The 60,704-nt window shown below is 34.8% G+C and overlaps 7 protein-coding genes across 7 annotated transcripts; 4 read left to right on the top strand and 3 right to left on the bottom strand.

Moving 5' to 3' along the window:
* Positions 1 to 770: 770 nt before the first annotated feature.
* Positions 771 to 8,511, top strand: LOC145559473 (uncharacterized). Its single transcript, XM_081620898.1, has 6 exons — positions 771 to 1,125; positions 2,669 to 2,864; positions 3,049 to 3,121; positions 5,510 to 5,559; positions 7,619 to 7,732; positions 8,079 to 8,511. The coding sequence occupies exons 1-6, from the start codon at positions 819 to 821 to the stop codon at positions 8,206 to 8,208; spliced, it is 870 nt and encodes a 289-aa protein (XP_081477024.1). The 5' UTR covers positions 771 to 818; the 3' UTR covers positions 8,209 to 8,511.
* A 5,712-nt stretch (positions 8,512 to 14,223) lies between these two features.
* LOC145558320 (long chain acyl-CoA synthetase 8-like) lies at positions 14,224 to 22,097 on the top strand. Its single transcript, XM_081619529.1, has 12 exons — positions 14,224 to 14,360; positions 15,201 to 15,793; positions 15,890 to 15,970; positions 16,201 to 16,473; positions 16,955 to 17,086; positions 17,164 to 17,337; positions 17,419 to 17,648; positions 18,453 to 18,570; positions 19,423 to 19,554; positions 19,634 to 19,768; positions 20,445 to 20,651; positions 21,644 to 22,097. The coding sequence occupies exons 2-12, from the start codon at positions 15,236 to 15,238 to the stop codon at positions 21,806 to 21,808; spliced, it is 2,205 nt and encodes a 734-aa protein (XP_081475655.1). The 5' UTR covers positions 14,224 to 14,360; positions 15,201 to 15,235; the 3' UTR covers positions 21,809 to 22,097.
* A 1,570-nt stretch (positions 22,098 to 23,667) lies between these two features.
* Positions 23,668 to 26,934, bottom strand: LOC145558319 (uncharacterized). Its single transcript, XM_081619528.1, has 6 exons — positions 26,495 to 26,934; positions 25,814 to 25,959; positions 25,539 to 25,707; positions 25,030 to 25,125; positions 24,343 to 24,425; positions 23,668 to 24,196 (listed from the first exon to the last, which is right to left on the bottom strand). Exons 1-6 carry the CDS (start codon positions 26,849 to 26,851, stop codon positions 24,067 to 24,069), a joined length of 981 nt encoding a protein of 326 aa, XP_081475654.1. The 5' UTR covers positions 26,852 to 26,934; the 3' UTR covers positions 23,668 to 24,066.
* A 520-nt stretch (positions 26,935 to 27,454) lies between these two features.
* Positions 27,455 to 28,822, bottom strand: LOC145557374 (uncharacterized). The gene is made up of 2 exons (XM_081618556.1): positions 28,174 to 28,822; positions 27,455 to 28,077 (listed from the first exon to the last, which is right to left on the bottom strand). The coding sequence occupies exons 1-2, from the start codon at positions 28,820 to 28,822 to the stop codon at positions 27,455 to 27,457; spliced, it is 1,272 nt and encodes a 423-aa protein (XP_081474682.1).
* An 8,193-nt stretch (positions 28,823 to 37,015) lies between these two features.
* On the top strand, positions 37,016 to 46,143 carry LOC145559472 (mediator of RNA polymerase II transcription subunit 31-like). The gene is made up of 7 exons (XM_081620897.1): positions 37,016 to 37,277; positions 37,753 to 37,848; positions 37,965 to 38,062; positions 38,160 to 38,256; positions 38,407 to 38,485; positions 45,216 to 45,475; positions 45,582 to 46,143. The coding sequence occupies exons 2-7, from the start codon at positions 37,802 to 37,804 to the stop codon at positions 45,592 to 45,594; spliced, it is 594 nt and encodes a 197-aa protein (XP_081477023.1). The 5' UTR covers positions 37,016 to 37,277; positions 37,753 to 37,801; the 3' UTR covers positions 45,595 to 46,143.
* Positions 46,144 to 50,271: 4,128 nt separating this feature from the next.
* On the top strand, positions 50,272 to 52,418 carry LOC145559471 (fasciclin-like arabinogalactan protein 2). The gene is made up of 3 exons (XM_081620896.1): positions 50,272 to 50,636; positions 50,946 to 51,271; positions 51,501 to 52,418. The coding sequence occupies exons 1-3, from the start codon at positions 50,324 to 50,326 to the stop codon at positions 52,053 to 52,055; spliced, it is 1,194 nt and encodes a 397-aa protein (XP_081477022.1). The 5' UTR covers positions 50,272 to 50,323; the 3' UTR covers positions 52,056 to 52,418.
* A 1,826-nt stretch (positions 52,419 to 54,244) lies between these two features.
* LOC145559470 (thiohydroximate-O-sulfate sulfur/sulfate-lyase (nitrile-forming) NSP5-like) lies at positions 54,245 to 56,930 on the bottom strand. Its single transcript, XM_081620895.1, has 2 exons — positions 56,791 to 56,930; positions 54,245 to 55,346 (listed from the first exon to the last, which is right to left on the bottom strand). The coding sequence occupies exons 1-2, from the start codon at positions 56,815 to 56,817 to the stop codon at positions 54,393 to 54,395; spliced, it is 981 nt and encodes a 326-aa protein (XP_081477021.1). The 5' UTR covers positions 56,818 to 56,930; the 3' UTR covers positions 54,245 to 54,392.
* Between the last annotated feature and the right edge of the window lie 3,774 nt (positions 56,931 to 60,704).

Raw genomic sequence — 60,704 nt, 5'->3', positions numbered from 1 at the left:
TCTCATCCATATTCCCGATCTATGTAAGTTTTCCTCCAACTCACACCGGTTTTTATGAATTTTTGGCATGTCCATTCACGAATTTCATGAAAATTCGAAACTTATAATGCTCAATGTGCTTTGTTTATCAAGTTTTATGCCATGAAATTGCTGGTTTATGTTTGTATATTGCCTTGGGAGTAATTTGAGACTTGTTTGACTCAATTTGGTGAAGAAACGAGCAATCCGCCATTGTTGGACCTCCTAAGGTCGTGAAGAACAATCTAATATAATTTTATCATTGTATGTAGACCTGTTAATCAAGTCGGGTCACGAGTCATTTCAGACAGGGTTAAGAAATGTTTTTCACCAATATTATTATTATTAGTCATTACATGTCTACAAGTTTAAATCGTTACAAAAATACGTGAATTTCTAACTAATTTTGTATCAAGGATATATTTTAAAATTTGACATATAGATTAAACTTAAAATTTAATAAACAACCCGGGCATCGCACAGGCACAAAACTAGTATTCCTATGATTTTATTCTTCTATGTAAATCTATCAATCCCGTCAAAAAAAAAAAAAAATGTAAATCTATCAATCGGATCGAGTCATAGGTTATTTCATGTCAAGTCACTTTAAGATACGGGTCAAGAATTTTAAAAACTTGGTAATTAATACTCCGTACGTAGATTTAAAAAAAAAAAAAAACTTCAAATTCAATAAACAAGGAAAAATAAAAAAAACTTATGAAGGTTGTTTGGCGCAAAACCCTGGTCTTCAGTTAGAAGCCGCACAACTTGAAAACTTAAACCACACCACAGCAACAACAATGGCGAAGGGCAAAGAAGTAAGAGGCAAGAACAAACCCTCAAAATTTGGCAAGAATAAACCCTCAAAATTTAGCAATAATCGTCCTAAATCTCTTGCTCCCAAAAAACCCAAAACCAAAAATCCCAAGAAAATCAAAAAACAATTGAAAGATAAACCCACAATTGAAAAGGTTGATAAACCCATCAAAAAACCTGTTGTTACTTCCCTAATTCTATCACCTTCTGAGCGTCGCAGATTTTTTGTTGATCAATTTGAATCTGCAAATGGCACCAAACTCTCTTCCCTTGAGTTGGAATCCATTAAAGGTCATCTTTTTCCTTCAATTATTTACCTAATTTATTTTGTTCAACTTTTTAATTTTCATTGAGTACAAACCCATGTCTAATTATATATGCTATTTATATGTATGTTTGATTTGATTTTTCGGACCAACAAAATTGAGTAAAGTTTGGATTTTTATGTTTTTTCATTAATATTTATTAGCGTAATTGCTATGATTTTCTAGACAATTTATACAAATTCTGTGTTTTATTCCTTTATATCTTTGAGCAGAGCTCATTTCTTGTTAATGTTGTATGTATTGTAGGCAAAAATTTAGCACATTTAGTTTCAGGTGATAATAATTAATCAGGATGTTTCTAGGCCAGCAGATATGCTACTTTATCAGAATCAGGTGTTGTCAAAATTATGGGTTTCATCTTTTGTGAGTGGTGATGGGTAGTACAGAGTAGTCTAATGTTGTCAAAATGTTTAGGCTAAGAAGATGCAGCTTTCGACTATGAGTTGATATGGAGTATTATAGAACAGTAAGACTTCGATACATACGTCGGAGGTGAAATACATAAAAGAAAATAAGTAAAAAATCTCGGTATAACATGACTTTCTTCACTTTAGGCGGATGATCCATCTGTGGGTAGTAGGTGCTAGGCTTTTGTTGAAAACTTACAGGCTTCATTTAAAAGGGTGGATATGAGAGTGTATGTATTTATAAATGCGTAAGGGAAGTCCTAAACCATTTTGGGACTAAGGTATTGTTGTTGTTGTTGTTGTTGTTGTTGTTGTTGTTGTTGTTGTCGTCGTAGTTGTTGTTGTTGTAAGGGAAGTCCTATGCTAATGGCCATAGTAATGCTAAGTTCACTCCAAAGTCCAAACTATCCCTTTTTCTTTATAAATATTCGTTACTATCTTTTACTACTTGGGGGAATTATTAGGTGGGTATAGAAATTCAAGAAAAACACATGTTTGAAGATGAAGTTGCATTACTATGGTTATTAACATGATGTTTAATTCATTCCCATTATCATCATTTATTACCACTTACAAAAAAGGTTGTTAGTGTATGTTCCTACTTATTTTCTTTACTAGCCAATCTATGTTGTACATGTATTTCAGCATTTGGTCGTAAAAAGGATATGGATAGTTTTGTATTATTGTCGTTAAAACAAATATGCAGATATAGACAATCTTGATGCATTACAGTCGCATACTTTTAACAAACAAATCTGAAATCTGGCACTTTGGTAGAATTCAAAGTAATTCGACTTTTTCTACAAAAAGTAATTTCCCTCCCTTCTTTAAGTAGTGCTACTTTTTCTTTTTGCTCATTTTGTCCTTCCAATTATTAAAACACCTTTCGTTCATACAAAAAAGCGTTCAGTCTCAATGATATTCAAGCCTTCAAGGTGATTGTTTACAAGGATCAGCTTAGGAAATTAGAAACTATAGGGTATGTGTGTATGAATAGAAATTCTGATTTGTGTGCTCATTTTGTTTACCACATTATGCACTTGGTTTGCAAAGAAAATGATATTTCATATTAACTTGCTATATTGGGTCCATGTTTAGCAGATACGTACTTTCCAAAGCCGTTGGAGAGAATTAGTCAAGATGCTGGCAACTTGGGGGAGCATATTAAAGGTGTATTTGGATCATCATGGAAAGAAGTGCTTTGTGAACCACAACTTGTTGAGGGAAAAGTTGATCCCGGGAACCCCGCTGTCTTGGTTATTAGTGCTTCTGCCATAAAATCGTTGGAAATGCTGAGGTTTGAGTTTGACCTTTGTATCACTTTGATTTTAGGAACAAAATTTTTTACTTGCAGCAACCCTATAAGACTTCATCGATATGAATTGCAGCTGCAACCTAGATTAAGGTTAAAAAAGGCTAATGGGTTGTCTTGTGCATAGTATTGTCATAAAAAATATTTAATGTGCAAACTCCATACGCAGGGGCTTGCGGATATTGACTAAAGAATGCCAAGCTGTGAAGCTATTCTCGAAGCATTTGAAAATTGATGAGCAGGTTAAATTTTGTACCTCACCTTTCTATGCAATTAAAATGGCACAATTAGATGGCTGAAAAGATGCTTGGCAACTCTGTATATTTGTCTAAGTTATATTGTCTTCATGAGTAAAGTGCTATCTGCACTGCCTGCACATTTGGAAACCTCTTTAGTCCACATTGGATATTAATCCATAAGACCTATGTTCATCGGACTCGGCTGAAATCCCAAAGTGTCCGTGTCGACACGACACGGCGCGGACACGGACACATAATTCGTGTCAGATTCGGCTATTTGCACTCGGATACTTCAGAGCAAGGGCTGTGTGCGAAATCTTCTTCGACTCCATTGAAACCAGAGAGTGAAAAGAAAAGAGGGGGAGGAGAGAGAGAAAGGCAGGAAGAGGAAATGAGTGGGGCTGTCAGAAAGGTGGGGGGTAGGGTAATGGGATACCACTTATTTTGCTTTTGACTTTTTGACTACTAACTTTAACCAAAATTACTTTTTTGTGATACATTACCCAATATTTACAGCAGTAAACAATTTACAGCAGTAAAAAATTCTTTTATTTTATTTATTTTTTTTTTTTTTTTTGAAAACGGTAAACAATTCATTTTAGAGAAAGTACTAGAATAATTATAACAAGAAATAGTAATCATATAATTTATATTACAAGAATATGATATAAAAATTTAATTTTAAAAATTTAAGAGTATTAAAATATTTTGTAATGTATAATTTTTTTTTGCAAAAAATAAAAGTGCCGTGTCTCCGCACCCGTGTCCAAATATAGGACAGAGTCCCCGTGTCCTAAAATTTTGGAAATTGACGAATCGGACACTTGGACAAGTGTCCGTGTCCGACACACGTACCCGAGTCCATGTAACATAGCATAAGACTATACATCCTTTCCCCCTGGTGCAATAACGTGTGGGCTTCTTTAGAGGCATTGGGGGTGATGTTGGTGTTAAAAGCTGACTTATTAACAAAGAAGCCTTTTTTAACGCTGCTTTCTGCCAGGCCATTTATGTGGTGTTCTGTTCCTAGATGCTTAGAAGTTTATTGCATCAACTTTTCACCTTCATGCATACAAACACTGTCTTGCCTGGAACTAGAATTGTAAATGACAATATATATATATATATATATATCTATCTATATATATATATATATATATATATATATAATGATATAATATGACCAAAAACCATCAGTGTGATATGGATCTAGGCAACTCTTTGATAAAATGCTCCGAAAATGAAGATTCTTGGCAGAAAGATTCAATCTAAGATGGTGCTGATACTAATAATGCACAATGTTTCATGCATAGGCCAAATGAAGGTTTTTAGATAATTTCAAGATAAGATGGTGCTGATACTAATAATGCACAATGTTTCATGCATAGACCAAATGAAGGTTTTTAGGGTTATAATTCTTCAAATTTTATGTTTTGCAATGCATAGCAATATGACGTCTTTATAAAAGCTTCATGTTTTGCAATGCATAGCAATATGACGTCTTTATAAAAGCTTCATGTTTTTCAATGCATAGCAATATGACGTCTTTATAAAAGCTTAGGACATAGGTATTTTAATTTACGTATACCAACCTTGTAGCCCCAAGGATAAGAACATATTATTAACACCTAAACAAACCTTACACATACAAACACTGTTTAAAATAACAAAACTATTCTTGGCCATTCTTATGAAATCAGCTCACAATCTGAAAATCTTACAATCTTACTTTATAAAGCATTGAAACTCTCTGGATGGACCCTTTTATCAGCTAAGTAAACGAAATAGAGCTTTTTGAAATATATTAATAGGATATGCAATAAAAATGCAAAATCTTTGCTTCCTTTATCATTAAAATGAAACAAAGTAAGACTAAGCCAAATCCTAATCTGTTGAACATGACAGCAATAGGCACTTAAACTGTTTTCTGATCTTCTGCATTTGCATCACATTGTTAGTCAGATAGATTAAAACTGACATTTTTTTTTTCTTGTCATAAGATTATGTGATGCATTTTGGTAATCATAAAATCAGAAAATATCATATTAATGTGAACTGAATATTTTGAGTCCTATTGTCTTGAGCATGTTTTACCTCAGTCAGTATTTATGCCTATAATTTTGTGTTTGCCTTGTATATCAGACAATTCCCCGATGTCTTCCTTTAAATCGCATCCCATATTTCTCTTTTAGTGAGCTAGTGTATTAAAAGTTGCTAGTGTATTGTCTTGAGCATGTTTTACCTCAGTCAGTATTTATGCCTATAATTTTGTGCTTGCCTTGTATATCAGACAATTCCCCGATGTCTTCCTTTAAATTGCATCCCATATTTCTCTTTCAGTGAGCTAGTGTATTAAAAGTTGCTCAGGAAGACAGTTTCTGATATTTGCAGGTAACTCTATTAAAGAATCGTGTGAATATCGCCAGTGGTACACCAAGCAGGTAACAAACTAACAATGTACATTATTAAATTTGCTATTCTTTGTGTAGAAAATATGTTTGTGTTTTGACTTGCTAGCCTTAATTATTAGTTAAACTTTTTTTTGTGGGTCAGTAGATAACTGCTTGGTGGATTTTATGTCTGACTTTCCTGCACTAGCAAAAGGGTATATGTGGCCTAATTAAGTCATGACTCTTGATGTTCTCTACTTTTGTGACTCTAGTTTGTTGTTCCTGTTTCCTTTTTTTCCCTTTCTAGATTTTATATGGGTAGAGACTAGACTGGAGTACTTCTATTGGTAGTAAATGAGGAACTCTAGTGATATATTCATGCACTGTCCAAATAGCAGCCATAGAAATGATGCTTGGTATGCAGAACAATCTGTAAGGACTTAGATCGCTCATGTAAGGCCTTCAAGTATGTTTTTCTTGTTTGTGTACTGTTCATTTCAAGCTCTTCATTTAAAGCATCCTTTGGCTTTCTAGATGAGTTTATGAGCAATTCATTAGCTTGAGAGCATTTAGACTTATTGTTTACAACTCTTGCTGGTCTTTATGCTTTGTCATCCCAGTGATGTTGAGGGTTTGTTGCTTGTGTATCTTGTCTTCTTTTGTAAATGTGTAGCGCTGGCTTCGTAGTTCTGGCAGTATTTGCTGCATCAGGATTTAATTTGTTTCTATGAAATGTGGTGCTCAATTGAGCTCTTTCCAATTGAATTTTTAATTTCTTTTATTTTATTGCTAGCAGCATAGCTGTATGCAATCTGCTGTTCAGGGAAACACGTAGTTTCAGGCAGTGAGATAAAGATAATGTGTATGACCAACTACAAAAATGCGTGGAGTACTATCAATATTTGGAAAATGCCATTTGAATTTGGAGATTGCATTAAATTTTTTTTGTTGCTTTGCTACCCTGCTATGGTCTGTTTAGGTGTATGAAGTTGGGGTAGAGGGGAATTGATGGAACTTATATATGGAACATGGAAAGATGATATGGAGTGAAATGAGCTACATGTCAAAGATCCATCCTGCTAAATTTACCCTGATAGCATGAAGAAGTAAATTTTGTCTATGATTTGAATAAACATTAAAATCCAACTCAGTAAATAATAATTTCCTAATTGCCTTGTTTATGATATATAGATGGTCATTTAATTAAATGCTTTTGTATTTTTTTGGGTGTTTAGACTTTATAGCTTGGAGTTTAGAAATTATTGAAACTAAATTTATTCAAGTATTTGTTTGATTAGCGGAGTATATAAGAAAAAGGATGCTTCTTTCAGTTCTGCACTCAATTTCTATCAAAAAAGTTTCTTGTCTGCATGAAATTCTCAAAGGATTGCCAAATTGCCACTGAGTTAGATTTCTTATTAACCAGAGGAAAAGCCCATAAAATTGGTGTTAGGAGTTTGTTTAACTCACTATAGTGGAATATGCCTTTCTGTTATGAACAAGGATTTTCTTTGACTAGAAAATTATATAAGTAAACAGTATGATCCTTGTAAAGCCCTTGCTGTGTAATTGATAAAGATGGACCTTTTTGCCCTATCCTATTATTAGGTTGAGTAGTTTCTCTATGGATGTGCTCGACAATAAACTCTTGGAAACTCTCCCACAGCCCTCTGACTTCTCCAGTGACAATGTTAAGCTCCTTAAGATTATTGATCACCACTGAACTATGACTTCTGTAGGTGTTCTCTGAAATCTTTGATGAAGTGCCAACCATAGACCATTTCTGAGACTGTCATTAGTGGAATTTGTTTCTCAAGTGGGATTTTTATTATTATTTTCTGTTTTGTTTCCTTTGTGCTTATGCAATTTCAGGCTTCAAGGGTTTATAAGGGTGTCTAGATCTGTTTTGTTTTTTTTGTACAATATTAGTGTCTTGTATAGGAGAGTATACAAAAAATGTAAAGAATGTCTTGTATAGGAGAGTATAAATAAAACGTAAAGAATGTGGTGTGAGTGGTAATGTTCACTAGAGGCTAATAACTTTATTTTGTAATGCCTTACTCATTTTTTTCCAGTTTGTCTAATAAGACTTTTTTTGTTTCATTTTCAGGATAAAGAAATTGTGTGAAATGGAGGCCTTAGGGTTATCACGACTGGAAGTAGTCGTTCTTGATATGCATACTGATGTTAAAGGCTTTTCATTGCTTACCCTCCAACAAGTCAGGTTAGCTAGGCCTTTAAAAAAAAATGTTTTCATGTTTTTGGTTGCTGTCCATCTCTCAAGTTGGGAAGTCAGCGTATATATTGGTTTTGGCCTTTATCACCCCTCTTAAATCACAGGTTCAAGGACCCTTCGGAGTAGCATAACGTAAACTTTAAAACATGCAGCACTAGATAGACACAATTGTAGGAATAGGATGGATGGATGGATAGATTCTTGGATCCCATAAATCTACCTTTTCGTCAGGGAGTAGAATTGTAGAACCGTAATTAGTTGAGCAAATCAGTTTTATTTTCATTGATCTCATTTATTTATATGCATTCTGATAGATATCTGCATCTTCTAATAGGGATGAATTCTGGGATTTATATAAGAGCTATTTCCACCAGCGACTTCTTCAAGGCAGTCTACGTGTTTGCTTGTATGGTCCAATACCAGTCGAAGTTGGTCAGAGTGTGAAAAAGTCTGAAGATGAATAAGCCAGCCATTTTTGATTTGTTAGTCGAGGGCTAGATTGTTCTGTAATTGTCCATAATCTTATAGCTACAATTTTGGCGTAGTAGAGTTTTTTTTTTTCTCTGGATTTGCAGGGCCATGTAAACTGGATTTGTAACGGGAGTGCAGTGTCAGGTTTGATCTATTAGATTTTTCTTGAGGAAAAGGAAGGAAGAAATGATCCATAGTAAGCCACAAAACGCAATGGTGTAGATGTAATTGATTGTAGGATTCTATATCCTGCAATTTATAAACATGATGATATAAATTCTTTACTATGTGAGGTATATTTTATGAGTACTTTTCTTTTCTTTTTCCTGCTTATGGAGAAAGTTATTACATAATTTGCACTCTATTATTATCAAAAAAATAAAGATGTATGAATGTGTGAGTGGTTTATTCATTTATTCATAGGTCGGCGTTATATCTGTTGATTGACTTTTTACAAGCATGGAAGAGAGGCTTGTTCCATGTTAGCTACTTGCCTTTTTTATATTCTTTCTTAACCTTCTGCAATAGAACTCCAAATTCTCATTCTGTTTGTCTTTGTATGGATCTTGATCTAGGAAAGAAAGCATTTTTAAAGGCCAATGAATCATTAGGATTCATTTTAATTGAATCTTATGAAAGCATGTATTCCACCGTTTTCACTGCTTCTTGAATAATGATTAGGTCTAAACTTTACAAAGGAGGTCGTAATGAAATTTGTTGAGACCTCTTTTTACCCTCATACGGTTATCTCTTCTGTTTACTTCTCACTTAGCTTATATTGTTTGTACATGTATAACAGGTAGCAAGGATGTAAGATCCGATAAGTTTAGAGTTATGGACACCTGAATCGGGATTAGTTACATCATCTCGTAAATTAGAAAGAGAGCTCATCAAAGTCAAGTTTCATAGCAACCTTAAAATGTTGACGCCTAATTTATGCATTTTAAATTTAACTTGTTACTGGTTTTGGCGAAATTCTAAAATTGCTAGTTGTTGATTGGTGTCTTTTATCATTATTTTTTTTTTCGCTTGGATTTGTAGGCACTACGTACTTGAGTCATTAGTTTTAATCCATGGTTGTGGTATAATTTTTATGGTAGTGTTCAAATTTTCATTTATGCTTCTAATAAGATTTCCAATCATGGCTTTCAACCAATTAGATGGCCATTTTAACCAAAAAATAATGGTTAAGCCAATGATACAGTCAAATAGGTAGTCCTTAAAAAAAAAAAAAAAAAAAAAAAAAAAAAAAAAAAAAAAAAAAACCAATCTCCAATACAATATTATGTACCCCGTGCCCTAGAATGGTCTTTGCTTGCATGATGGGAATTGAGAGGGCGATTGGGAGTTTATATTCAAATCAATAAATTTTTATGTTGGTTTTATGTTAAGGGAAGGAGAAAAAGTCTAGATTGACTGTGTCAAAAAAAAAAAAAAAAGTCTAGATTGACATTTATGTTAAAAAATATCTAAATGGAAAAGTGGGAGGCATGCTATTAAGGGCATATATGTAAAAAATACGGTTTATAAAAGCTCTCTATCCGCAATGGCGGAGCCAAAAAATTTATATTGAGAGGATAAATAAACATCACTTAGTTTGACAATGCAAAAATGTTAGAATAAACAAATACTTGAATGGTTAAAGTTTTACACCTCAAAAAAATTCAAAACACGGAGTACTTAATTGAAAAACCGACATTATATACCAAAGTTTCTTCCATAAACGCATTTGATTATGGGTTCGGAATATTTAAAAAATGAGGAAATACAAGTTAATCTTTATGATTGACAGTACAAAATATGTAAATCATAAGGGTAAAATTGACATTTCTATGAATTATTTGAGATAATTTTGTAATTTTAATAGGATGCCGTTAGTTTTAGCATTTTCTTCCTCTTTCCTACTGCTTTCTCATCCTTCTCTCTCCTCACTCCTCTAACTCAACAATGGAGCTTCAACACTAAAATTTTCGACCTCACTTCTTCACTACCTCAATCATTATCACAATTACTGTCATTTGCTATCTCCCCCCCCTACGCCGCTGGCCCGCCGACTGAACATGGTTAACCCTACCCTTTTGGGTTGACCATGTCCTTAATTTCACCCTTCTATCATAGGGTTTTCATTTAAGACCAGGAAAGGTGGGTGCAGATTTGGGATGCTTCATTGGTGTTGGTGAAGCTTCTATGGTGGTCGAGTTCGGGGAAGCTTTAATGGAGAAAGAGCAAGAAGCTTTTTAATGCAGGGAGTTCAATGGAGGTGTAGTCGGTGGAGTAACGTCGAAAATATCGTTTTGTAGGCGTTATCTTTGCTCACGATGTGTTCAAAGGGATTTGATCCCGCATCCATAGACACACAAGCTTCTATAGTTGATGCTCTGACCACTACAACATTTGCTATGATTTAAGACATTTAGCACGAATATATATTTAAACTATTTATTTTATTAAGGGGGGGGGACAATTGTCCTCCCCTGTCCCACGCTGGCTCTGCTGGTGCCTATCCGGTTGCATACTTGCTTTGAAACTTGTGTAGGGTTTTGTTTAAGCCTTTATATATATTGTGTTTGTCTTGTTTTAAAGCATACCCTCTAAACCAAAAGACCCTTCAAGCAAATTCTCTTCTCGTTGGATCCACTTGTGAACGTTTAGACTTGATTGACCTTCATAAGCCTCCACTAAACCTCGTACTTGCTCTTGTTGCCTATAGATGTAATACTCCTAATTTTTTTGAAAATATTTTCTTAATTAGTAATTTCTTTAATTAATTGAAATAATTAAATATTTCTAAATTATGATCTTGGTCGGTCCGTACTTTTATTAATTAACGTTGTACGCCGTTTTTAATTTTATTTTCCGAATTTTATCTTAATAATACTTAACAACTTTAGCTTAATTATTATCTCATGAATTACAACAAATATTAGTTTTGATATTATCTATATATTTTAACTTGATTTAATTATCAAATCTAATTATTTTATTTATTTAAGAATGATTTTCGTTTTATATATATATATATGTAAAAAAAAAAAAAAAAAAAAAGGCCGTGAGTTATGAAGAAGCTAAGCCATACTTATCATTATTATTTTCTTAAAATCTCTTAATTCATCATTTTTTTAAACTTAAATCTCTTAATTTATCTTTCTTAACCATATTAGCATTTATCTTACTTCCATCCCTAATCCTTTCCATTGTATTTTCCCACATGAATTAACCTAGACTAAATTTCACTCATATTCATTTAACAAACTTACATTTATCATGTTCCCATGTTAATCTCAATCCTCCTTTAACTCTATCTTACTACCCCTTAAACACTATAAATAGACCCTCAACACTTCACAATTCCTCACACCAAAAATCAGAAATCCTCTTCTCTACTCTCTATCCCATCACCCCTTCTTCTTACTCTATCTAGCTTAAATAAACTCTACAACCCATAACCAAGTTGTTGCCACCGAACAACCACCTCGTCCGCCACCAACGACCACCCAACTATACTAATAGCACTATTTTGATAAAGGTTAATATTTAGGTAGTTCATGCACAATATAATGGTGTTCTTGGTTTTGTGTTATTTTGTTAACCTTATATTAATTAAGGTTATTTTATTTGTGTAGGAGGAGTCTCCCGATCGTGGTCAAGTTTAGTAGTCGTACCTTTTTGTTCTCGTGATCAAGGTACGTATAGGTGGCTAGGTCCTTGATACAATTTTTGAATGCGTGTTTTAATGATTTTTTTTGAATAAATGTTGCGTATGAATATTTAAGTTAACAATTTTCATGACAAGTTAAAGTATATAATTTTGATTTGAAGGTTTGATCTCTAAATGTTAATCGATTTAAAAAAAGTTATTTGATTTATAAATCACTTGGTTTAATTAATTTGTAGCTCGTTGTGAGCCTGAGTATTTGATATTTTAATTGTCCCTCTACCCGGGACTGGTTAAGTAAGACCATGAGCTTTGTATGATCTGGTCTTTCCTCGAGTATAGTATAACTTGCTTGGGGGGTGTGCACACTTAGGTGAGGAAAATTGGTTTAGAAATATATCAAAAATTGAGAAGTTTATAAATTGGAAATCTATTGGTTTGGAAAGCTTTTATTGATGGATATTACTACCCTTGGAAGGTTTAATTATTTTTGGAAAGTTTTATTTTGGAAAGTGACTCATGACAGGTTTAAATTTAGATGGTTATTTCGAAAGCATGTTTGCCTAATAAAAATATTTACATGCCTAGCACTTATACGTACTTAGCGTTTTTGCTAATCTGTTTTCCTTTTTGTTTTGGTTCGCCCTGTTTACCATTTTGGTAAGCAGTCTTGATTTCAGGTGTGAAGTTGTTCGTACGCATACTAGAGTCGGGATTGGGATCACATAGATAGGAATTAATTTTATTTATGTTTGGACAAGTTTTTTTTTTAGCTTATTTTGAAACAGTTATTATAATTATTCATACTATTAATAAAAGTTAGTTATTTTTCCGCTGCAGTTTGAGTAATTTAATAAGCCTTACGTTTTCACGTGGCGGTAATACGCCCAAGTCTATCTCTACGATATTTGTATACGTATAAATATAGTATTTACGTAGAGGGAGATTTGGGGGTGTTACAATAGACATGTGCTGCACGAACATGATATTAATATATTCGGACCGTGATAGTTGCCGTAATAAAACTAGTGTAAATTTGATTATCCTCTATTTGGTTTTGCAACCCACTGCTGTCACAATAATGTTTAGTCTCGCCGATGTTATGACGCTACAAGTTGAATGAAGCCACTTCCTATGTTAATGTATCTATAGTAATATGTCTTGGTGCAAGTTAATTAAGAGCTTATGTGTCGAAATCTTGAATAAAATCATGTTTAAGGCTGGTTGTGCATATGGATAAATTGACTTCATCTCTAACTTTAAAGATTTATGAGCTACACAAACGATCTGCCTTCACCATGTGACAACGTGGTAACTATCTTTTTTTTTTTTTGACAAGAAGAAAAAGGGATTTCATTAATTAAATATCGCCAAACGGCACTTACGTATAATTCTTAAGAAATCAAGAATTCCAACACAAATACACACCTTAAAACTAAATACATCGTAGAATTGATTAACAATCGCCTTTATAAAAAAATTCATCTGAAGCAATACAATCTGTGAGTTCGCATTGATTTGACTTGAATCCACGGATGCGTAGTCGTTTGAGTGAAAATATTCATGTAGTCCTTCGAATTCTTGTAGAGAATATGAAACCCTATATCTTCAACTCTTACCATAGAAACATAAAAAGAAAATAAACTCAGGAGAAAAATCATCATCTCAAGAATGAGATCTGTTTATTGAAAGCAATTTAAAGGTAACTATCTTCTTAAAAATTCAATTTGTTATCAAAAGAACTTCTCATTTTAGTGCATTAGTTTTGATCATAAATCTGTATAATTGCATATTAGTAAAAAGTATACGAAGTAATAGTTAAATATACTTAGATGTGATCAAGGTTAGCTCGACCCGATTTTGGGCAGAATTTTTCGGCCCAAAATTTAATTTTTTTGGATGGGTTTGGGAATGCGTTTTTATGCATATTTAGTTGATTTTTAAGGCCCGACTGAAAATCCGCATGACCCGACCATTTTGGGCGGGTTTGGGCACAAAAATTCCGCCCCGAAACTTGGCTCGACCCGGACCTGCCCGAGAAGTGGGCGTAATTTTTTTTAGCTTCAACCCGGCCCGTCCAATGATCACTTCAAAATAAACTACTAATTCAAACGAATTAAATAGGGACAACAAGATTACACTTTATATTATATATTTGAATATTGAGAGTAATTTTAAAAAATTTCTAGTAAAATATCAAGATTTAAAATAGATTTTTTTTTTCCTGGTACTTTAAATAAATTTATTATGGATATAGTTTTTCTTACAAAATTCAGACATTAAAAAACAGTTAAATTAGATATTTAATTGGGATAAAGTTGTAATTTTAGAAAAAATGATGAATACTCCAGCATTCTCTGTGCTACTCCGTAGTTTGTACATGCTCTTATGTCCTGTCTCCTATGACCTGTGATTCCCAGTCTTTTCGAGCTTAAACTAAAACGATCCAATTTTCTCCACAATTACATGCTTAACTTTCCTCATTTCGAGGTACCCTTTTCCTCTTTTTTTATTCTTCCTTTATCTCAACAATCATACGTTTCTTCATCATCTTAATTACTGCAATTCTTCAAATCTTAATCTTTGTTTCTTCTAATTTTTGTGATTAATTTCTTAGGGTTTACCTTTATTTGTTGAATTTTACGACACGGTATTATTGGATGAATTTTGGGTAATTATTTTTGTTGTTGAATGATTTTTCGACAATTGATTATTATGCTGAATTTTACATATTAGAATCTATGATTTTGTTTGGCAGTATTTTTTTTTTTTGGTAGTATTTTGTTGGTGGATAATGATCAAAGCGGGTTGTGATATAGACGAGATTTGATCACACGTTCTAAAACTTTACCAACTAAGCTAGTCGATCTCCACTTTTTTTTTTTGCAATATGATTCATGATGTTTTGAATTATAGTTATTCTTAAGCTTGATTGATTTTGATGTTACCTTGTAAACTGAAAGCATTTTGATTTTTGATGTAATTTTAAGGTTCTAGATTCCTTAGCTTTAATAGCGTACTCTTGCAATTTGATGTTTGTCCTTATTTCAAATTCGCCCGCTTGGTTCACCTGTGCAAGATGTTGACAGTTTAATGTTTTACTTGTTTGATTTTAGTAAACTCGTCGATTTTGTTTTTCTTTGTTGTTAGTTGTTACATGTTATAACATGTTTTTGTTCTGATTTTGGATTTTGTTCCTTAATTGATCTATTGTTTAATTTTTCTGAGTGATTGGGTTTGTGTTTATGCTTTATGATGCGAAAACGTTATTGTTTCTATTTCGAAACAGTTGATTACTTGCATTGATTAACTCTATTTTACTTTGTGTAGGGATATGCTCTGTAGGTCTAAGCTAATTTAGGCAAATGGAAGACACGAACATTACGAAGGGAAGTTCCTTGGGCTCACAGTTGCTGGAAAAGTATGTGAATTGTGAATATGTAGAGTTCTTGAAAAGACAATGCCCTTACAGTGTTGTCGGGACTGTGGCAATTGCTGTGATAATACCTCTATTGCTTTCAATCTTATGGATGGGAAGGAGGAAGGTGAAGCAAAGAGGAGTTCCTGTGCAAGTTGGCGGTGACGCTGGTTTGGCTATGCGTAATGCTAAATTTAAGGAGCTAGTAGAGGTTCCTTGGGAGGGGGCCTCAACTGTTGCAGCTTTATTTGAGCAAGCATGTAAGAAAAATGAAAACCATCGTTTTCTTGGAACAAGAAAACTAATTGATAAGGAAGTGATTCAATCTAGTGATGGAAGGAAGTTTGAGAAGGTGCATTTAGGTGACTACCAATGGGAAACATATGGGCAGGTTTTTGAGCGAGCTTGTAATTTTGCATCAGGACTTGTTAAGCTAGGTCATGATCTTGATACCCGTGTGGCTATTTTCTCTGAAACACGAGCTGAGTGGTTTATTGCTTTGCAGGTTGAACATCCGATCATTTTTTGATAAAGCTAATTGAATAAATCTATTGCGTTTTGAGTATACTGACTATGTCACATATTGTTGTTTCTATTTCAGGGATGCTTGCGACAGAATCTTACCGTGGTCACTATGTATGCTTCATTAGGCGAGGACGCTCTAATCCACTCCCTAAATGAGGTTGAGTATTATTCTCCAAGAAGATTTTAAAGTTTATATTTTTTGCCTTTAGGATAGGTCTGAATAATAACTGACAACTTAGCTTGATAATGTATGTTCACTGTGCTGTACTGTAATTGGTAATTGGACGCACCAAATCATCTTTGATATACCATCTATATGTAGTCAGAGTCTTTGGAATGCTACATGAAGCTGATTGTATTAACTCCTCTTCCTGATGCAATTTACAGACTCAAGTATCAACCTTGATATGTGACTCGAAACAGTTTAAGAAGGCAGCTTCAATACTTTCAAAGTTGGAAACAGTTAAAAACATTATTTACTTTGAGGAAGATAATGCTTTGAGTGATACTGGCATTTATGATGATATGGATGACTTGAACGTATCATCTTTTCATGAAGTTGAGAAACTTGGGAAGAATCATCCTTTGGAGCCAAGACTTCCTAAGAAGGAGGATATTGCTGTTGTTATGTATACAAGTGGCAGCACAGGATTGCCTAAGGTTTGTAATTCCTTAGTTTCAGCATCTACGAAACTTGTCGGTTATCACAGTTGCACTTGTATGTTAGTTATTTCTGTGTTATTTGTAGATTTTGTCTTTGCATCCATGAAGCACATCTAACTTTAGTAAAAATTATTCTTTACTTGAACAACCACTTGGTGTATCTTCATGAAACTTAGCAAAACTCTTGTATTTATCACTGTCTATCCAGAGGCGGATTTTTAGAATGACACTGTATTTGCCTCTTCTAGATAAGAAACTTAGATACTCTTGTTAGGTGACTTCCATGACTCAATATTATTTATTAAAGTTGCAGTGTGGTAAAATAATTTTTGTCGTTACTTAATCAATACAATTCTCTGTTTGGAAGTTATGTTGACCCATGATTCATGTTGGATGACACATCACTCGAACTTTCAATGTTTGCCATTATGTTAAAGTAAATTGTTTATTATTACTTATTTATTACATCTCTTTTTAGGGAGTTATGATGACTCATGGAAATATAGTAGCAACTGCTGCAGCTGTCATAACTGTGGTTCCTGGTCTTGGAAGAGATGATGTGTACTTGGCATATTTACCTCTAGCTCATGTTTTGGAATTGGAAGCTGAGGTATTGATATGTTAGACTCTATTCTTGTCCTCTCATGTTCTTTAATTTAGAACTTGTAATTAACTTTGTTTTTCTAGACGGTAATGTTGGCTTCAGGTGCTGCAATTGGTTATGGTACAACATTGACTTTGACTGATACCTCAAATAAAATAAAGAAGGGAACCAAGGGAGATGTGTCCGTACTAAAGCCCACTCTCATGGCAGCAGTTCCAGCTATCATAGACCGTGTCCGTGATGGGGTTCTTAAAAAGGTTTACACATCAATTTTGTCAATCTATAACTTATTGTTGTTGATATATAATTTTTTCACATAAATTTTTTGGTTGTGTCAGGTTGAAGAGAAGGGAGGTTTTGTTAAAACACTATTCAATATTGCTTATAAACGTCGTCTAACTGCTGTAGAAGGAGGTTGGTTTGGTGCTCAGGGACTAGAGAAATTGCTATGGGATGTTATAGTTTTCCGTAAAATTCAGTCAGTTCTTGGTGGGCGCATTCGTTTTATGCTTTGCGGTGGAGCCCCGTTATCTGGAGAGTCGCAACGTTTTATTAACATCTGCATGGGGTAAAGTCTGGTTTGATCCGTGTTTGATAATATCCATTTTTCTTGACATGTTCAACTGCTGCAACCAAACATAGTAGAATGCATAGATATCATTTAATAGTATTATTGTAGCTGAACTATAACTACGTAAAAGAACTTTCACAGATACCAGAATCTGAATGGGAAGGAGATTAGTAAATTTTTTTTCCTTGCTATTTGTTTCAACATTTATTATTTTTAGAATTACCGGCCTAATGGTGATTGCACAAGTGAAACCCTTCTTCCACTAGCAGTTTTTTGGCATCCACTTATTAGGATAATCCGAAAATCAAAATTCAAAAGTAGAAATGAAATGGTGGGTGGGTGTTGCGGCTCTTTGGGGGAGGGGGGGGGGGGGCGGTTTGGAGAGGAGATAGAACTGTTCTTAGGTATCTTAATGCATATCTATAACCACTTAAGGTAATCCTGTAATGCTGAATGAAGTTAGGATGATGAATGGGGTAAAGCAAAAAAAGCAAAAAAAGTTAAAAAAAAAAATTAAAAAAAAAAAAAAAATTCACATGCAGTAAAAATTCAATTTTGATTCACCTCTTACCTGCCTGTATGCGGGAAATAAAGCCTTCAGCTATAGTTTTTCTTGGTGCCAATATGCCCTGTAGGCTGTAGATGCTTGTGCAATAGGCTTGTGTAAACTTATTGACTGTCTCAGTTCTCTAGTTTAGTTTATGATGAAGAAATTACATGAACATGTTTTGCCATTGACAGTCTCTTATGCCATTTTTGGATTTCTTAACCTGACTGGCTAGCTACATTCATGATGCTCAGGGCGCCTATTGGACAAGGATATGGTTTGACAGAGACTTGTGCTGGTGCAGCTTTCTCTGAGTGGGATGACACTACTGTTGGACGTGTTGGTCCTCCTCTTCCATGTTGCTACATTAAGGTATGCTATCTATCTAGATCAGAAGATGTGTGAATGTATCTCTTCTAACATCTTTTAACACTCACATCTATTGTTCTACTTTTGCAAAGTCATGACATATGTGACATGTAAGTGACGTACTTGGATGTGTCCCAAGTTTTAGGGGGGATTGATATCCCATGTTCGGTGATAAGGGGAACAAGAAGGTGATTGAGAGTGGTTTCTCCTTTCTCCTTATTCCCATGGTTGTATTACGCTGAAAAGAAGCAATTAAGACCTTGAGATTTTTTTATTTTTGTAAAATCTTATTGCTGTCAGTCAAAAGTGAAGTAGAGTATTACTGTAGGTTATTTGAGTGGACCAATTTTCTTTCTCTTATTATCTCATAACCAACTAAACATGAAAGGTAGAGAATTATTTAATTGATTTCCAACCGCTTAGTCCTACCCTTTTCACTCTTCAATTCCAAAACTTGTGTTGCTATTCACAAAAAGCCCCATTAGTGTTTTGTTATCATACATGTATGTTTGTTTATGCAACCTTCATTTCAAATAATGCTTTATTAGCGAGCATTGCAGTGTATATATATATGATCAATTGGTCAAATTCCATTATCTTTCTACCTCCAAGAACCTTTTACTCTTTTTCTTCTCCTCTTTCTTACAGTCTTACGCTCCTTAGTGTCCGTGCCAAACGTAAAATTGTATTTGTTTACGGTATGGAGTTAGTACGATTTGAGGTTTATAAGCTTTTAAAAAAATAAAAGATAAATTACTGACGGCAGTTAATCTTGAACTTATTGAAATATAACAAATGTGAACTACACTGTTTTAAGATTATTTGTCCCTGAGAATCTTCCATTTGATTTTGTAGCTTGTTTCTTGGGAAGAAGGTGGATATACAACATCAGACAAACCAATGCCCAGAGGGGAGATTGTGATTGGTGGGCAGAGTGTGACAGTTGGTTACTTTAAGAATGAAGATAAAACTAAAGAAGTCTACAAGGTATTATCAATTTAAATTTTTACTTGCTTCTGCTGATGATTGTTCAGAATTGTAATTGTCTTATGTCACATATTTCCAGGTTGATGAAAGTGGGATGCGCTGGTTTTACACGGGTGACATTGGTCGATTTCACCCGGATGGATGCCTTGAAATCATCGATAGAAAGAAAGATATTGTAAAGCTTCAACATGGAGAATATATCTCCCTTGGAAAGGTAGGTCCATGGCACAATGTCTTTTGAATTTCTTGTCTTTATCTTTGGATTATTTTTCACCCAACAACAAGATCAACATCAACATTAACGCTAACCCTGTTCCCGGACAGAGCAGGGTAAGGAGGTTTAACATATGCGGCCTTACCCCTTGAGAAGTTATTTACAGTAGCAGTTAGTCTGAGATAAAATGTGTATTTGGTACTTCAGAATGAATAAGAAGTGCATATACTTTAGTGAGCTATTTTAGTTTAGTCCATTATATTCCAAAGCCTAAAGACAATGAGCCTCTCGGCCCCTCCAGAAAGAGCCATCTAGGGTCATTCAATTTCAGAAAATGTCAGCAACTCAGCAATTATGTCTTTGCTTCATTCCTCTATTAGAAATCATGTATTTGATTCATTGCATGGATTTTCAGACTTCAATGAATGAATGAATGAATGAATGTAGCAAACTAGCGGTGGTTGACTAATGATTAAATTAATAAGTTTATAAGATGTAGCTTTGCTGCTTTCACCGAGTTTCATTCTTGTCCTGTCTTGATTGGAATGATAAAATATGCATCCCATGGAAGCCACTACTGTATTATGTTGGCTAACTTGGCTTCCTTGTCCTATATAATGGGTGAAGCTTTGATTTAGTATGTTGATGAATATTTGACGTTTGTTCACTGTTACAGGCCGAGGCAGCCCTTATGTCAAGCAATTACGTGGAAAATATTATGGTACATGCAGATCCATATCATAATCATTGCGTAGCACTTGTTGTTCCTTCACATTCAGAATTGGAGAAGTGGGCTCAAGACTCTGGCATCCAGTACAAAAGTATTTCTGAGCTTTGTGACCATCCTGAAGCAATCAAGGAAGTCCAAGCATCCCTGTCAAAGGTTAGTTGTTGCAAATAGCTTACTTTTACCCAGTGAAATGTGTACCTTGCTGACGGAAAGCATGTCTATTTTATGGGAATGAGCTGAACATTCCGTTGAAGAGAATGAGTAGGAAATATCATAATATAAATTCTTGGTACATAAAACTCATGCCGCAAAATAGGATGCCTGTCTATTCCTAGTTACTCTTCTAAGTAAAGCTTATTCAGGGTGGACTCTGTAGCAGGGCTTGGCTCTAATAAATAATCAAGCTTACCAAGTCAAGTCCATGCCACCCTGTCCCAATGTGAAGAAAACTTTGACAATATTTCTTTTTTTGGAGGAAAACATTAACAATAAATTAAACTGCATAGTTTTTAAATTAGTTTTTAAAAAAACAGAAGGAATTCAAAATTGAGTGATTAATAGTCGGGTCATAGATAATTATCTAATTAATAAGCGATAATAAATTTATAAAAGGCAGCATCTAAACAATTCATAACATCTTATGACCTTAATTTTAGAAAAATTGAAGAAGAATGAAGGTGAAAGAAGAAGAGTAGAAAAAGAAGGATGAATATTTTTCCTTTCAGTTGTTGAAATAGAATAGGTAGTGATTTTTGCCAAAATTGTTCCTGTAACGTCCACTATTGACAATGTCCAAATTCATTGACCGTTCCCAATTTTGGAGACGTATCCATGCGTAATATGATTATATGAAAGGGAAAAAGGTTAGTTAGCGTGTTGATTATATGTAATAGAAGTATAGAACCATAGAGGCCTATTCAAATTTTTAATCAGTGTTTGTCTTCTTTCTCCGTTAAAACATTTTCTTCTGTTGTTTCTATTTTCTAACACACACTATTACCTCTTTCACTTTTTCTTTGTTCTTTATAATTGCATTTACATTTAATATTGTTTCTTAATTTCTATGCCCTTATCTAAATGTGTTCATTGTAGCAGGAATGATTAACCTTCTTTTTTGTTTTGTTTTTTTTTTTCCCTGTTTAAAGGTTGGAAAGGATGCAAAGCTGGATAAGTTTGAAATTCCTGCAAAAATTAAGCTGTTACCTGATCCATGGACTCCCGATTCAGGATTAGTCACAGCCGCCCTTAAGTTGAAGAGGGAGCAACTTAAAACCAAGTTCAAGGATGACCTTGAAAAATTATACGCATGATGGAAATGGGTAATTAATTTTGCTCGATACAAAGTTCACACTTTCGGCCCAGGTTACTCCTGCTTGGCCTGACTTGTAATCTGTGGCTCTATGGTTAAGGTTTTGTGCTGGTAAAAGACTGAATTGTTTACAGGGCCTTATAATTTTTTTCCATTGTAAGGTTCAAAAGCATGTCTAGCTGAGCCAAAAGACCTTTTACTTTTTTTGTGGATAGAATGAGATGAGGTATTGTTGATGAATACTGAAATTTTAAGCTATTTTGCAGTGTCAGCTGAATTAGATTTTATAATTTGCTCCTCCAGTTCTGAAATCTTTGTTTTACTAATATTCGATGTGTTTAACATATACAATGAAAGCTTCCAGAGGCAGATATCAGGTAAAGTCGAAGACAGGAATGGGCATGATCAAAAGAGAGGATTTAAGCCAAATTCTGTTTCCAGTGACATTTTTTAGATCAAAATGCTAAAGAACCCTTGCCCTGTTTGGTAGGTGCCTAGGACGTAATTATTAGTTGTAAAATGGTGATGAGTTCTAAATGAAACTATATGAGGAAGTTTAGCCCAAGTTTTTGCCAATCAAACTACACCATCTTCCACTTCCTAAGAAAACTAATTCTCTTGTTATCTTTTGTCAACCTTTTTTTATTTGAAGCCAAGTAAGCATGATTATATTAGATCAATTTCCGCGAAAGTTTGTAGGCTTTGGGAAAGGAATTCGTACAAATGAGTTTCGAGTTGGGATCCGTAGCCCATCGGCGCAACTAAATGAGCTAAAGAATTCCCACCACGCCTTACATGCTTACATTGAAAGAAAATAAAGGAATTACTAACTTTGAAAATATCCTCATGAAGAAGAAAAATGGGAGCAGCACCCTTCTGTTTTGTCCGGATATCCTCATGAATGAAACTTGCTACGTGTCACACTCCAAAATAACCTCATCATACCCCAGCCTTTGGCCAAGCTCCACCCCTCCACCCCAAAGCGTGCTGCCCCTGCCTCTCCCATCTCAGGGCTCCAGCGAACCTGATGATGCCTCACAGCAGCCACCAACAGCTGTCCCCCCGACCCTCTTATCATAGAACCAAACTATATACCGCATCCTTGGGAGACATGAGCATCGACATTAATCTTTACACGTCCTTCAGGAGGAAACCACGACCCCCTTAGTGCTGGAGAAGCCCCATTCTTTGTTGGCAAGACCTTCGCATTGTAAGTACAATAATAAAAAAAAAAAAAAAAAAAAAAAAACAGCTTCACAAAACCAGCACCCATTCTCACTGCATCAGGCCCAGCATCACTATAAAAAAATATGCGTATTTCTACAATGCCAAATAGCCCAAGACAGAGGCGCAAAGACACACAGCTGTTCCTTGTTCACCTTGGTTGTCATCCAACCCAGCCTATCAGCAAAAGAACTCGACAGGGCAGCAGCAATGAGATCCCCAAAGTCACTCCTCTCCCATACTTTCACTGCATAAGTGCATTCAAAAAGAGTGCAAAATTGACTCTTCATCACCGCCACAAATGGGACATTGTTTAGACATTCTAATATGCCGCCTATATAACTCACCCATGACAGCCAACGGTCCTTTACACACACTCCACAGTCCTAAGAAGCTCGATCCTCTGCACTACTTGTAGAAAAACATGTCTACCAACAAAGTCTCTACATAATGTGGCAATATGTTTAAAGTTGATGTAATACTTTCCTATCTTATATCTCATATTGAGGTAATAGTAAAACTCAACAAATTTTTATTGCAAATGAAATCCCATAAGCAGGTTCATACGGCCTACGAGTTCAATCACTAATAATCTCTATACAAAGAAAGTATTTCATAACTACTAAATGAAGTCAATGAATCAAACTAAATTTTTATTGCTGCAAAACAGAAGGTATGATTATTTATAGGTTCAGGGTGCGAAAAAAATTTGTCCAATATAAAAAAAACCTCGAATATTTCCCTAATGAGAAATTCTGTAGCTCTGAAATTTTCTTTCCTGAAAGTAAAGCAGGTTGAAAGCCCTTAACTTGCATGTTAGCAAGTTTAGCTTGGTCTAAAATGATATCCATCTGCATGTTAATTAGAGGAACCATCTTGAAAACCCTAAACTGCTAGATTTGGCCACAAATATCTGCTTCCTTATTTGTTGGGTAATGTGAAAGCAGCCATCTTCACCTGTTTAACCTTCTTAGAATATTTGGTGTCATATGAGAAACTCCAATGGCAGTTGTGTCAGCATAATGATGCAAATCATCAATCAGACTTCAGTGTACTTTCAAGTGAGACAGGCATTGTTGTTAGTGGTGGCCGCAACAACAGGTATAAAGCAGGACCCAAGAAAGGGATTATCGATAAAGGAAGAAGCCAAGCTGTCTTGTCATAGCTGTAAAATGGAAATAACAGAACATTGAGCACATAAGTCTAATTATGAGGAATTCAACCATAGGTTCTAGTAATTTTCTGATGTTACACTAACGAGAGTCCTAGGATGTCATTATAGGAAAAAAAAAAAAAATCTTAGGATCTTACCATTTTCGTGCTGTCATATCATTGTAAACCCAGAAAGGTGCAAATGCTGATAGAAGAGTGAAATCAAGTGAGGTTGCATGAACCTGAGGCAAGTGGGAAAAAATTGCTAACTGAGCGCATTAACTATGATATGAAGAAATTAGAGTTAGGATAAAAGAAATCTTGATTAAAGAGACTCTAAGACAATCATAATCAGGACTATAGATCCAAATAATTTAAATCATGGTAACTAACTGAAAAGATAAGGCCTTTTGCAGCCTAATATGCTTTTGTCCACAGGTGCTTGATAGAGATGTTTCTATGGAAAATTTCCTTATGCTAAGGCTTTCAAGATAATTGTTATACTACGTACACCCCCCCCCCCCCGGGCCGCGTTCCGGGGAGAAATATCTACTTAAGAATATGGTCGAATTTCATTTGGAAATACTTTCTTTTTAAATCCAAATCATGAATTTGTTGATGAAGGATGTTTAACAATGGGTATAGATTATAGAAGACACCTTTATTGAAAGATCCAAGGGATTACAAAACCACTAACTATCAAACCAAGATTTCAGATCTATTGAGTCAATTAGCTACCAAAGGAAAATATGATTTTATAAGAGATACGGTGCATCTCAATTCTCAAATAAATAAGACATAGGTAAGCAAGAATAAATTTAAGGCACAATCAAGATCGTAGCTTACCAACTTGCTTTCTCTGAAATACTGATAGAACTCCTTCCACTCATCTATTGCCAAGCCTGCATATACTATAAGGCCTAGTCCTACAGCACCCAAGAACTGACAACCAGGAAGGTTAGTTATTTTTGCAAAAGCATACATACAAATCATTCATACAAACGCAAAGACATTTAACAACTATGCAAACATAATATTTTCCTTGACAAGTTCTTAGGATGGGGATGAAACTTAAATGTTTGTAATAACCCAAGCAAAGTGCAATCATGGTATAGTGAAGGGCTCTACAAATGATTATGGTGGATTTACTTTTCATAGATTTCGATTCATATTTATAAAACAATATTTGAATTTCCTCTTAAGTTTTACTCATAACAGGCTGCAACTAATCTCAGACCACTTATTACTAGTTTAATTCAACAAACCATGTCATCTCCAACCAGCAAAAAGCAACAAGATGTGATTCAATATGAAGTATCATTTTCTTTACCTATGTAAATCAAATCAGTTCTTACCCCAGCTGTCAGCTTTGATTCCAAGAAGTTCAGAGGCCAGCTACTTAGTTCGTCTTCTTTCACCGGTGGTGGTGGTGGTCTCCACAGAATGAAATATGGAATAAGAGCATAAACACCTCCAAAAAACGAAAGTGTGGCAAATGGCCACACAGGAATATTGCTTTTCGAGCTGCAGAATAAGAAACACTACATTTCAGGTGTAAAAGAGGTTTCTTATTCAATGGAGCTTAAGATGCTAAAGAGAACATGTCACTTTCGTAGGCACACAAATTCACCTTCTGCCAGAGGGAATCAGTAGCATACTGTAAACAATTGGCCATAAACCCATAATGTACCAAAGCGACACAAGTATTCTATTCATCTCGAATCCATCATCTCCGATCAAGTTAGAGAGCTTCTTCAAGAAATACATGTCCCTAGACTGCAGTCAAATAGAGGCAAGTCGTCAACAATCTAGTGCAACTCTATGTTACAGACTCTTCACTCCTGTAGTCCTATTTTCACTTCAAGTACCCGTGTCAGATACTCGACTCAGCCACATAAAATACAGACACTTGCACAAATAATGCACAATTTAGTAATTTTATCCCATCTAGTCTAATTTGGAAAAAAAAATAAAAAATTCAACCAACTACCTTATGCCACTTTTATGATCCAACACTGTAGATAGTTAGATATAACCATCTCATACAAAAATTACTCGAATAGTCGTACCAAAATTTTCCATATACTTCAAAATCAATGTCAAATGCAATCCAATAACATAGTACATAAATCCTATAATAGCTTAAGTTCAGAAAATTTAACTAATTAACCAGATTATGTAATCAACAAAGATAAAATCATACTGGGTTTGGTTGGGAAAGTGACTAAAAACAAAGATTAAATACGTTCAAAGTTATTTTATTTTGATCACATAAACTCGAACAGATAATCAAGAAAGATAAAAATCATACCGGGGTTTGGTTAGGAGAGAGATTAAAGACATAGTACATGAGTCCAGCATAGAACAAGAAGAGCAAAATTGAGGTAGTCCAATCTCCACCATTACCACCATCTTCATCACCACCAACATCACTTTCACTGGAATCATTATCTTCCAAAATTGGGTCTTTGAATTTTGAACTTAAACAAATTTGGGTATTTCTCTTCTTTTGATATTGATTAATGGGTATCCTTTTGCAGTAGATTAAGTTGAGCAAAATTGGAGGTTTGGTTAATAATAAGGAGTTTGGGTTACAAGGTTTAGGATGAAGTTTAACAGGGCCAAAGCGTAGGAAATTGGAGGAGATGAGGTTTGAATTTGCTATCATTTTTGCTGCATTTGGCTTCTCCACTTTTTGCGCTCAATTTTATCCCTTCCCTCCCGGCGACACGGCTACGTTCTTTAAGATAATTGGGCCAGGCTAGCCCGGGGCACGACATGTCCCAAGTTCCCAACCCACAATAAAATTGACATTTAAGTTGGAGGTTATAACTTGTTTTAAGATCTTTTCAACGATATGTCATATGCCCAATTTTCCTACCTTATTATAAAATACCTTAGAGCACTATCAGCAGAGATAAAAAAAAAAATTCCCTCACCACTCTCTCTCTAACTTTCCCTCTCCTCCACATCAGATTTTTAAAGAAAGAATTTTTTCCATCCCACCAACAACAAACCAAAAAATTCCCTCACCACTCTCTTTCTTACTTTTCACTATACCCCACTATATTCTCTCTCTTACTTATTTTCAATTATTATAATAATTATTATTCATATACTTGATGATAATTAAATTGTGACTTTAATTAATTACGAACTAATTAAATAATAATGATTAGTGGAAGACATAAGTAATAAAACTAGAAATGCATTACATTAATAAAAAGTAAAATATGATTACGATACATGATGATTAAAGCGTCATTAGATTTTAAGGGTTATTGTCACCAAACTTTTCCCAAATGTGCTCTATCAAGTCATCTTTCAAGGATTGATGAGTTCGTCTATTGCGCATAGCATCCCTTATCTCCAAATATTTATTAATGTCGATAGGACGTCCTGTTTGAAACTGAAATGTCTCATCATTATTTGGAGTACCACTTGTACTAGCTTCACCTCCTAGACGTGACATTGGGCGATCTATTTCGTAATATCTTCTTGTTACTTCAGCATTTTTATAAGTATCTCGTTCATCCTCTACTATCATGTTATGAACTATGATACAAGCCTTCATAATGTCAGCTAGCACATCTTCATCGTAAGCAAGAGCTGGTTGTCGTACAATTGCAAACCTCGCTTGTAGGACACCAAATGCACGTTCGACATCTTTACGTGCAGCAGCTTGTCGTTCAGCAAAAAGCTTATGCTTATGAGTTTGAGGATTGGTAAATCCTTGCACAAAAGTAGCCCAACTCGGATAAATACCATCAGCTAGGTAGTAAGCCATATTATATTCATGGCCATTGACATTAAACTTCACTGGAGGTGCTCGACCTTGCAACACATCAGTAAAAACTGGTGAACGGTAAAGTACATTAAGGTCATTACAAGAACCTGGAATACCAAAAAAAGAATGCCATATCCATAGATCTTCATCTGCAACTGCTTCTAAAATGAGGGTTGCATTCTTATTTCGTCCGCAATATTGACCTTTCCATGCATTAGGGCAATTCTTCCACTCCCAATGCATACAATCAATACTGCCAATCATCCCTGGAAAACCCCGTTGGTCATTTCTATACAGGATCTTTCGTAGGTCTTCGTCCGTCGGGCTGCGTAAATATTCAGCTTCAAATACCTTGATGACCCCTTCACAAAAGTTTTTAAGACATTTCCGTGCAGTTGTTTGACCCATACGTAGATACTCGTCAACTGCGTTAGGAGCCACCCCATACGCTAACATTCTCATCGCTGCCGTGCATTTTTGTAGTCCAGACAACCCCAACTTCCCAGATGCATTTCGCCTTTGCTGGAAAAACACATCATTTTCCACAATCTTATTCACAATCTTACAAAACAGAGGTCGTTTCATCCGAAACCTCCGGCGAAACTGACTTTCATTATATACAGGATGATCCGCAAAGTAGTCGTTGAACAATTGGTTGTGCCCTTGCTCATGATTTCTATCCATTTGAATCCGAGTATGAGCATTTGTATTATTACGTTGATCTCGAGGTGGAGGTGTTGGGTACAATATAGATGGTAAGTGATTATTGACAAGGTCGTCAATAACTTGGTGAAATTCTTCATTACTATCAGATGAAGAACTTGAGCTTGAAGAGCTTTTTTGAAACAACATTTGTGTTAATTTTAGTAAATTTATGTGGATGATGTTTTGAATGTGTATTGCAAACCATTCACATAGTCTTTATATTAGAATGAATGAGGCACATTTGTTCATATAGAATGACAAAAATAAGACTACACAATGACATAAATAAGATTACTACACAATGACAGAGTACCATAAAGATTACACAATGACATAAATAAGAGTACCATAAAAATTACACAATGACATAAATAAGACTACACAATGACATAGCTAGATAAGACTACATAATGTCAGAAACAAGACTACACAATGCAATGGATAAGACTACACAATGTCATAATTAAAACTACATAATTAATGTCAGAAACAAGACAATACAATGCCAAGCCAAAATACTAAGTGGTCATTTTTACCCGTACAGTTCCTGGAGTAATTTCTGCTTAAACTTCTCTTCCATTTCATTAAGCGATGTCTTAGACAACAAGACTTGCAATGTATCGAATTTTCGATTCAGTTTATCTGCCTCCATCTTCTCTTGTTGCATTTGGAGATTTTTCTCCTCCAACTCTAGTTGTCTTTGCTTCCTCATTTCCTTTTGTATATCAAAATCAAGTTTCTTTTGTTTAAGGCTTACCTCAACATCACGTTTATCATTGTAAACTTTCATCTGTTCACCAACAACAGTCAAATCTTCTGATGCTAACCCTTTGCCTTTTCTTCTGGCCTTGGCTTTCTTAACACCTTCAGGGCGACTCATACCTCCAGATACAAAGCAACTAGTAGCATCGTCTCTAGTTCTTTTACCACTACCGCTGCTCTCTTCAAGTTCTTTTTCCGCTTTGTGTTCAGCATCAACTTTCTTTCTTTCTTCCTTATTCAGACCCCACCTCATGAACTTTCTCCACTTTGGATATTCATTCACCTTTCCCCACGCAAATTGAAATTTAAAATTCCTTGGCGGATTTTGACAGGACCTTCGAAACAATTCATGGGCATTTTTTACCACATCACTATCATTGTACCCACTTCCCGTTATTTTACCAGCTTCTTCCATAACACTTGCCCAAATGAGTAGGTCAGCAGCCATCCTCCTCCAATGAGTCTCCAACATATTCTTGTTCCACTCTGGAATTTCATGTGGCCGAGATAGATGAGCCGCATCATATTCTCGATGTATATCTCTCCAAAGGTCAGCAAATTTTCTATCTTTGCCAATAATTGCGTCTGTGCAATTGTTGAAGTAAGCCTCAATTAGAGCTTCTTCCTCTTTAACAGACCAGTCACGGGTGTTTGTTGCAACTGGAATTGGCTTATTTCGCTCTGGCGGATACTGTGGTATCTCTGGAACGATTTCTTCTTCATCACTAATGAATTGACTATTACTTCCTTGATAGATTTGTGGAGACTGGTTGTAATTTTGGTGAGTTGGTGGAGTTGTTTCTTCTGGAGGTGGTTGTTGTGGTGGAAAATTAGGAAAATTTGGAAAATTACCTCCAAACATTTGAAAAAACTGAGAAAATTGTGGATGATTCATAAGTGATGAAGGATCAAAGTCGTTCAGATTTTGTGAACGATTGGGATTACTAGGATCCATTTTTACTTTTAAAAAAGGGAACAAAATATCAAAAAAATTTAAGGGAAAAAAAATTACACACTTGAATGATACAATTATGAAATTTAAAGAGTAAAAAACGATATTTTCATAGTATCAAAATATTGAAAAATGGATGTCTATTTATAGATCAAGTTTTTTTTCCGTTGGTAATTTTAGTTTTTTTTTAAAAATAATTTACTGTATACAAAATAGTCGTTTTACACTAAAACGGTAATATATTTACTGTTAGAACAAAGCTCTTCCAAAAAATGACACGTGTAAGAAGATCAATGGCTGACAATTAAACTCACCACAACATTGTATTTTTACCGTTGAAATATTAATTAATGTTAACTTTATGGTGGGCCCCACACAAAATTAATAAAAAAAAAAAGAAAAAAACACAAAAACCTGCGCCATACCCCACCAAAAGTCAGCAACAATCAAGTTGAGAAAATTTTCTCCAAGAGAAAAAAATCTCATTTTTTCTAGATTTTTTTTGAGAAATTTTGTTGGTGGGATACTTTTTTTGGGGGAAAAAAATTCTAGAGGAGAATTTTTTCTCTATTGCAAGTGCTCTTATAAAAAGTGGGAGATTGTGCTTATGAATAGTGCACGGACCTATATGCTCTTTAAAAGGGTTGTTTAGCAATTGGCTTTTTGCCTAGCTTTTGGCTTTTAAGTTTGGTCAAACAACCAAAAAATATGTTTGGTAGTTGGCTTTTTTGTTGGCTTTTGGCTTGTTGGTCCACTTTATCACTAATAAACAGCTAACAATCATTAATAATTTTACCAAACACTTTTGAAAACAGCCAGCTTAACACAATAACTTAAAAAGCCAACCCATACAACTAATACTTCCAGCTAGTCAAACAAGTCAAGCAAACAAGCCAACAGCCAACCGTCGATTGCCAAACAACCCCAAAATGTTTGTTTACGTTTTTACCTACATAGGTAATTTCTTACATTTATGTCCTTCCACATGTACATATATAATGATTTTTGACCTTTCTCTCTCCTTACATTTATACACTTTTATAGTTTTATATTATTTATTTATGTTATAGGTAAATATATTATAGGTAAATTAAAAGTTCACCTCTCATGATTGAAATTAATAAGATGACTCCATTAGCTAAATAGTTGAATTTGAAAGATCTTACTACTCAATTAATTAAATTAAATGGAAAATAAAAAGAAATAATAAAATTTAAAATTTTTGATATTTAATGGGGGTTATAGTTTAATTGCATGACAACTTTACCAACTGGACAAATAAAAGGTTGTTTCTTTGTGAAGGTCAGAATTAACGACTTACACATAATTATGTTTAATAAATGACATTGAGACCAATGAAATGAATCTGATGATTGTGCCCAATTGAAGTAGATGTACTGGGAAGAAAGGAAACCAATATGACTACGATGAAACGAGGAAAAAAGCAAGAAGGAAGTCATGGGAATTATAAGAGTTTAAAGGCTATGATTGGGGCTGCATAAAGCTTTTTCTACTTCATAACCAACGTTTTTGGAAGAAAGTTGCCAATGCAAGCTGATATTTTCTATGATCCCCTGAATGTTAATGTTTTTGCGAGTTGGTGTAACTGTTTCTCTTTTTTAATTTCATATACTTAATCTCATATAATTTATGTAGGGTAATTACTAGGTTGGATGAGAGTATACACTTGCAAATAGTAAATGCTCCGGAAAAATTTTCCATTACTATATGCATATGCAATGTTAAATTACTTCTGTAAATATATATAATATGTGTTCAATGATTTTTGAATTATATTTAATCTATTCCTAATTAAGTTTGTAGATGTTTTAACAATATTGCACTGTTGAATAATTGCATAGATGTTTTCTGAGGAAAACTTGTAAACAACTAGAAAAATTGTGCAGGAAAAAATGAAAAGTTTAAACGCAACCCAATATACAAGTTCCATTAATTTATCAAACTAATTTCCCTAAAAGCCTAATATCATGAAGAGTTTAAACGCAACCCAATATATTAATGAAGAAAGGGCAAGCCATTATGCGCGCATCGCACGTGTTGGCTTCCCTAGTTAATAGAAACGTAAAAGTTATGGTTGTTTTTACAAAGGACGGTCGAAGCTGGGGAAGGAACACGGACGTGCCCTACATAGCATATATATGCCTAGTCGAGTAAAAATGTTTTTGATTTCTAATTTTGGATACACTTTTGAGGCGGCTACTAATCCTATGCCTTGGGAAATAATTTAAGGTTTTGTGTACAAATAAAACAAGGGCACGACATGATGTTATTTTGTCATTTTGTGAAATGCTTGAGCTATTTTTTGGTTTGAAAAGTATAAAACCATGATATGACACAACAAAATACGATGAAATAAAGTTGTCCATTTGATGATAGACATCCAAGTTTAGGCCACTTGAGTCATTCTTAAAAATAGAAGATTAACATGACAAATCAAGTAACCAATAGGTTATAATTCCCGAATGCATCTTGGTCATTGATCAATGCATAGTGTATCAAAGCCTCCTTTTTGCCACATCACCAGACAATAAATGATGAATAAATTCAGGGCAAGTTGACACTGTTGAATATTTACTGATAGAAAGTTTTATTAAGCTAAGAGAAATAAAGGAGTAAGTGAAGATGGGGAGATTGGTAGTGTTGCTCCGGTAAATTTTTCTTGTGTCATTTACACTTGCATGACACTCTTTATATAGCCATGAGTGTTCTAACACTCCCCCTTGAATGCCCATACTTATACATAAAAAGGTATTTGTTGCCTCATTAAAAATCTCGCTAGGTAAAACCCTATGGGATAAAAGCCATAGCTAGGGAAAAAGAGTACAACGATATTGTATTATATGCTTTGGTATACTACCTCGTTAAAAACCTTGTCAAGAAAAACCCAGTGGGATAAAAACCTGATCTAAGGGAAAAAGAGTACAGTACATATAATACTCCCCCTGATTTCAGAATAGTTTGCGAAGATGTCGCATTTCGATTTTGTGAACTAACTGCTCAAATTTCTTCGAAGGAAGTGATTTGGTGAACAGGTCGGCAAGATTGTCACAAGACTGAATTTGCTGGATACTATTTCCTCGACCTTTTGCAGATCATGTGTGAAGAATAGTTTTGGGGCAATATGTTTTGTTTTATCTCCCTTAATATATCCTTCCGTTACTTGAGAAATGCATGTTGTATTGTCTTCAAATATGATGGTTAGGTCTTCTGTTATTGCGTTCATTCCACACTCCTTTTGGATATTACCGATCATTGACCTCAGCCATACACATTATCGTCCTGCTTCATAAAGTGCTATCAATTCTGCATGATTTGAGGATGTCGCGGTCAATGTCTGTTTTGTTGATTTCCATGATATTGTAGTGACTCCATAAGTGAACACATATCCATTTTGTGACTTGGCATTTTGAGAATCCGATAAGTATTCAGCGTCTACGTACCCAATGAGAGCAACATCTTGTTTCGGTTGATAATATAAACCAAGGTCTTGTGTCCTTCATAGGTACCGGAGTAAGTGTCGAACTCCCTTCCAATGCCTATATGTTGGTGCATTGCTTTGCTTGGCTAACAAGTTCACAAAGAAAGCTATGTCGGGTCTAGTGTTGTTAGCTAAGTACATTAAGGCTCCAATTGCACTTAAGCATGGTACTTCTGGACCCAAAATATTTTCATTTTCTTCTCGGGGTCTGAATAGATCATTTTTCATATTAAAAGAACTCACAACCATTGGGAAGTTGGTTGGAGTTGCTTTGTCCATGAAGAATATTTTCAAAACTCTTTCTGTAGAGTTTGATTGATGGACAAAAATACCATGACTCAAGTACTCAATTTGCAGTCCTAGGCAAAATTTAGTTTTCCCAAGGTCTTTCATCTCAATTCTTTCATAAAGTATTTTGCAGTTTTCTTGAGTTCATTTGGGGTTCCAATGATATTCAAATCATCAACATAAACTACAATGATAGTGAATCCTGATTGTGATTGCTTTATGAAAACGCAGGGACTAACTTGGTTGTCCTTGAATCCTTCTCTCATAAGGTATTCACTGAGACGGTTATACCACATCCTTCCAGATTGTTTCAATCCATAAAGTGACCTTTTTAGTTTTATGGAAAGCAATTTTCTAGGCTTGTGGCTTTCTGGTAGTTTTAATCCTTCGGGGACTTTCATGTAAATGTCTGTATTGAGTGACCCATACAAATACGCAGTCACTACATCCATTAATCACATTTGTTGTTCTTTTGTGACTGTTATACTTACAAGAAATCTTAATGTAGTTGCATCAACTACTGGAGAATATGTTTCTTCATAATCAATCCCTGGAATTTGAGAAAATTCTTGGGCTACAAGTCTTGCCTTTTATCTAACTGTCTCATTTTTCTCATTAGGTTTTCTCACAAATACCCATTTGTATCCAACGGGTTTTACACCTGATGGTGTAAGGGAAGGGTTATTTTTCCAAAAACTTCTTGTTTTTCAAGTGACTTTAACTCAGCCAGCATTGCCTCCTTCCATTTTAGCCAATCACTCCTACTTCGACATTCTTCTATTGTTATTGGTTCAATATCATTTTCATTAGACACAATGTCAATTGCGATGAAATTTGCAAATATTTCATCCACGATAACATCTTTCCTACTCCACCGAGTCTTGGTAGAGACGTAGTTCATTGAAATTTTGTTATTATCGATGTTTTGAACGTCTTGTTCATTCCCCATAGGGTTGTCTTCTTGTTTGTGCCCGTTTGGATTATCATCATTTTCTTTACTTTCATCCACATTTGGTCTTTCTTGACCTTCTGACGGGGGAACATCATTAGTCTCATTTTCTTTTCCATCCAATCTTTTCAATTTCCTTGGCTTAGAATATTTTAAACAAGTGGTCTCCTAAGCTTTCTTCGTGCTTGAGATTCATTTTCTATGGCCTTATTACCAGTTGGGATTTCAATACGTGTAGGGGCATTTTCTGCTGGTATATGTGATTTTGTCACCTTCTTTGTGTGTACCAATGCATCAGACAATTGATTTGCAACACTTTGTAAATGAACAATATAATTTCTTAACTTCTTGTTCACACATATTTGTTCGTGGTTCTAACATCAACAATTGTGTTGCATTCCAAATAAGTTCAATTTCTTTCTTATGTGCGTCCACTTTCTCTCCCCCTAAGGTCGGGACTACTGTTTCATTAAAGTGACAGTCGGCAAATCTAGCCGTAAATAAGTCACCAGTTAATGGTTCAAGATATTTAATTATAGAGGGGGATTCAAACCCGACATAAATTCTCAGCCTTCTTTGTGGGCCCATTTTTGTTTGTTGGGGTGGAGCAATGGGAACATATACAGCACAACCAAAGATTTTTAGATGTGAGATACTTGGTTCTCGACCACAAACAAGTTGTAGTGGTGAGAACTTATGATAATCTGTAGGTCTCAATCTAATTAGCGCTGCTCATGTATTATAGCATGTCCCCAAGTAGATGATAGCAATTTTGACTTCATTAATAATGGTCTTGCAATCAATTGTAATTAATATCTTATTAGTGATTAAGCTAGACCATTTTGTGTATGAACATGAGCTACTGGGTGTTCAACATCAATTCCAATTGACATACAATAATCATTAAATGTTTGGGATGTAAATTCCCCAGCATTGTCAAGTCTTATTTTCTTTTGTATGATCTGGGAATTGTGCTCTTAATTTAATAATTTGGGCAAGTAATTTTGCAAAGGCAACATTTCTACTTGAAAGCAGATTGACATGTGACCATCGTGTAGAAGCATCAATTTAAACCATGAAATATCGAAATGATCCGCATGCCGGATTAATTGGCCCACATATATCTCCCTGAATTTACATCCCAAACATTTAATGATTATTGTATGTCAATTGGAATTGATGTTGAACTGAACTGAACTGAGCTGAACTGAACTAAACTGAACTTAGTAATTAGTGATTTTTAACTACGGATTAATGATTTTTTATTATTTATTACTATACATATGTGTATATACATATGTACATATTAAAATATTTATGAAAAATATACTTTATAATTATAATATTTATGGAAAATATATTATAAACATGAAACCCCAAAACATTTTAAACACATATACTATATAATTTAAAAATAAAATAGAATTATGACAAAAGAACACAAAACACTTTGTTGTTTAAATTTTTTTTTAAATTTTTTTTTTATAAAATTACGTTTTCAGTTGCAAATAATCGTTGCTTGTTGTACTTTACATAATTTTATTCGTTTACATGACTAGGGATTCCATTCATGCACCAAGTTGAAGTCATGGAGCGAAGAGAAGATCATACTATGTACGATCCTAACAGAAAAGCAGTTTTGGATATTGTACGACAAGAAATAACTTATCAGATATGGGAGTCCGTTCAGAGGAATGCCGAGGTAATGGAGGAGCTTGGTGGACAAGAAGAAGACGAAGAACTAACCGATTATGAAAATTAGTTTAAGTTGTGTAGTACTCTAATTTTCTCAATGAGTTTAACAGTAGACATGTGTATCAAAAAAATAGAACCATTTGAACAATGAATTGTATCATCATCATCATTATTATTATTATTATTATTATTATTATTATTATTATTATTATTATTATTATTTTTTATTGCAGCTTGAGTTTTGATCATTTACTCCCGATTTTTTTATTTGGGTTTTTAATTTAATGTGAACATTTTTTAAGTTCAAAATTAGGGATTTATCTCTCAAAGTTTTGATCTTTACTTAATTTCCCTTCTCACATGAATTTAATTTGGATTTTTTATATTGCGATTTGTATGTGGTTGATGAAACTTTCAAACCAGTGAATAACCCGCTCGCCAAATCGTCAATTACCTGGTATTTTTTGTTACGTAATTCTGCTTACAATTTGTTTTTGATTTGAATTTTGAATTCTAATTGAATGTCTTAATCAATTAAGAAAATTAGGCTTTGATTAATCTTTTTTAGATATGAAATATCTAATAATACTATATTCCGAGTCATGAAATTTTTTGCATTTTCAATTCTATGAATTTTTTTTAGTTTGTGTGCTTTAATTCATTGCAGTTCCAATTTGCGAATTTAATTTTTATTGAATGTCAATTGATTTTTATTATACGAGTACTTTTTAAATTCTGGATTTATAAGATATTCTTGAAATTGTGAAATTTAATTATGAATTATGAAAATTTCACCAGCCGTTGTTATGGAAATCAAAGAACAATGGAACCTAAAAATTCTTTTGACTAATAACTTATTACGACTACTGATTTGCATTAAAGAATTGAATTTAATAAGCTTTATGTGACTTGAACCCTTTTTGTGATTGCAGACCAGCCAAATTAGGCATTGTTATCATCTACAATTTCATTTCGTTAATTATGGCTTCCTTAGATGATGCTGATGACAAGGCTAAGTCGCCTTCCTCGTAAATTTCTTATCTTATTTTTGCTCCCCGAATATCCTACTCAAATCCCTTTTGGCTCTTTTATACAGCCATTGCTAGTCCTGACCATGTTTTGCATTATGGATGTGTATTTTCAGGCCAAAAGATGTCTATAAGGATCCAGATGATGGGCGCCAACGCTTTTTGCTTGAATTGGAATTTGTTCAGTGTCTTGCAAATCCAACTTACATCCATTGTATGTCACATCACTTATGTTAGTTATATCTAGTGAGATGAAACTTGGAGTTGTGCTGTGAACTGTTTAATTAGTTGAAAAGTATTTACATGTGCAGATTTGGCTCAGAATCGCTACTTTGAAGATGAAGCTTTCATTGGTTATCTGAAATACCTTCAGTATTGGCAGCGGCCTGAGTATTTAAAATTTATTATGTAAGCATTATTTAACCATTTAAATGGTTGATTACCTGAAAGTCTGAACACATGTATATTTTGCCAATTTGATGATTTTGTAATGGGAAACTTTGTTGGCTATTCTTTTTTTTCTTACTTGCTTGTCTAACATGACCTTGTCTAATTCAGGTATCCGCACTGCTTGTACTTCCTCGAACTTTTACAAAATGCTAACTTCCGCAATGCTATGGCTCATCCGGGGAGCAAAGTACGTTTTGTTATCTTTCTTGTTTGTCTTGATGATGCATTTAAATGCTGGTAATAAATATAAAGGAATGAATATTTGTTGACCTGATATTGTTTAGTGTTTACCTACCATTTAGAGCAAAGACTTTTGTCCTACGCTCCTATTTATGTTGCCTGTTCCATCAATTATTCTTTTTTTATAGGTTAGAGGAGTACAATGTTACACATTGATTTGGGGAAAATAGCATGGTTTGAGTCAATTTGTCAATGGGCCCCCATCTACCATTGCTGATATATGGGTTATACTTCTAATGTTCTACTCCGTAGTCACAAATTCACTATAAGAGAATTTAATAGAGCTCATATTTGTTCACCTAAAAAGGGCAACTTACAAGAAAATAAGTATAGTTAAGGATCAATAATTCTATATAAGGGTCATTAGCTCTAGATAAGGGATGCCAAGTTTATTACTGATCATAAGGTGCTTAAGTTCTGTTAAGTTCAGATTAGATGATTTAGATCAAATCAGTTTTAATAAACTTGAGATAAGGTAAATTTAGGTGAAAAGAACAAAGTGCTGATAATCTTCAAAGTAAGACTCTAACTGTATCATAAATGGTGTTATTACTCAGTTGAAAAAAGAAGAAATCTGACCAATGTACTTGGAAGATTGTACAAACTGCAAAGAACATGTGTTATATGAATACATCTTCATTTTCATATAGCCTTTGGTTCCAGAGTTTAGACATCATTTTCAAAGAATTTTTTGTCACAATTTGATTGCTATTGCGAATGATGATGCTGGAATGCTCTTTTCCCAGCTTTTCCCTCCCTCGTGAGATGAAAGTTGAGATGTTAAAACCTCACAAGCTTAGGATGTGAGTTACTGATTGTGATCTATCTATATGGCATTTTGACTTATTGTTTGTAAATAGGCTTATCACAGTAATGTGAATGGAATTCCAAGTTTGCGACTTTTTCTTTGTTACACTCTTTCCATCTACAAATGAGTGTCTCCTTTGAGTTTTTCTCTTGTGCATCTTTTTTTTTCATTGTTAAACTAGCTGTAGGCCGGGTATTGCCCGTCCAGCAAATCAACTTTATTTTACGCTAATAATGAGTGTAGCTTAAAACTCTGAAGGAAAGAGAGACAGAGATTAACCCTACAACATATGAAAGGAATAATTATAAAGAGAGAGAATGAAAGCCCTATAGATTCTACTCATTTTAGTATTCTAAAATCCTTTAAAATAAAGAAAAAATTGAAAATGAAAATTCCACCTTTCACTGACTTGCTCAAAACCATCCCACTTTTGAATAATATGGAAATAATCCTACCTTTAACATTAAATTTCTTAAAACATGCCTTTTGACCTACAACTTGTTTAATAGGTTAATTTTGTATTTTTTATTCTTATTCTCTCTCATCCCTCACAAAGTCACAACCCTCTCACCACCATGACCAATTGACCACCAATGCTATCAGCTCTTCACTCGCCCGATTATGATGAGCCGCATCGGTCACAAGTCTCACAACCCGCTAAGGAATAAAGTCAGACAATCTCGACTTAGTCAAAGGAGAAGACTAGGGATGTCAATGGGGCGGGACAGGGTAGATGTTGGCCTTCCCATCCCCATCCCCACCTAATATTTTCATTCCCATCCCCATCCCCATCCCCGCGGCGGGTCCAATTTTCATCCCATCCCCGCCCCACCGGGTACAACTCCAAAACCATCCCCTCCCCGCCCCACCGGGTACAACTCCAAAACCATCCCCTCCCCACCCCCACCAAAGACCCGCCTAATCCCCACCCAAGATCCACCTAATATCCGTATCTCAAATACACAATCTTACATAATTAATACGAATTATAAAATAAAACATATATACACATTTTTGTGTTATCTGTTTGGAGGAGAAAGATTTATGTTGATGACTACACGGAATAATCAAATTTGGTTCATGTTAGCCGACCCCACTTTTGGGATTAAGGCTTTGATTGATTGATTGATTGATTGACACATTTTTGTGTTATAATATAAGTGTCGTACAAAGTATTATAATTAATATTGTATTTCATGTAATTATTTTATAAATAGAATAAAAGTATGTAATTTTGCTTTAAAAGATATATAGATGTGGGTATGAGGTGGGGATGGGGCGGGTACGAAGTGGGGCGGGTACAACTTAAAATCCACTCCCGCCCCATCACCCATGGCGGGTATGGTTTTTATCCTCATCCCCGCCCCACCACCCGCCAAACCGAGACCCATCCCCGCCCCATTGGGGCGGGGATGGGGCGGGTCTCTTACTTGACCCGCCCCACTGACATCCCTAGAGAAGACCTTATTAAGTCAACCCACACATCACGACCTCGTTCGCAAGAATACAGTAACACATTTGCAAGTCTAAGGGCCACATTGTTCCCCCCAAAAGTCCAATGTCAACCTCTTTTCTTGCTTATATCTTAGAGCGATAGCAAACATCAACAATGGTATCTTTGGAAACACTATGGCGATATTTAATACCCATAATATCGCCACAAATATCCCCAGCAAAAACACTAGAGCAAGTAGAGCATGGCATCGAAATAGAAAACAAAGGAACACCGAATCGGTAACACAACACACACCGATAAGTCTTAGCATTCATCGTCTATCTTATCCCTGAAAAAGGGATCGCCCGAAGCCAAGCCGAGGTGTGTTCTCCTTGTTGCGACTTCCATAAAGCTGACAAGGAGATAAAGAAAATGTGGATTTGTAGTAACCTTTGAGAAATATAAATCTATCAATTTCTTCATAAGTTTTGGGGCAGCGACCTCACCGGGACTACTTTACTTTAAATGTCAAACTCTCCACTGTTCTATTAAATATACTCATCGCATAGTCAAAGACACAACTAGAACCAACAATACCAGCATGTCGTAGATGCTAGTCTGTAAGCTAATAAACTACAAACGAGAAGCGAAAAAGTATAATGCCGAGCATTACTTGCGGAATAAACATCAAGCACTCCACACACAAAAGGTAAGGTGGCAAGTTGCACTAGCCCGAGTCAGTTGCAATACACTCAAAGGGAGACCGAAGAGCCCCATCAAATGTGCGGTGGGCCGCCTCAAAAACACAAGAAGGACAAGTACGCAAAGCAAAGTAGAGTTTTGAAAAGTATCAACAACGGACACTTAGGATCACCAAGCTTAGCAATCTTATTAATAAGCACAATGTTCTTGGTCACTCTTTGCCTTACAAGTTCACCACTGAAAATAGAGTCGAAACAGGCCACAAAGCAATTCAACACCACATAGAGGTCGAATGTCAGGTGAAGAGACACCCACAAGCCACAAAACTTCAGTTTTTTCCACGTTAAGGTAGTCTGAAATGAGTCCTATCCTCCATAATCAAATCCATAAAAAAATAGCAAATACTAAAAAAAAATAACAGCATAAATAGAAAAATAACAACTAATAATAGCAATGATAAACAAATAATAAGGTTCTAGAGTTGATTATGGAGGATGAGCCTTGTTTTGGACTACACCTCAATGTGAAGAAACTAAGTTTACCCGGCCTTTATGTGGTGTTAAATTGTTTGGTAGTCCCACCAGTTTCGACTCCATCTTTAGTGGTGAGCTTGTGATGTAGAGAGTGACCAAGAACATTGTGCTTATAAATAAGGTTGCTAAGCTCGGGGATCCTAAGTGTGAGTTTTTGTTACTTATGGTGTGTATGGACATTTCAAAATTCTACTTTGCTTTGCTTACTTGTCATTCTTGTGTTTTTGAGGCGCCTCGGCGTTCATTTGATGGGCTCTTTGGTTTCCATTGGAGCGTATTGATACTGCTTCGGGGCCAGGATTTGGCGATTGGCAGTGTAACTTGCCACCTTACCTTTTGCGTTTGGAGTGCTTGGTGTTTATTTCGCGAGTGATGTTCGTCATTATGCCTTTTCATTTCTAGTTTGCTAGTTTGCATACTAAGCATCTACGATATGCTAGGATTCTTGGCTCTGGTCGTGCCTTCAACTATGAGTTGAGTCTATTTAATAGAACCACATAAGTAAACCTAGTGAGGTCGCTGCCCTAAAACCTATGAAGAAATTGGATGATATATATTTCACAAAGCTTTGTTGAAGTCTTAACAAGGAGAACACACGTTGGCTTGGCTTCGAGCGGTCCATATGTCAGGGCTAGGATAGACGTGAATGCTAAGACTTATTGTTGTGCGTTGTGTTACCAATTAGTTTTCCTTTGTTCTCTATATCGACGTCGTGCTCTGCTTGCTTTACGACATTTGCTAAGGATATTTGTGGTGATCATGTCGTGTTGTGTACTGGTATTATGGGTATTAAACATCGCCATAATGTTTTTCGAGATACCATTGTTGATGTTTTCTATCGGTCTGATATATAAGCAAGAAAGGAGGTTAACATTGGACTTTCAGAGGGCCACAGTGGTTTGCATATGTGTTACTTTATTCTTGGGAACGGGGTCGTGATGTGTGTGTTGACTTGACAGGGTCTTCTCCTTTGACTCAGTCTGGGTTGTCTAACTTTGTTCCTTATCGGGTTGTGACTGATGCGACTCATCGTAAGCTGGTTAAGTATGAAGCTAGTTGACGGATGATGGGCTATGGTTTTATTCCTTCCTCTTTTTCTTCTCTTGGAGAATTAGAGAAGGAGATTATATTGCCGAAGCGGGTTTAGAAGTTATCGAAGACTCAAGACATTGGGACACATGGTGCTGCCCATGTCTTCACTAGGATATGCTTTATTGTAGCTAGAGGAGTGGGGCCGTCTCGGTTTCCCACCAATTTTTTTGCAAGTTAAATGACTTTGTCTATTTTTTATTAATAATAATAAGTATTTGATATGAACTTATCTCTTCTGAACTTATTTTTTCTGATTGAACTTATTTGATTTGATGTGAACTTAAATTTTTTTTTTTTTTGATTTGGTCTTAATTTATTTGATCTGATTTGATTGGAATTTATTTTTTCTGATGAACTTTCTTTTAAAACTATCATATTATTGATAATAATAATATTAACCATTACAATAACTGTTCAATACTTGTTTTTTCTGAAAGAAGTAACAATAAGTTGAACTAAACAAAGGCCTTACTAAGGGCTCTAAGTCTACTATTCGGTACAGTAAAGGCTTGTTTAGTTTATCTTATTTTTGCTTACTAGTTATAATGTGTGCGCGCGGTCCTATTAGCAATGTATTTGTGATGATTGTGAATTGGGTTATGTAGAAGTTATTCTCGCAATAGCAATTTGAAAAGTCATGTAGTCTTCTCAAAAGTAGAATTTATATGTGTTTCAATTAAGCATTAAGTGATACCCTAAGTCTATTCTAATAAAATGAAATTGGGAAGAATTGTATTAACTTCATATTGAGAAATTGTATCTGATTACGTTTTGGAAAAAATTTTGGGGTTGAGAGGGATTTTCTTGTAAAATATACTCCAAAATACTAAACTCAACTCAAAGCTAATGTAAACCTATGCTGCAATTTTCCATGTAACAAATATTATTGAATGCAGGTTAAAAATTAATCTAAGGATGTTATCTGTATAACATTGAATTATATGTTTGCTGATTATGTATGTTATAATGTTATATCCACATGAGACACTAAATTATGGATGTATGAAGAGAGTTGGTTCTTATAATGTGTAGTTCTTTAAGTGAGGAATGGGTGAGTAATCGAAAACCGAGGACTTGAAAGTTAATATTCTTATCGATGATTTGAAAACCAAAGCTCTTGGAGACTTGACTTTGATCATTGTGACACTTTCAACGGCTTGAATCTGCCCCCAAATCATTATTAGTTTGACACTACTTTGACTCCCTTGACTTTGGAGAGTTGCATAAGAACTATGAAGGGGCTTGACAATTTCAGATGCCATGCTAAATTCCTGTAAATCATTATTACTTTCTTATTGCTTTGCCCATTTAGTTGTTGGTTGTGACAATACCTTTTACTATCTTCTAGGTTGGGCGGTAATATGGTAGGAATGGTGATGAATTTGTGTAATTTTGCAAGCGAATCAAATACTAATGTCTATGATAATGGAACCTCGTCTTCATCTATAGGATTTTCTTCATAAATTTATATTCATTGTCATTCTAGAAGTATGACCGAGTGCTAGTGAAATTTTTTTAAGGATAGAGTTACCAACTTCCATCTTGTTCTGAACTTTAGTATGGGATTTTTTGTTTTTTTCATCAAAAGTGCAATAAAGCTCGTTGTCATTACCTTTATTTATTACTCCCTCCATTCCATTTTGTTTGTCCCATTTTCCTTTTTGCACAGTTTTCAGTGCACAAATATTTAAGCATTAGTATCTTAATATGCATTGTAAAAGATTGTACGAAGTTGATAATTAAAATCTACACATCGATATTCTCATAAAAATGCCTTACGTATTTTATCTTATATTTATCATAAACTCATAATTAAAGTTTCTATCTTTTCAAGCTGAAAATTCTAAATGGGACAAACAAAAAGGGTGTGGGAGTATCAACTGCTACACTAGCGTTCTTGATAAAGTCTTTTTCCCCTTTACTCTTTACCAAAGTTTTCAGTATGAATTGGACCAATAGCTGCACAACTTAGACACAATTCTTTCCAGATGTAATTGATGATTTTTTCAGCAGCTTAATGCAGTAATGTTTGTCACTGAATTTCATGGAAGAAATGATTTTGTTTTAGGTTTCTTTTACTTAATCTGTAAATACTTTAAATTTTCAGGAAGTGGCACACAGACAACAGTTTTATTTCTGGAAAAATTACAGAAACAATAGGCTGAAGCACATTTTGCCAAGATCCCTTCCTGAACCTGCTCCTGCACTTCCAGCTTCAACTGCGGCGCCATCATCCATTCCTCCTGCTATTCCTCCCACATCTGCTCCCTCTCCAGCTCTATCTCCAATGCAATATGCAATCCCTCCTGGATCTGGTGTTGCAAAAAATGATACAAGAAACAGCGGTATTGATAGAAGAAAGAGAAAGTAAGTTTGCTAATTTTTGTAGGATCTTTAAAGTTGACATCGTGCAATTCAAAGGTACACATATAATAAAGGTGCACAGATACTGATGCAAATGAAATGTACACAGGAAAGAAGGATAGCATCTTGATTACTGGATTTGTTATTGGTGGATTGAATCTCAACCATTCTAGGAAGCAGGAGTTTGTTTAGACTACTTGTCACCAATGGTAAACCACCACTTTATATCTCTTGTTTTAGCTCATCAAATCTTTCCTTTCATCAATCAAACATCTCAAACAAACAATATCTTAAAGTAATAGTACTTAGAAAGTGGACTTAAAGTCCTCTCTAACAAAGCTTTCCATGAAAAAAAAGAGGAAAATTTTGTTCTTTCGAACTAGTAATGGTAGAACCTTATTGACAAATGTTGCTTATATGCATTGGTGTCTTAGAGCCTTCTAAAATCCCTGCATTGTAAGAATTAGTGTACCTACTAATCTTTTGAGAGAATTCCTCTCAATGCCTTTTTGGCATTTTCATATGGAGTACGACAAGAGGGGATGAACTTGATTGTAGAAAACTCTTCTCATGTTTCTCTAGTTAATGTTGCTAATTGTTGTGTAAATATGACACATCTTTTTCCCATGTTGGTATACTGTCTTGTCCTTCTTGGTTTTCAAAAACCACAAGATACCTTTGACTTTGGTTATTAGACCTCTAAACTTCATATGTAGCCACACGATACATGTGCTTCTGGACTAGCTTATGTGTTGCAAGTTCAGTTTGGTGTGAAAAAGCAGAGAAAGGGTTTTATTTATGGGAAAAGAAGAATCTGTTCATCATGTTTGGGGATGTATATGAGTTGGGTGTTTTCATTCTTGTAATTTTAATTTGAAAGTTTGATATAGTCATTGAGCAAAAAGTAGGTTATTGTGCTTTACGAGATGCCTTCTAGTTTGTAGATCAGAAATGAATGTACCCCTCTAGATAATACAGACTGTGGTGGGTTTTTTTTTTTTTTTTTTTTTTTTTTTTTTTTTTTTTTTATTTTAATTTTTAATTTTTTATTTTTTATGGAAAAAAAGATTATCTGAATTCCCATTTTCCTGTCTGCTTTTGTAGATGGGCAGATAGTTTTCCCCAAAGTGGAAACTAAATAAACATTTTCTTTTTTTAGAATAGAATGCCTACATTTTCTGCTCTATTTCTTCCCTTTTACCCTCTCTTCTCTTTCATCCCCCGCCCTCCCCTCTGCTTCTGTTCTTCCTTTTCTCTCTAACTCTTCTAATAAAGAACCATTTTCAGTTTCACATGTTTTCTGCCCAACCAAACAAAGTATCTTGGCACTAACTTTGAAAGTTTGTTACAACCATGTAAAGTGATGTTTTTCTGCCAAATTGCTCTTTTATAGGCGGTGTGTTAAGTAATTGTAGATACAAAAAGTCTTCTTGAAATTTTGTAGAGATTTTCTGATGTTTTTCACCTCATGTGTTTTGAATTGTAATTTCATTATTTTTACAACCATCTCAATTTTTTTATTTTTTCTGATTTTACTTTGTCTTGCACCTTTGTTTTCTTTCTTATACATGATACATTGATACTACTATCTTCATAGGGGTAGGCCATGTACATGCTTCTACCGTAATTGCTGACTCTCATTGGTAAGAAAAACGTGTTGTTAACAAGGTTGGATGTCTTTTGAGTGTACAAGGGTTTTGGGAGGGTTTAAAATCTTCCATTCTATATACTTGTTTACGTTATATTGTGTTTAGGAATTGTAGGTGGTTAGGTGCAAAGGCCAACATGTGTTTCTGTGCGTGAAATTTAAGTTTAAAAGAGTACAGAGATAAAAGGCATTTAGATTGTTCAATATTTGGAAATCAAATTCTCAAGAGTTATAATAGATTTTAGAGCCTTTAGAGGTATCCATGAAGTCCTGAACTTCCGAAAATTCTTTTGTACACTCAAATGTTCCTTAGAAAAAAGGCACACCAATGTTAACTACGTAGGGCACATAACTTGACACAAGCCCTTAATATGTCACACAATGGCATGCACCTCGCTTACATTGGCAATTGACTTGCTTGCTATTGTGTGACACTGATTAACATTATAGCTTTTTACTGTATAAGTAGTTTGTCTTTGTATCCTCAACAATGTTTACTTAAGGGCTTCTCTCCTATCCTACCCCCATATTATATACTTGATTATAAATTATTTAGTGTTTGTTTGGTTAAATGAAGTATTAGGTTGCAGTAAGTTCAATGTGCATTAAAATTAGTTGCATAGTGAAATTCCCACATCCCTTGGGAAGTTTCACTCACCTAGGACGGATTAGGTAAGTGAACTCTAATATGTGGGAAGAGTTCTTCCTAGGAAGCTCTAATTCTTACTCCGTGTTATGTTGTCAACCAAACAAGTGCACATGAATTTACTTCCTAGGAACATCCACTTCTCATGCACTTGTGTGCTGGTTAAACATGTGCTTTGTCTTGACCCAAGCCTATGCTGCCATACTATATGACGTAAGAGGCATTTCACGTTGTTAAGTTAGTACTTCGTAGGGCCTGTTCACATTTACTCAATTTCAGCCCAGCTCAGTTTAGTTCAGCTCAGCTCCAATCAGTTCAGTAAATGTGAACAGACCCGTAGTTCTATAAATTGTAGGTATTATTTCAGGTTATAAGTTGCTGAAATTGAAAGAAGAAATCCTGTACTTGAGGATTCTTCTGTCAAGTTTGAAATATTGGTTTGATTGGGAAAGCTGAAAGGATGGACATGAATTGAGTTTGTTGATTTCATATCAATAATTGTGATTGGGATGGGAGTCAGCAGATCATCACTTCGAATTTTTCAAGTCTACCGCAAATTCATGGTTTTAAATTTCACAGGCACACAGTCACACACCTCTATAATTTAACCCTTTTGTTCATATCAATAATTGTGAGAGGGAGCCCTAGTTAATCTTCGAGATAAACAAAAATCGTTTATCCGTGTAGAATCTATAGCCGATTTTGATGAACAACTAAGGATTTCTTAGCTCACAAATCTTTCCATACACACTTGTATATTGTTGCTCGTTCAATTAGCTTATTCTTCCAAGTAACCCTTAAATTGTATTTTGTATATTGTTGTTTGTTAATCGTAGTCAAGTGGGTCATGATGCCTCATTAAAGTCATTATACACAGGAGTTTACTCTTATATTATTGTCAACCAAGATTTAATAGAAAATTAGATACGTTTATTATAATAACCATGATATTAACCAGCCAACTACTAGCGCACCTAGCATTTTAAGTATGGCCATGCAAAATACTGTATTATACGAGTTGCCGACAATAAATTTTACTTAGGAAGTACTAATGTGGAGTAAGAATATGATATAGTAATCAAATCAATAAACTTTATTTTCCCATAAATCTTCGCAAACTTTTAAATAATAGTAGAGATTCGAAGGAATATTAAGAAGTGTAATAGTTTGTAACTTTGTACAGAGAAGAATCATCAGAGTAGATAAATTGAAGCTATTAATTCGATATTCGTATGGTCGTAGTTTTGAACTATGAGAAATCTAGGAGTACAATACTTCGTATTATGAATATTAATTAAGCAAGGTACAGGCTGATGTATCTTAAAATTTTCAATTGGAATATCAAGTAATCACTGATTTTATTTATCGAACTATAAAATCAAGTAAACAACAAGAAAAATTGAACGTGTAGGAAAACAATTGAGTCTAATGCAAAGAAAATACTTCACAACATTTGCTTTGAATTATAAGTCATTTCCTCCGTTTTGGAAAGATTTTGATGTTTATCAACTTTGGCCATACATGGTATATTAGATATAAGGATAAACATTTTTGCATGGGACCTTCCTAAATTTATTTTACCCTTTATGTTCAAAAGTAGTTGTCCGGGAGCATAATGATCAATCTTGATTCATATAATAACAATTGGCAATAACTTGTCTCTAATCAATAATTGATGACAATTTTTACTTGTTATGGAGTATAATATGATCAAAATATCTTTCTATAAAAGGAATCAAGTTGATTCAAAGGAAATAAAATAGTTACTCCGTTCTAAGTACTACTTTATTTAGCGGAGTAAAGACGGTGATGACTCGAGTAATCGGGCATTGTCTGGCCCAATTAAAGCATGGCACGATTGAAACATTAGAGTGTATGTTAGATCGTGAACCATATTTGTTATAGGGAAGCATAACAAGACATGATAAAACATAGCCTAATATAATTTATCACAATAAATCCAATTTAACTCAGATACATAACTAATATACTACCTCCGTTACAGGTCATGTGCAACGATTAGACATTTTCCCTCTCTGCTTTATGTCAAATCGTTGCACATTACCTGTAACGGAGGTAGTAAATACAATACAACACAATACGATGGAAACATATCATGGGCTCATGGCTAGATTGGCTACCCTTTGAAAATTTTCAGCACGCACAACAATTAACGAATGGATGCAATATTTACGGAGTACAATCAGTACTTGACCAAGTATTACTCGCGGAAATCTTCTGCATACAAGTGAGCAATTGTCGGTCCAGAACCAAAGGGTCCCACCAAGAATTTTGTTACAAAATTGAACCCACCAAAAAGCGACATGCTAAGTAGCAAACGAATAATACTAAAAATGATTGATTATTTCTACTTGCAGTGAAAATTTGGGCCCCATTTTATAGCAATCAATCATAATTAACACCCTGTACTTGTTATAACACCACCATTATTCCCATACTCCCTTACTATTTATACACTAGTTCTTCACTCTTCACATGCTCCACTCTTTCCCACCACCACAACTTGATCTCCTCCTCTTAGCTCAACTCATTCACAATGCAGCCATCCATGGCGGCGGTCGTATCCCTCCTCCTCCTCGTCCTCCTCGTTCCCACCACCACGGCGTTTAACATCACCAAGATCCTTAAAGGACACCCTGAGTTCTCCACCTTCAACCAATACCTTACCGAAACCCACCTTGCCAATGAGATCAACCACCTCCAAACCATCACCGTTCTTGCCCTTGACAACTCTGCTATGTCTTCCCTCCTCTCCAAGGGATTCCCTACTCGCGTTATTCGCAATGTCCTCTCACTTCATGTCCTTGTTGACTATTATGGTGCCAAGAAACTCCACCAGATCACTGATGGTATGTACCTAAGCTAATTACTAATAGTAATATTATTTTTACATTTTTTCATAGTCAAAGATTCATAATTAGTATAAAAATGCATGATTTGCATCACAATAACTTAATGCAAGTTGAGTATTTTGCTACTATGCCATATTTGATTTTAATTTATTTTTTGTATGTAGACTAGATTAGTTACACTACTGTCCTTTGTGAATCTCTCTACACGAAAAAATTGTTTTTGGAAGTCTTTAACATATATAATTTGCCTAGAAGCCACCATTGAGTTAATCTAATCTTTAGACATTGATCTAAAATAATGCACAGGAACCACGACGACGGCTTCATTGTTCCAGTCATCAGGGGATGCAGACGGGGATGCAGGGTATGTGAACATAACAGATATGCACGGAGGAAAGGTTGGGTTCGGACCGGCTAACACGGGTGACTTGAACTCATTTTTTGTCAAGGCAGTACTAGAAAAGCCTTACAATTTATCAATCATTCACATTAGTCAAGTGCTTGATTCAGCTGAAGCTGAGGCTCCTACACCTGAGCCTAGTAAGGTTAACTTGACTTCCTTGTTATCTTCCAAGGGTTGCAAAGAATTTTCCCACTTGCTCACCTCTACGGGCGCTCAAAAGACCTTCCAGGTAATAACTTAGCGCACTTTTAATTATTATTTATTATTTTGCGTGTCACATGAACTTTTCTGAACTTATTGTATATATTAATTGAATTTTAGCTTATGCTATTTGTATTTATTATTTTAAAATATGTTAAAATAAGGTGCGGAAAACAAAATTGTCGTAAATGTAACACTAGTAGATGTTAAAAGGGCACTAAAGTTAACGTTGCTTCTCTTTTGTGTGTTTCTTATAGGAAAACATTGAGAGCGGCTTAACAGTATTTTGTGCTAGTGACAGCGCCGTGAAGGCGTTCATGCCAAAATTCAAGAACTTAACGGCCGGAAACAAGACCGCGGTACTCTTGTACCACGGTGTTCCGGTCTACAGCTCAATGAGCATGCTCAAGTCTAGCAACGGCCTTATGAATACATTAGCGACGGAAGGACCTAACAAATATGATTTCACCATTCAAAACGACGACGAGTCCGTAACAATAAAAACTAAAGTAATAACGGCTAAGATAACGGGGACGTTAGTTGACGAGGATCCTTTAGCTGTTTATAAATTAGATAAAGTACTCTTGCCACGTGAGCTATTTAAGCCATCGGCTACACCCGAGCCGGCTTCTTCACCCGAAGCTGAAGCGCCGGGCCCGGATGCAGCCGATGGCCCTGCGTCGGATGAGGATGATGATGTGGCGGATTCGACGTCTCATAAGAAGAAGAATAATGCAGCTGGATTGATCAACGGTGGAGGAATTTTGGCTTTGGGGCTCACTTTGTGTTATTGTGTGCTGGCTGCTTTGTAAAAATAATTCCAAAAATACCAAAAAAAAAAAAATACAAAATTGCAAAAAAAATTTTTAAAAAAAAATTAAAGGGAAAAAAATTGAGGGTGTGATATATGACGTGGACATTGTAAAGCTGGAAGTGAGCTGGAAGATTATTTGGCAAGGTTTGAGCACCGACGATTAGCACATGAGATGATGAGAAAGTTTAAGAATTTTTTAATTATTGAGTGCAATGTTTAATAATTGGTCCACTTGAAGGTTTTTCTTCTTTATTTTTGGTGTATAATGATATGATTCTTTTTGTTTTTTGTTTTTGATTTTTGGAAGATTGTACAACACTTCCTTTTTTGAATTAATAATTAAAAGTATTAAATTGTACAATTTGGTGTGGAATTAGTTGATTGCTATTTAGATCTTACATTCAATAGTACAAAAATTTATGCATTATATCTTTGATGAGATGAGATTTGTGGCCAAAAGTTTTATGAGCAATGACAAAAAGTCAATAAGTTATTTACTCTTTAGTAATGACAATAGTTATGTTTAATGTTGTTGGCAATGTGATGTTTATTTGTCAAATCGACAAGAAAATATTATATCCAACACTTTGACTATCCCCTCGATACCAAACACGTCTATATAATTGTTGAAAGTACTTTAGACATATAAGGCAACGAATGAAAAGAAAAGAAAAAATTGAATGAAATTAAAGAGAGTGAGAGTAGAAAATTTAAATGTATATAATGTAGTTGGTGATTTATGTTATAATAGATGTGATGGGTATTAGAATGAAGCATATGATTCATGAACTTAGCGATAGATTTGTCACGAGTTTCATAATAGGATATGTTCATTTTGGTGTAGAGAGAGCCACATATGACAATAATGTAAACAAGATTATATAGCATGTAATGATTATCAACCCAACGCGTATATCAACTAATTGACATCCACACGACATTAGGATACATGTCCATCAGCCTATATGTATCATTTACACTCAGAATTAGGGGTGTCTGTTCGGTTTGGATTTAGTCCAAATCCGATACAATCCGAAATATAATTCGGTTTTCAATTTTCCAATCCGATCCGATCCGAATTTCTCTCTTGATCCAATCCGATCTAATCCGAATTAAAATTCGGTTATTTGGATCCGATCCGAAAATCCAAATTATAATACATTATTTTTTAGCACCTAATACAATTATAAAAATAAAGCTTTACTATAAATAAAAGTCTTCAAAATCATGATTAAAATAAATAGTTCAACGTCAAGTCATTAATTAATTAATACAAAGTCTCTCTAATTTATTTTATGTAGTAGTAAGTATTTGAGCTAAACTTCAAAATATATAGAAATCCATATTTATACAAACTTAGGGCTTGTTTGGCATCAGTTTTGGTTTTCAGTTTCCTGTTTTTTTTTTAAAACCAAAAACAGGAAACAAGAAAAAGGAGTTTCCACTTTTCTGTTGTAAGTTTTCATAATTATCATAATTTTAATAACTTTATATAATTTTTGATTCATTATGGGACTCATATCATATACTTTTAGAGAACAAAAAACCAAAAAACAGAAAACCACAACAATGCCAAATGAACCCTTAGTTTTACAATTCGGTTTTCGGTTTGGATTGGATCCAATTAGGGTCAATCCGAAAATCCAAATTTCCAAAAAATCTAAATCCGATCCGATCCGATTTAAAGTTTGGATCCGATCCGAATTGATAATTCGGTTTGGATTGGATTGGATTTCGGTTTTTATCCGAATTATGGACACCCCTACTCAGAATCTTGAGTAACATAGAATTGAAGTTATTTCAAGTCACAGAAATCTTTACATTTACCTTTTAAAAGTTCCATAATAGACAAGAAAGCAAACATACTAGAAGTAAAATAGACTCTACAACCTGTCCATTATTTTTCAGTCGTGCCAAATCTCAGTTGGAATTTATTAAATCAGAATTACCACTAGATCGAAAACCCAACCATGACAAGAAACTGATACAAACTGTAACAACTAAGCAGTAAGTAGTCAAAGCACCAAAATATAGCCATATGAGAATTAAGGATAGTCACACGGGTTTTGGACTTATAGCCCAACAAAGTAGTGTTACTCCCTCCGTCCCTTAATTAGCTTCTTACTTCTCTTTATTATGTGAGGAATAAATGCTAGAAGTATGAATCTAGTTAAGGAACGGAGAGAGTACATTACAACCACATTTTCTTCACAATTATTCATTTGGTGACACTATACACATGCACTTGACCATGTCACAGCTAGGCGACTGGCTGGCCGTGCTCAATCCATGCTTAATGACTGCACAAGTAAAGAGTTGCAACTACTTTCACCACTTATTCAATGTTTATACGCGGGGTGAAGAAGAAAATATCACCAAGCCGGTCATTGCTAGGCGAATTACCACCATAAACCAACAAGCCGGGTTTTCCATTGCTCTTTCCACCAGCAAAAGCGCACCATCCCCTTGGGCCTGGATGATCAGCTGAACTGTAGCCATCCTCCAATTTCTTCCACACTAGTGTTTCTGTGTCCAAAGCATAGACTTCTCCTGAGAATTTACCAGCACCTAAGTGACCCAAATCACTAGGGTCAATCTCTCCACCATATATGAATATGTACTTGCCAATTACAGCAGTTGAAAATACACTTCGAGCAGTGGGCTTTTCGCCTGTTGTTTCAACCTCGGCCCACTCTTTCTTGATGAGATCAAAGCAGTGGACATCATCAACCTCTTTCCCTGCGAATCCATACACAACCCAAACTTTGTCTTGGACAACTGCAAGCCCAGGTCCACCTCTTCCTTTGCAATTTTCCCCGGGAGGTGGGAAGTTCATCCATTTCTGATCAATGGTATCATACGCCCAAAGGTCGTTTAACCGGCCAGAGAATCCACAGCCACCAAAAATGTACACATGACGATCATCAGTTGTTGTGGAATGGTAGCTTCGGTGAACTGGCCCAGTTTCTCCACTAGAAAGAAGGGTCCATTTGTTAGTAGTTGTGTCAAAAGAGTAGAATTCATTAAGCTCTTTGTGTTCAGCATCCCTTCCCCCAAAGACATAGATAGAGTCATTTACGGCTGCCATTGAGACACCAACACGTGGCGGTGGGATATCTCCACTGGCTTCACTGACAGACCATGATTGGCCCTCAAGATCAAAGACATACAGCTTGTTATCAACGGGGACTCGTGGCATGAATTCACCCCCAAATGCATAGAGCTTCTTTCCTACTATGGCTATTGCATGTGAACTCCTTGCTCCAGGCCCAATTCCATTCTGTTCAAACTAAAAGCACACAAGTATATAACTAAGAAGCATATCAGAATTTCAGGATTTTCTCTTATAATTTAACTCAGAACACAACTGATAATCATCATATTAGTTGTTACAAGAAAATATCTGTATGAAGAATACCACTAATAACTTCACAAGATAAGCGTAAACATCTAAGAACTTTGTTTTAGGATATCCAAACAATGGACCAACTCTGTCCTGTCACACAAGTATATTAGCAAATGTTTTATCATCTTTACTGATCGTATAAATCTTACAAGATTGCAGCTTTTCTAGCCATTGATAACATATTTGCTGATAATATTTTAGACACTTCAAATTATGGTTAAAACATACAAGTAGCTTGAAACTTTGAAAGGGTATAAGCAGTCAAAACCATCATAAACATATCTGGTCTGAAAGACAGACCCGCAAACAAGAACTATGAGCAATTGAGCAAAACAGTCTTATTTTTAGGAAAATAACAATTCTTTAGGATATATCAATATATTGTAGATTTGTAGATTTGAGCACAATTCATGTTTGTGCCTGTTTTCATCAACTTGATCAAAACTATTACAAAGGTTGTTTCAAAATACTCACAAAGGTCAGTGACATTTGACCCCTCATCGAAAAGACCCTGATCTTAATGTGGCTACATCAAGTCATCAACATCTGGTTGACTTGAAGTAAGACTGTGTTTATGATTTTTTTTTTTTTTTTTTGGGTCAAACCTATGATTATTGGTGCATACTAATTACTACATACATCCATTCATACTCGATTATAATGAATTAAAGTGCACTTTATGCACCTAATTTGTTAAATCGATCTTGTTTAAATCGTAAATTGGACTCGAGTATCCCTTAGTAACTCTTATTAGAACTAATCTAAACTTGTAAGGTCAATAGAACACGGCCATAATCAAGTTATCCCAATCCTTCAAAAACAAATTTTAATACCATAATTTCATTTTATATATACCCTTCACATCATTTTTTTTTTTCAATCCTCTCTCCACCACTCTTTTAAGCGGGGTTGAATTTGAAAATTCGTAAACTATATTCACCAAATTGTCAAAATTAAAAATAATATACGTGACTATTAATTTCCAGCGGAAAAATATATTACTCTATACAATGACACAATTCCAATGATGCATGACAAATTAGGGGAAAAAAAAAATTTAATTCCCCATTTTAGAAAATTGTAAGCTCATATAGTACATACTACAAATTACATAACCAATATCCTTTAAACTGCAAATTGGAGCTATTCACTTCTTTGATCATAGTTTTTTCAAGGGCTTTATATTATGATTGGATTTAACATAATGCAATTTACAATATTCAGAAACTCATTTGCCTCATAATTAAACAAAATTACTAAAGATAAAGGCTTAAAGCAACAAATTGGTGCAAATTTGAGAAAAAGGGACATAAATTAAGAAGCAAACCTTAACCCAATCAGCCTGAATGACCATCGTTCTTTGCTCTCTTCTAATTGCCACCTTTCGAACTTCCCACTGGTTTTTGAGTGTAAAGCATGCGGCATGCCCCTATTTATTTGGCAACGGGTCACCTACCCCAAAAAACCACTTCTGTTACAATTAGTGCTGTCAAATTTCAAACCGAAACCGTTTAACTGTCCGAAACCGACCGACCCAAATGAGAACCGAACCGATTAAAAACCGTTTTTTTTGAAACCGAAAACCGACCCGAACCGTATTTTAGTAAACCCGAAACCGAATCGACCCGAATAATGTTAAACCGTATAAGAACCGAACCCGTTAACAAACCGAACCGAATATAAACCGAACTGAAAGAAAACCGAACCAAAAAAGAACCGAACCGTATCTAACCCGAAACCGGTTCCAACCCGAAACCGTTTAAACTGGCAAAAAAACCGCTTACACCGAACCGTTAGCAAACTGCTACCCGTTTGCACCGAACCATTTAAAAACCGAACTGATTGTAAACCGAACTGGTTATAAACCGAACCGTTTATGAACCAAACCGCTTCTAAATCGAACCGTTTACAAACTTTTTCATATAATTAAATGGATTTTATTTTTTTTAATTTTTTTTTTTTTTTTTTTTTTGACAGGGATATAATTAAATGGATTAAATATTAGAAATTTTAGAATATTTTTTTTTAAATAGCAAGGCAAATCATTCATTAAGGTCTTAAGGATAATCACTGATTACTTGATTAGCAACACTTGTGTACATATGATTATCCTTAAGCAAAAGAAGACAAAACTAATTAAAAGATTACTAAGAGGTGTGAGTGTGTGACAGCATGGAACTGAATGTACAGTAGGTTTGATTGATTATAAAAAGTAAGTAGTATAGCAGTAGAATGGTGATGTTTGTGTTTTAAGAGTTGTGAGCTAAAGTGAGTGTGGAGACTTGCAGCCTAAAGCTGCTAACTTGTAAAAAATCATTTGTTATCAATGAAAGCTTCAACCTTTCCTCTTGGTCTTTCTATTTCAGGTTGAAGCAATTACACACCCTAAAATCATGCTATATGGCCTGAGACTCTTCAATCAACAGAAATAATAATCTTCATCAGTTGCGAGCTAGCTGAATATTACACAAAGACAATAAAGGACGCAAATCAAGCTAGCTGCTACATACCATCGCACATTTCTTGGGACACAAAGAAAACAGGAGATTGACTAATTTGCACAAATTGTTTACTGAACATTCAGATTGCAACTCAACTAATTCTATTCTCAAATTACATATACAACTGCTGCCTCCTCCATTTGCATGTATCTCCATTACAAGAAGTAAAATGCAAATCAGAACAGCAAAAGTAATTTGAAGCAATAGAAGAAACAACACAACACTTCAATACACAACACTTCAATATAACAATCCCAAAACCAAGCAAAGTCCATTAGCAATTTTTTTCCACGGGACCATTACAGATGAAATTAAACAAGATGAGATGGCAGAACACAGCAGACAGAACAGCATACATGGCTGAACAGCAGCAGAGAGCAGCAGAATAGAAGAACAGCAGCTAGCAGAGAGCAGAAGAATAGAAGAGCAGAAGCAATCAGGAGCAGTATAGAAGAGCAGCAGTCAGCATACTTCAGAACAGCAAAGAACAGTCAGTATAATGGAAGAGCAGTCAGCGGACATCAGAACAGCAATAAGCAATCAGCAGACGTTCACCCCAATGTAGCATCGCCTAGGCTTGAGGAAAAAGAAAAGCTATATGTGAGCAGAAGGGAGGCAGGAGGAAAAAAAGCTATTTAAAAAAAAAAAAAAAAAAAGATTAAAGGACGTCAATTGTTTAATTTTGTTAATTCAAATTCATACATTTCCATCCCTGAGCCATGTTACAAGGAGAAAAGATCCATTTTCATAGTAATTTCCTTGAACCAATTGTTTGTAAGTTTTTTTGGATTTTTTATTTTTATTTAGAAAATGGCTGAAATCAAATTAATTAAAATGGCTGAAAATGGCTGAATTCAAATTAATTAAAATGGCTCGATTAGGGCCCAAAAAATAATGCAAGTCAATAACAATCAAATTTGACTCAATTACGAATCAAATTAGGCTAAAAAAAATTCACATAAAATACTTCTGGATTAAGTATATCAATCTAAATTAAACACAGTAAAATCCTAGAAACAAAATTATTCATTGTACTATTTCATAGCTTCAGTAATTATAAACAATACTTCACGAACCCCTCCTAATTTGAACCCTAAATTGACAATACTGAAAATTAAATCAATGATAGTTTGATTAAACCCTAGATTATGAAAAACGATCTTACCTCAGAAGCTGCTTCAATGGAGGATGGAGAGTGGGAGAGACAGAGAGTGCTGAGCAGAGTTGGAGAGAGGCAGAATCAGGACAGCTTCAAGGTCCGCCGTGAATGAGGGAGACGGAGAGGCGCTGAGCCCGTGAGAATAAGAGGCGTCGTGAGCCCGTGAGTGGTAAAGTGAGAGTGGTAAAGTGAGAGTGAGAGTGAAAGGGTTTCATGTAAATCTAACCATTGATTTTTTAATCTATGGTTCAGAATGATGATTTGTGTGTGTTATGGGAGAAAGAATCTAACCATTGATTTTTTTAATCTATGGTTGAGAGTGGTGATCCGTGTGTGTTGTAGGAGAAAGAATCTAACCATTGATTTTTTAATCTATGGTTGAGAGTGGTGATCCGTGTGTGTTTGTGTGTTGTACATTCATCTACAAAAATATTATTCCCTCAATTCTTTAGTATTTTTTTGCCCCATTTGATCGGGATCAGTGCCCAAGACACGTATTAAAACATCTACTAGACTACTAGTATATCTTTATTTTCATACACGTAAAAATTATAAAAATGTTATGTTAATGAAATGTATAAATAGATAAATTTAAAAAGATCACTAATGAAGTAATGAGTCTATAACTTTGTACTAATACATATGAATAACGATGATACGAATATTTAACTATGAGATGGTTAGATGCCATGTGTTAATAATGTGTACATATGATCGATTGAACTAATCAATATTACCTTGTTAATCAATCATTAGTGTTTTCTTTCATTATACAAATCAAAGCACTTTGTAATATCTTCATAATTTCATGAAAATATATAATGATAAACGAGTCATAATTATCAGTCTTGTTGACTAGTCAAGTATCGAATTACCAAATTGCAAACTTCCATTTCACAAGAACTCATCAAATCATGATTATGATACTATGCGTAGTATAAAAATGATTAAATAAGAAGCATATAATAACCTAATTGTAAAACAATAATACATTAATACACTAACTCTTATAATCTACTTCGTAATAAACTAGTAAGATCAGTATGACTAAACTTGAAATAGAACATAATATGTATTTATAAAATCAATGAGAATTTGTTTATAATATGATGCCTAAATATGAAATGATTCGCGACTTTATATAAAACTTGTGAACACAAAAGGTTAGCAAGTACTATCAAATTTCAAACCAAAACCATTTAACTGCTCGAATCCAAACAACTCGATAAACAATTTATTTTTTGAAACCGAAAACCGACCCGAACCGTAATTTAGTAAACTTGAAATGGAACCGATATGAATAACGTTAAAGTGGTTAAACAATCAAAGAACCGAACCAGTATAAACTGAACCGAAAAAGAACCGAACCAGTTAAAAACTGAACCGAAAAAGAACCGAACCAGTTATAAACTGAACCAAAAAAGAACCGAACTGTTTCTAACCCGAAACCGTTTCCAACCTGAAACTGTTTGAACCGGGATAAAAACCGTTTACACCGCACCGTTAACAAACCGCAACCCGCCTGCACCGAACCGTTTACTACCCGGACTGTTTACAACCCGAACCGAATTAAAACCGCTT

The sequence above is a fragment of the Chenopodium album genome, chromosome 9 (assembly GCF_948465745.1).
Source record: "Chenopodium album chromosome 9, dcCheAlbu1.1, whole genome shotgun sequence".
In the NCBI taxonomy this organism is placed as follows: Eukaryota; Viridiplantae; Streptophyta; class Magnoliopsida; order Caryophyllales; family Amaranthaceae; genus Chenopodium; species Chenopodium album.
Note: the sequence above shows the minus strand (reverse complement) of the source record. Positions and strands in the feature narration are given on the sequence as shown.

Excerpts from the sequence above, each read along its gene's own strand:
- LOC145559473 (XM_081620898.1), top strand. The coding sequence starts at position 819 with ATGGCGAAGGGCAAAGAAGTAAGAGGCAAGAACAAACCCTCAAAATTT. Across the intron at positions 1,126-2,668 it reads TGAGTTGGAATCCATTAAAG|ATACGTACTTTCCAAAGCCG; the intron begins GTCATCTTTTTC and ends CATGTTTAGCAG. Across the intron at positions 2,865-3,048 it reads AAATCGTTGGAAATGCTGAG|GGGCTTGCGGATATTGACTA; the intron begins GTTTGAGTTTGA and ends CTCCATACGCAG.
- LOC145558320 (XM_081619529.1), top strand. The coding sequence starts at position 15,236 with ATGGAAGACACGAACATTACGAAGGGAAGTTCCTTGGGCTCACAGTTG. Across the intron at positions 15,794-15,889 it reads AGTGGTTTATTGCTTTGCAG|GGATGCTTGCGACAGAATCT; the intron begins GTTGAACATCCG and ends TTTCTATTTCAG. Across the intron at positions 19,769-20,444 it reads AATATATCTCCCTTGGAAAG|GCCGAGGCAGCCCTTATGTC; the intron begins GTAGGTCCATGG and ends TCACTGTTACAG.
- LOC145558319 (XM_081619528.1), bottom strand. The coding sequence starts at position 26,851 with ATGATAGCAAATTCAAACCTCATCTCCTCCAATTTCCTACGCTTTGGC. Across the intron at positions 25,126-25,538 it reads AATCAAAGCTGACAGCTGGG|TTCTTGGGTGCTGTAGGACT; the intron begins GTAAGAACTGAT and ends CCTGGTTGTCAG. Across the intron at positions 24,426-25,029 it reads ATTTCAGAGAAAGCAAGTTG|GTTCATGCAACCTCACTTGA; the intron begins GTAAGCTACGAT and ends CACTTGCCTCAG.
- LOC145557374 (XM_081618556.1), bottom strand. The coding sequence starts at position 28,822 with ATGTTGTTTCAAAAAAGCTCTTCAAGCTCAAGTTCTTCATCTGATAGT. Across the intron at positions 28,078-28,173 it reads TTGCCCTAATGCATGGAAAG|GTTCTTGTAATGACCTTAAT; the intron begins GTCAATATTGCG and ends TTGGTATTCCAG.
- LOC145559472 (XM_081620897.1), top strand. The coding sequence starts at position 37,802 with ATGGCTTCCTTAGATGATGCTGATGACAAGGCTAAGTCGCCTTCCTC. Across the intron at positions 37,849-37,964 it reads AAGGCTAAGTCGCCTTCCTC|GCCAAAAGATGTCTATAAGG; the intron begins GTAAATTTCTTA and ends GTGTATTTTCAG. Across the intron at positions 38,063-38,159 it reads AAATCCAACTTACATCCATT|ATTTGGCTCAGAATCGCTAC; the intron begins GTATGTCACATC and ends TTACATGTGCAG.
- LOC145559471 (XM_081620896.1), top strand. The coding sequence starts at position 50,324 with ATGCAGCCATCCATGGCGGCGGTCGTATCCCTCCTCCTCCTCGTCCTC. Across the intron at positions 50,637-50,945 it reads ACTCCACCAGATCACTGATG|GAACCACGACGACGGCTTCA; the intron begins GTATGTACCTAA and ends AATAATGCACAG. Across the intron at positions 51,272-51,500 it reads GCGCTCAAAAGACCTTCCAG|GAAAACATTGAGAGCGGCTT; the intron begins GTAATAACTTAG and ends TGTTTCTTATAG.
- LOC145559470 (XM_081620895.1), bottom strand. The coding sequence starts at position 56,817 with ATGGTCATTCAGGCTGATTGGGTTAAG. Across the intron at positions 55,347-56,790 it reads TTCAGGCTGATTGGGTTAAG|TTTGAACAGAATGGAATTGG; the intron begins GTTTGCTTCTTA and ends GTGTGCTTTTAG.